This window comes from Sinohyriopsis cumingii, unplaced genomic scaffold (assembly GCF_028554795.1).
Source record: "Sinohyriopsis cumingii isolate HCF-2022 unplaced genomic scaffold, ASM2855479v2 utg002752l, whole genome shotgun sequence".
In the NCBI taxonomy this organism is placed as follows: Eukaryota; Metazoa; Mollusca; class Bivalvia; order Unionida; family Unionidae; genus Sinohyriopsis; species Sinohyriopsis cumingii.
Window position 1 is genome coordinate 24,747 of NW_028316291.1, and position 72,089 is coordinate 96,835.

At 38.4% G+C, this 72,089-nt stretch overlaps 1 protein-coding gene across 1 annotated transcript; it reads left to right on the forward strand.

Annotated features, from left to right (window-relative positions):
• The first annotated feature begins 16,296 nt into the window (after positions 1–16,296).
• On the forward strand, positions 16,297–52,653 carry LOC149770062 (digestive cysteine proteinase 1-like). Its single transcript, XM_089949458.1, has 7 exons — positions 16,297–16,623; positions 20,928–21,105; positions 21,603–21,728; positions 30,495–30,571; positions 30,951–31,058; positions 33,970–34,093; positions 52,418–52,653. Exons 1-7 carry the CDS (start codon positions 16,300–16,302, stop codon positions 52,507–52,509), a joined length of 1,029 nt encoding a protein of 342 aa, XP_089805584.1. The 5' UTR covers positions 16,297–16,299; the 3' UTR covers positions 52,510–52,653.
• Positions 52,654–72,089: the final 19,436 nt, after the last annotated feature.

The window sequence follows — 72,089 nt, forward strand, 5'->3', positions numbered from 1 at the left end:
GCATATTTTAACTTCATTTATTGACACCTTATTGATCAATAAGGTTAACTGAAACATATTATTTTAGCCTGGTATCAGGAGAAATGTGGAAGAGTTGAATTAGTATGGAAGCTCTCCACTTGTCAGGTGGCGATACCAGGACATATCCAATGTATCTGCCACAAGTAACCAGGATTAGTTCAGATATATATATATATATATATATATATATATATATATATATATATAACCTCAGAGACATGGCTCATGTCTTCGTAAGAGAGATCAGCACCATTATTCACTATGGTAGAGCCTCGCTGGATCTGTATTTTCCTATTATATTGTCGCCTTTTGTGGAAATTGACTTTGAAATGGAATGCACTTTTGCTATAAAACATGGTACTGGTCCAATCAATTTTTTAATTTGAGTGCCCTATTATTAATACTTACAACTGCCGGAGTACCTGACACAATAAATGTGGAACATAGCGCTTGACATTGTTTCTTTAGTGTGTACACCTATATGCTAATGAACAGGCATATTACTTTTTGCTGCAAAATTCACTGTGAGCTATCTTGCTTCACTATCCCTGGGAAAAAAGTTTCAGTTGTACAGATCCAAGCTACCATTTGTTTTAAATATCACTCATTAGTCAACTATGGTGTCTAAAAATTTTCAGTTTGAATTTTAAAACTTGTATGAAAATTAAATGTTTCATTAAAATTTAGTTTTCTAAATTTAAATGTTTATTTAAATTTCTGTTAAACTTTTTTATGGTAATGTTTTTACATATCAAACGTATTTTCAATTAGAACTTATCTTGTATGACAATACACTTTTTACTGCATTGAACAATTCCTATAATTAAGGAAGATAGAACAAATTTAGTTTTGGTTTCTCAAGAGCACTTGGCCCAAAAACTTCCACCCTGTGCAACGCCAGCACTACACACATTCTGACAGCTGTCACACACACACATTGTTTGCTATGATATTACAAAAAAACTTCATGTGTGAAGTTGAAATGGGTGTGGGAAGCAATTATAACAGTATGACTAAAATATAACAGTATGACTAAAATACAACAGTATGACTAAAATATAAAGTATGACTAAAATATTACAGCATGACTAAAATTGGCCTGATAAAACTTAAGTAGCAATCACTACTTTCTATTCAGTACCCAAGAATATAGTCCCAGTCTAATCTGAGAGAAATGTTTCTTCTAGAAACAGTAAGTAATGAAGTATTGATGCTGATCCAGAAGTGAAATCTGTAACCCATTCCACAGTGCTTCGTTTGCATTACAGACTCTCGAAAAATGCGGAATAACCCATGAAAAGAACTTAATTTGTAAAGGTATTTTAGATTAACATATGATTTTGTAGGATTTTGTAGGATTTGGAAACAGTAGAATGTTTAGTACCAATAAACAAATGTTGAAACAATATAGGACCAATAATTGTGATCTGCGCCCAAATCTCTGTGGAAGAATTATGTCAGTGCCGCAGTCTACCCCACAAGTCCACGGGCCAGTGTTTTCTTCAGTAGTGGAAGGACCCAAACGACTTCGAGAAAATCACTGACGTCAACTGAAATTTCATAATGTAGAGGGATACAAATGTATCAGAAACAGTAAAAGTAGACAGGCTGAAGCCTCAATAAACATGTACACAAATTATATCGTTTAATAACGTTTACAGACAAAATGTTATCAACACACTTAAAAACAAAGATAGATGCAGGATTTTCATTTTCTTCTTTTTTGAATGACAAAATCCTTGTTTGTATCAATGAACAGCGGCGAATTCAAGCCGCTCTTCCAGGATACCAATGTCAGCGAGAAGAAATTTAATTCATAGTGGTAAGCAGCAGAGGGGGCGAACCCACCTCATTTTATAAGCGTTATTTTGGTAAACTAACCCTTATTACAGAAACGAAAAAACGTGAAACCGAGGCCTCTAACTTTCAAAGAGTGAGTCTCTCTGCTGGTTTAGTGTTTGTTTCGGGTATACACGTGAGTTTTACTACCTTGACGCCTTATCGAGGTCGCGCCCCCTCTGCTGCTATCAATTAAAAATTGTTATATCAAATAATGGTTCATCCGGAATCTTATACTGCCCCGTTAGCTCGGGAGCGACTGGAAGCAATTAAGAAATTTCTCCCCGTGAGAGATTCTTTCAGAAAAATCCTATAAGAACGGCAAGAAGCACAAGTTGAATACGCAGCAGGTACAGAACATTTATTTAAACCTGTTACTAAAGTTACTGAAAAAGTCGTAACGGCTATTAAGGAGGATCTTCTTCCAGTATTAAAACAAGCCGCTGCGCAGACTGAAAAAAATAGCAGCAAGAATCCAAGAAAACAAGATAGATTTTACGAGAACTTCCAACTGAAATAGCTGCAGCTCAACCTCCATCTGTCGATGAAGAAATACTTGAAGGTATTGGCAAAATTCGTACTGAAGTCGCCGACGTGAAATAAGAACTTGCACCTAAACCTACACCAATAAAAGAAAACATTGAATTGATTAAAAAATTTAAGGAAGATTTTGTCAAAGATATTAGGAATACTAAAAGTGAAGAATTACCTGAAAAAATATTATTAGTATGTTTAATAAATCTAGTATTTTAAAACCCGATTATAAAGGTGTAAGAGATGATAATCTTAGTAAATGTATATATCGCATATATAAAAAACAAAAAACAAGCCAGAGATGATGATTTAGATTACAGAAGTCTTGATGAAAAAGTACGAAAACTTTATAAAGAGAAACTGAAACAACTTCAACAACAGCAGGGACTACAACTCCCCTCCCAGCAGGAACCTTCATATAAACTTCCTCCACCTCTGCAACAGATAGAACAACAACAATGTTCCTCACCGCAGCAAAGGTTTATGTCGGAATTTGAAAGACCTAAAGAGCTACTTAAAAAAGCAAAAGAAACAAAATCACCCTTAAGACTCTTTGAGAAAAAGGCGAAAACAATAATTGAAGAAGAAGGAGCAACCAGAAAAGGTTTTACTGGAAATGGTCTTGTTGCTTGTCCTAAAAATATCCTCGATGACGTGGGACGACTAGAAGTTCTCATAGGAGGAAAACGTACTGGCAATAATTCTCCGGAAATAATTAATAAAGCTGCTAATATTTGTCAGCGATTATTTACAGGTGGTATCATGGATATTAGCGTTTACCGAGAACTTATTGATGAACTCGTTGATGACTATCACAGTGATTAGATAAATGGCAAGTAAAATAAGATGATCATACACAATAGTCAGCGTGGACCTGTAATGGTCAGAGCAATAAACTCACGATTACCAACCTATAGAGCGATTTACGGAGATGGACTTGGTGATGTTGTTCAGGGATTATTCAGAAGATTAGCTCCAAAAGTAGCACCTGTTGCAAAACAATTATCTATGAAGGCTATTGATGTTGTTCGTGAAAAAGCTCCTGGTGCAATTGTCAACGTTGCTGGTAAGGCGTTCTCGGCAATCAAAGAAAGACTAGCACGATTAATACGACGAAAATCACAGCCAGTAAAATTACCAAGCACTGAAACCATGCCTGCAAATGTCAGTAAAATAATAAATCTAGCTTCAAATCAGAAACTGGCAGCGCTAGCAGATCAAGGACTCGGTGAAGCAGGGCATACTATTTCAAGTTTGATATCAGGAAGCGGAGTTTTCTGAAGGCGGTAATCCTCGTGTTATACGAAAATAATTATAATAAAAATGTTTAAGCGCATATCCGACACAGCATTTGACATGGAAGCACCTGTCTTTCAAGATGAGTCTGTGCGTGATTATCAATTTTATTTTTTTCTTATGACGCACGACTACCAAATCAGCGTGGAAGAATTGAACTGCAAGTTCATGATACAAGTAGATACTTTTTACGCCTGAGGCTTTCGTTGAGGTGGAAGGTGAAATTGTAAAAACAGATGATACTGTATATGCAGATGGAGTACGAGTTGGTTTTGTCAGCAACTGCATCATGGCATTGTTTGATAACGCCACCTATATGATCGATGGAAAACATATCGAGACAGTTCAGAAAGATGTTGACGTTGCTACAACAATAATAGGATTGACAAGATACTCTGACGATTATACAAAATCAGCAGGCCCCACAATGATGTTTTACAAAGACAATTCTAATCACCCAGACAACAGACCGTATAATATAAGACGACCAAGAAATTTTGCCAATAACGCCGGTGATTCATGATAGTAATCCAGAATTTAACTTAGGATTTACAACACGCCGATCAATGGTGGATGGAGGTCATAGACATTTTTCATGCGTGATTCCACTGTCGCATATCTTTGGATTTTGAAGAAATGTTAGAAAAGTTATCTTTGGAGTTAAACACACAGTTGATCTTGTGAGAAAGGCTACCGACGATGACGCTGTCTGGAGATCTGCTGCTGATGCTGGTAAAGTAATACTAACAAAACTGTTGTTATGGATGCCGGTAATGACTCCAACGATCGTAGAAGAACAGCGACTATTATCTTTTATGGAGACAGATGGTAAGTCCTGGTTGAAAACAACCACGGATAGTATGCCAACTGATATTAACGGGCAATTTACATAGCATCACAGCAAATTGTTTCTGCACCACGATATATATTTGTTGCTTTTCAGAATTATGATCGAGTAAACTCACAAGAACGGAGTCATATAATATTTGACCGACTTGGTGTTACCGAGGTTTCTTTGCGAATAAACGGACAACAAGAACCAACAGAAAACATACTACTGAATTATGAACAAAATCATATAGCGCGTGTATATCATCGGCTAATGACGTTTATGGGACGTGATCAAAACGTAGATACTGGTTTACAAATATCACAGTTAGATTTTAGAAATCTGTATCCGATTTATTACTTTTCGCTGGAGCATCTTGATTAATCCAAACAATCTGTCGTTGAGATACACTTCAGAGCCAGCGTGAATACAGGTGGTGGTGTTAATTACAGAGCAATCGCGGTTATACTCAATGACAAAGCAATGTTACTTGAAGGTGGTAGTGGTCGAATGAGAGTCGTTGATGCACCAGTGGAAAATCTTCAATCGCTGTGATTTAGAAACACGAGTATTTCCTAAAATGTCTTACCATCATGTTAGTGTCAGTCTGACTCCTGGTCAGATCAAGAAGCTACAATCCGAGTCAGCGAAAAAATGCGGAACAACAATAACGCTAAAGCACAATCAAATCACAGGCGGTGAAAATAAACTGTCGTTGACAGCGCGCCAACTTAAACATCTCAATGACGCTAAACAATCCAAGACTGGAATACGATTTAAACTTTCTGCTTGTGGTATCAACAACATGGTTAAAACCGGAGGAATATTCCCACTTCTCGCAGCAATTCCAGCGCTGATAGCTGCTGCTGCTCCAGCTGTTGCAAAGGCGGTCGCGTTAGGTGCTGTTGAAACCGCCGCTGGAATGGCATTATATAAAGCAACGGGAAAAGGCATAAGATTACCAGGGATCCTTTCACATACGGGAACGGCCTAAGATTACCAGGGAGTCGTTTCACATATGGGAGCGGCCTAAGACTTCCAGGGAGTCTTTTCTCGAAACTTCCAGGGATAGTTTAATAACACCAATGTCAAATTTTGATTCACTTGATGCTGCTAAGCAAATCAAAATAAAAAAACTTCAGAGGTTTTTTATGCGAGATCAATTACCTCAACAACCAAACAACGCTGAAACAGGTATTATTAATCTCAATTCACGTGTTGGACCCGGTACTCATTGGGTAACACACACGATTGACCCTCGTGGAATTGTTTATTTTGACTCGTACGGGTTAGCTCCACCGGAGGAATTTATCAGATATGTCGCGCAGTCAACGATTCCGGTTTGGTACTCAACGTTACCAACACAAAAATTAACCGATCCGCCAATATGCGGCCGTGAAGCAATTGCTGTACTCGAGTCTATATCAAAATCATCATTACCACCTCGCAAAGGTGTATACGATTATACAAGTCAACAGTTTGAGAAATTATTGATTTAGATCCCCATTTGGAAAAACGAAGAAAAGAATAATGGTTGATATCTACGGAAGATCCCGCGATGTGAGTAAAAAAAAACTGACATAGATTTATCAAAATACGTGACAAAAGATGATCTTAATGATCTCATGAACCTGGCTGGAGTTGACCGAGATGAGGTTGTTGTTTTTTTCAGGACAGATATGGCAGGCTAAAAACCAGCAACATCAAATGGAATTATATAGTTCGAGGAGTACTCGGCGCGGTCACGGATAACATCCCTGTGTTTACTGACAGCGGTAGAATCAGAGACTCAAATAAATCGTTTACAACCATCAGAGATGAAATTGCAAGAAGCGCCGCTAATCGTTTGAAGAATACCAGCGAGACAATGACAGGTGAAACTCAGCATGAACGGAAATAATATAGTAGTGCTCGGAGAGAGCCAACATCCGACGAAAATGCGGCAACAAAAAATATGTGGACGTTAACTACAGCACCGTAGATAATAAATTATCCACATTACGGGCCGAGTATGACGTTCATGCATGTTCACGAATCTTCGTAGAAATTTTAGAAAAATTGATGAAATCGCAGATATTTTCTTTGGTACTCCATTGATCGCTGACATGAAACTCTCTGATATCAAGACGAACATTGAAACGATTAAAAAATCACTCGAAGACCTCGTAAGTGGAATTTCTGTTATCGCTAACAAAATTAATCTGATTAACATTCCCCCGGGAGTAACTCCGGAACAGATTACCAATAAAATATATACACAGTGTCATCCGGATTCGCAACATGGTCACAGCAGAATAAAACTCTCAAAAATACAGTAACAGTTACTGGTGTGTAAAAACTTTCTCTGTTCAATGCTGCAAAATTTGAGATATTTACAACGTATCCCTAGCGGCATTCAACCGATAAGTTTTCCGGTTTTGTGTCTCTTCTGTTAAATAGCGGAACCGAAGAAATATTTATACTGGAAGCAGCTGAAAAGAAATTAACCGCAACATCTTAATCGTGGTGTCTGGAATTTGTTGCTGAAACGCCTCAATTGGTTACTGCGTAAAATAATAATGGCGTTGACAGAATCAAGCGTTCATAATATAGATATGATCAAGTACGTGAATGGCATGATCAAGTACGTGAATGGTAATCAGCGCTAAAAACCATCATTGACAAACATACCGTGAAAGTAAAAAAATACCAAAGACGTGCAGTTGCCATTGATGTTGTAGTTTGTTCAGTGTCCACGTTAGTTGCGTCGACCGGTATAGTGTTATCAGCGCTGAACCCTATAACAGCAGAAGTAGCAACAATATGAGTTTCATCAGAAGCAGCAATTGCAGGTGTTTTTAATATTATCGCGAAAAAGATATCCACATGCACGAGTGCAAAATTAAAAGATAAAAATAATAGTTCATGAACCAACATTATCATCTGCAATCGAGATAAATTCTCCGGATTACGCCGTTGATATATATCAGTCATCAATCAGATCAGTGTTAGGCTGGCCTGATGTTGCACGGCCGATACCTCCCTCCACCGTTACCAGAACCAGCGCGGTCTGATTTTACCACGGACAAAGAATCATACCACGAAATTACCCCATCATAAAAGATCGTTTACTTGATATGAAAAATGCAATGTTGCCTGGTTATCTTACCTTCATTAATAAGGACGATGTATTTATGCCGTCGCTTTTTAATTTTTTAATAGCAGAAATAACATCATTGATATTTTCGTAATTAATTATATATATATATATATATATATATATATATATATATATATATATATATATATATATATATATATATATATATATATATATATATATATATTTAAAAGAAAAATATTTTAACCTCCCGTGTGAACACCTATGGTTCCCATATAACATCCTAGCAAGTCCAGAGGGGTGTTTATTTTACACCGAAGACGACAGAACCCCATATGAGCCTCTAGGGTGACCATATAACATCCTACCAGGCTCAGGGGCACACGAAACACAACCCCCTATGTGAGCCTCTAACCTGTCAAACAACAGTCTAGCAGACAAAAGAGGGCGTGTTTCCAAGGACAGAACAACACATAAATCTTAATTAACTTAAGTCTAAGGAGGAAGAAACATTCCCATGTGAACTCCTAGGGTGCCACCGCATCTTAGTGAGTCCAGAAGAATAAAGTAAACCTTAATTAAGGACGGCACAGCACATAAATCTTAATTAACTTAATTCTAAGGAGGACAACACGAACACATATAGGACGGTACAGACAGACACGGGGTCATTTTCTACGCTCAACGTTCAACAGATTTTGCACACCCTCCTCCCAAAATCAACTCTTGAGGGCACAAAAGGCGCCCGCCACGTGTTGACATGGCGGGAAGATGTGTTTATTTGTTGAGTTTCGAAAACCCCAATAAAGAAAACGGGTCCTATAGTATATAAGCTGAACTGATACTTGGAAATTCAAAGATAGGCGTGACTTATATTCTTAATGTTTCTTAATTATAATCGTAGAAAAAATGAAGATGAACCAGAAAACCCGACGGATTCAGTAAAACATATATTGTCTGTGAAAAAAAATTATTTATCCCAGTATTCAATTACACCTGCCTGTACTGACAATCCTTGATAAAATCCTTGATAAATCAAGGAGAAGTAATCGGAGATAGACCGGAATTATTTTACTTCCGTGTTAACCGTTACCACAAACAAATATTTCCTTCAAGTATTCTGAAAGGACAGAGAAAAGATTAAACGAGGAAAGAATGATAATTTACCTTTGAGTCTATTGTACATTGGGAACCTGTAAGCGGCTCATTGATTTGGTGCATGTGTATGTAACTATAACGATAATGAAACTAGGATGCGGTTTAATCAGTCACAAGAAACTAGGATAACTCTGTCAACCGCGTTACATATCCTCGGTAGAGTTGTCTCCGTTCATTACCCGAACATAACGAAATGAGATCCAATTTTCGTACTTGTTTGAAAAAGCTGATTTGGTCACTTTATTTGTAATACGTCGTACGGGTGGCATGCAGATGTTAAAATACTTGGCAGCTGTGTTCATTGACTTAAATATTAGCTCTTCGCCGGTCTCTATATTGAAAGATTTAACTGCCTTAGGCTTTCTCCCCCTCCCTCCACGGTAATATTCTCGCTCTGTGTGATAGCCTGTAAATTTTCAAGAGAATTATCGGGGTTGTCGCTGTAGATATGATCGATCACAAGACCATCTTTGATCTCCCCGTGAAAAACCTCGAATAAAACTTGTGACAGCAATAATTTTTCTTCCCAGCGGTGAATCTAAGATAACCAAAATTATCACCTACACCGACTGGTTTTTTTCAGTCGACAGTACATTACTACACCAACACGAGATGCTTCATAATTTTTAAAGGTGGGATGTCTGACAAATTCTTTTTGCTCCATTTATAATAATATTATTTGTCTCAATTATAACTTATCTTCAAATCTGGCTATATAGTCTTCAGGGGATCTTATAACCTTATCAATGACAGGTTTGTTATTTTTCTTATCGTAATATCATTTTAACTCTCTATATCTTTAAACCACCACAACACGCACACAGCTGTGTTTTTCCTCTAACTCCAACACCACACCGCAAACACGGTTGTGGACCAAGACTCCACCTCCTCACACTTTGCAAATGTTGACCACAGAATTCATTTACGCAGGATTTGTTACAAGGAGTTGAAGACCCTAGCATCAACTACCTGCACTGATTTCTCATTTGAGTCAACGTATATATATAAAAATTTTTATTTAAATACTTGTCTGAAACATAATATGGAAGAGTTTGAGAAATTATCTACAATCGAGCCTTGGAACACTTCTAGATTCGATCTTGACAGAAGAACCCCTGACTTGCGGAGGCGAACTCTGACTGATCCAACTATTAATCTGATTAACATTATCAGGGATGCTAAAAAAGAATTTCGTGATGATAGGGCATCTCACACGTGGTCGACATTCAAAATTGTACGCAATGACAAAGTCATCGACGAAGTCATTGATGCTACAATGAACGATAAGCGGGCGAAAACGACTATCGATTATATCAACGATCAGAAATATTTTTCAGAATAAAGCTTATTGTGCTAGCAGAAACAGATTCCGCTGAGTGGATTATCCGTGACAAACGTGACCCTGTCCTTGCTAATGGAAATTCGCTCTGTTAAGTAAAAATTCCAAGCCAGGATTACTGACTGGTATTGACAGACCATATTGCTAACGAGCGTATCCTATAACAGCGATTGTTTATGGAATTTATCAGCTAAATGATAAACCCAACATCGATGATCTTGCACCAATGAGATTTTCATCCTTGACAGAGTCAATGCTGAATTGTGTAGCCGAGCGAGTAATCGAACATTTTACAAATGCGATGCGTGGAAATGGTTCACGAATCTACGACTTTCGCGGCCAAACAAGTGGGCTGAATCGGTTAAGGATACCGGAGCTACAATAAATGATGTCGCTAAGTTAGAGAAAACACTAAAATTCCCAATAATTGTAGCAACGATAACAGGAGAGATTTTACACGATTTGAAACATTATAAAGAAGGGGGGGGGGCTCCAATAAATATCGTTGATCATAATGCTTACGCGTGGGCCAGCGCAGTCACAATATTTCCACGAGATCGTACTTTAAGATTTTGCCCCCCGGAGAACTCTGGAAGAATTATGTTCGATTTTATTCATGAAATAAGTAAAACGATCCTGTATCAGTATGGCTTTTTAAGAGTTCAAATGATGAAAAATATGATCAATTTGTAAGACCTAACGGCGAAATGTACCGCCTAGAATCTCTTCATGAAACGATGAGAAATCTCGCAAAGAAATTTTCATCTGACAATATTGACAAATTACTGAGCAATTGTTTTACAGTTCCGTCAGTTGCAGCTCATTTTGCAAGAGCGAAAAATTCGCGGAAACCAACACGATTTGAATTTCTCGAAGATGTGCAATTAAGTTGTGTCGAATACGGACACCGTGGATTGTGGAATACCAATTATGACCACAACGACGTTATTTCCGTGGATATGGTCCATGTTATCCGGGAAGATTTTAGGGATGGGAGAGTGTTTTGGATATTTTAAGCGATTTGGACACCCCACAAACGAGATTACAAGAGTATCGATAAATGGACCACTACCTGATTTTAATCTAACCGGGTTTGCTCATGTTGTATCATTCGAAATAGCTAAGTGTCTCCATCCAATCTGTTATGTTTGGTTCGGTAGACACTTCTCTGAAAAACGCTGGGTTCCAATAGTGTTGTTACGATATATGCTTGATTGCAAAATATTGATATCGTTGATGGTCAGTGAGGCAATTATATCATATCGAATGCAGACTGAAGTTTGGTTATCTACACCGGAGTCTCGATGATGTTATTGATGAACTTAGAAAAACTGCCCTGATGCATCTGAGGATTGTATCATTAAGTATGCTTCAAACATTTTTGAGATCAAACTTAGCAACAGTGAAAAAAACAGCAAAAGATCTTGATAGAAAAATAATCGGCAAATTTACTCAGGGTGGAGCATGTGATCACCGACGGCATTATGCGCGATTAATTCTAGATGATGTTGAATATAAATGTATAATCGCTGATGCAGCAACGACAACTATATTAGTAAATCGAGAAGACGCTTATTTATCTGACGGAACACGGTTGGGTACAATTGTTGATTATATCAGTGAAGAATCGCCTCAGTATACTCATCTAAGATCTTCAACACTCGCTTATGTGTCTATAAATTTATTATCAATGATAAATAGATTCCCTGACACTGCAGGGTTGCCACGGACTCATTTTATATTGAAAAAATACTTACCGTTGGTATCTAAGTTTATCAGCGAGGATGAATCGTGGGGTACGTGGAGAATAAAACAAGAAATGTTACGCAATTATTCTAAATTAGCGGATGTTACGATTTAAGATATTTATCGCAGCGATCAAATATCAGAATTATCTTCTGCGCCATCTATATCCGACCCAGTATCCAGACACAAGACGGTCTATTTGAACGCACCTGGCGGTTGTGGTAAGACAACTCGGGTGATCGAATTATTTCGACAGAATTGCGATGACATGATCGTTCTAACACCTACACACAACAGCCTTGCGATAGAAATGAAACAACGAGGAGTGCAATCACGTACTTATCACAGCTTTTTTCGATACAAGGGTGATATATGGACTCCTGACAGAATGGGAGCGAAATATATTCCAAAAATTAGTATTTGGGATGAAGTGTGCACAGCAAAGATATATAAAATATGTTTCTCGATTGGCTATTATTGAAAAATATAGCTGTGATAGTGTGCGGTGATCACGGTCAACCACCACCGTTTGTTGGACCATCTCCACACGAATAGCTAAAGAACTTTGTAGATTATTACGAGGAGATAACTGATGATCACAGATCTTTTGATGCAGAATTAAGAGAATTAAAAAATTTATCAGACTACAACCAAATACAATTCAGTGTGAAATAAAGCGTAAAATAATTTCAGAAACTTCAATGAACGACTTTCTGAAAACGTGAAATCCAACCGATTTGATAGTGGCAAGTAGAAAGATAGCTCGTGATACACTTCAACGGAGGTTGCTTGAAGCGCATAAAGAAAAGTTTTCAGCGTTACGTGTGCCATTGTGTTATAGACCAGCTGATACACGACGACAGAATATCGACGTTGATATATCAGGACAGTCAAGGAAACAAAATCTCGTATTAAATGATGTTGTCGCAGTTGATGTCAATGTCGTCGAGGATGCACTGCGCGCGGATAAATCCCCGTGGACGTTAGGATACGCAATGATAATTCACTCATCTCAGGGGTTAACCATCTCTGATACTCGAGTTTGGATTGTAGATGATCGTGTCGAGTGGTCAAATTTAGTTTATCTCGAAGTGTCTCGAGTCAGAAGAATATGTCAGCTGCGGAGAATTGTCATGGACGCTACAGAAACCATCAATAATGTTACTGACAGCGATATAGTAAGAAAAAAATTAGCCGGTTATAAACAAAGCGACAAAAAAAATAATCGAGAATTTGATAATGATGTTGAATTTATCAACGCGCTGAAGCAGCAGCAGAATAATTATTGTGCGAGCTGTAATTGTGTAATGTTGTGGCAGTACTCGAATAATAATCAAAGACAATTTACCGTAGATAGAAAAGATAGTAGTCGCGGTCATACACGTGAAAATACGATCTTGACCTGTCTCGAGTGTAATCGACGTAACTGCGCTAGTTAAGTGATCGCGGTGGTAATTACGTGTCTTCCGGAATTACTTGTAATTGTTCACGTGTAAATCCACGTTGAGGAGCAGTTGGATCTAATCTGTAGATTGCAGGTCTTGCCGTGGATCTTTCCACGCTGGAAATTTTGTGTGTTGTAATACTCCAGACATGATCAGTTGCTCTTTTTTTACCACCTTCAAGCTCACCAGGTTCATATAGATATCTTACAATCACATTACCTAATACTGGCTGCACTGAAAAATCACGTCGTTGTACTGGTATGTGTTTCTTGTGATCGCGTTAATAAGTTTCATGTTGGTTGTTCGAGTAATTTCATTATTTAACGCAGCTATCACACTTGGTAATATTGCAACCCACTCGCGAGATCTTTTGTCTTGAATGATTTCCTTCGCGTATTGATATCCAAATAACCGCTCAGCAAGCGTTCGATTAAATCGTTCAACAATTGCCTGATCGCGGTGAATTGCAGTATTTTGACATTATGATGCTTCATCAGCGATGATACTGCGCCCTGAGATTCTTTGCCAGGATCAACCTGTAACAGTTGTGGCCATCGTAGGAGTTCTCGTTGATAAATTCGTTTAAAGGCAGAAGCTACTTCAGCAGCTGTCTTTGTTGATAACGGCTCTGCTTCTTTATATCTCCTTGCAACATCAACGACAGTTAACGCGTATTTGTACGTTACTCAACGTCTAGTATCATGTGGTAAAAATAAAATATCAGCCTAACATCAAAATGCGCGTATTTTATTGTTTTAGGCGGCGGTACTTAAATTTGCCATATTGCCTGCCGAGCTAACCATTTTTCAGCAGTAGAACGTTCGACACCTGCCGCCGAAATTAGTTTACTAATCGCTGCTATACCTTTCCAGTATCCTCTTGGGGAATAATAAATCGACTCCATTATTTCAATAATCGGTTGATTAATTACCGTTTCCCAATACAAGCTTACCCTTCATTGCAGATCTCACCAACCAATTAGCTAATAATTCTTTGAAAGATTTGTTTGTTATGGAATTTAGCGAGTGAATTAATTTTACATCTGCGATGTGCCTATGCTGCAGATCATTACTTTTATAAGCTACATCATGAGCATGGCACGCTTTATCAATAGCATTTATTGGATATTCAACTGGTTTGCTTGGTCTTGGTTATCAAGTCGGATATCAAGTCGGGTTCCAGGTCCACTGTAATTATATCCTGGGAGGTGTTTTTCTCCTGGGTACTTAGCCCATGGTGTTCCTGGTAGTTTGACTATCTGGGCGGCAATATCACCTCCTCTTTTTTTATATATTGTTTGGGTCAGAAATAAACTTAAATTTCTTTGTACCGCATTGTTCACACTTACCTGAAACTACTGATCTGTTATTTTTTGTTGTAATAGTTGTTAGTTCATCTGTGGGGGTACGCGTCCTGCATTTCACACAATATAAATCCATATTATAATTATAAGGATGTAATTGATTTTTCAGAGACAAAAGCGCGGGAACCAGTCAAGCATCATGCTGCGTTACCAAATTATGTTCGAATGATTATAATTGGACTGTCCGGATCTGGTAAGACGCAACTATTACTTAATTTGATAATGAGGTGGCTCAAATGGGATAAGTTGTACTTGGTTGCACCGTCTGTGGATGATCAGCGATGCTACGATGTACTTAAAGACTTTAATAAAAATGCAAAGTTGCTGGATGAGCGTGGTGATGATGTTATGGAATTTATCACTGACATCAGTGAAGCACCGTCTGTAGATGATATTGATGGGTTTATTAACAATTTAGTTGTGTACGATGATGTGATGCTGGATAAAGAGGCAAACCCTGCTCGGATATTTTCTCGAGAAGACACAAAAACACAAATGTGATTTATGTTACTCAACGGTACACACAAATACCTAAAGTAATCAGAGATAACTAATATTTTTGCTATGTTTAACGGAGTTGATACTCACATGTTGAAAAATATTCATAGGACCTGGTGTAACGGAGATATGGATTATAATCTGTTTAAAAATTTATTTAGTCATGCTCGGGCAACCCCGCATGGATTTATAACAATAAAGTTGCATGATCCGTGGTCACGATATCGAATCGGTCTTGATAAAAATTGTAATTGATAGCAGCAGAGGGGGCGCGACCTCGATAAGGCGTCATCGTAGTAAAACTCACGTGTATACCCGAAAGATAAAAACACTAACCCAGCAGAGAGACTCACTCTCGGAAAGTTAGAGGCCTCGGTTTCGTGGGGGGGGGGGTCGTTTTTGTAATAAGGGTTAGTTTACCAAAAAAAAAACGCTTACAAAATGAGGTGGGTTCGCTGCTTGGTAATATAATGTGCGAGCTGATTACTCGAGTGAATTTTAGAAAAACGAACAGATGGATGAACGGGAAAAATATATCAATGGTACAGCCACATGTCGATAGGCTTAGGGTTCCCTACATTAAATGAAGTAAATCTGTGTTACCAGTATGCATAATATGAGATTTTTAAATTTCTTTACTTGCAGTTAATTACAGATGATAAAAGAATATTTGTGTAAAAAATGAGAAACATGTACATACAAACTCTAATGTTGAAGGAAAGTGACAAATTCGTTTCACTGTGATTTTAAATTTTCATAGCATTTAGATGACATTACTAATACAAATACTTTGTTTTATATTAAACAGTCCGACATATCCTGACTGTCCTAGTAAGTGAAGTAACATTTTACTATAAAATACACCCAAGTACTTCAACATAGCTTTCTAACAAGGACTGTCTGTGTCGCAGCTAGTGTATACATTTAAAACCCGCTGTTCTCATAGTGGTTGGCTTACTTCTAATGCAATATATTATTATTATTATTATTATTATTATTATTATTATTTATCATTATCATTAGTGTTATTATTATTATTATTATTATTATCATCTCTCTGCTGGTACGTAAGACAGATAAATTTGACACGTGACGTCTGTCATGTGCGGATATGAAAATCATGTGATACCTATGATAAAAGCAAGGCTAAGTAGTATATATCAAGACAGTTGGGATATGCATGTTGTTTATCCACAGTTATTCTCATATCCGACGACAATGATCAGTTGGGCATACATATTGTGCATTGTAACTACAGTTCTAGCGGCTCTAGCATGTGAAGCTACCATAGAAAGTGAATGGCGGGATTGGAAATTGAGATACAACAAGCATTATAGTCCAGAGGAAGAGGAAACCCGAATGAAGATATGGTTAAATAACAGGGAATACGTCCACCGCCACAATAATCGAGCTGATGTCAGCTTCTCTCTTGAACTCAATCAATATGCTGATGAGGTAAATAGCTTTCAAACGTCCGTCTTTTATACCTGCCTTTAAATTCTTTTTTGTTTTACTACTAATTCGTATCCAGAAAACATGTCAGCGAGACAACCACTCCGTGTTGGACTGACTGACTATTTTCATTAAAGACGCTTGCGCAAATAAGGGCATGTGCATCTGGTTAATGTCCATAAACGGACTATTTAATTAATCCTGGGGGAAGGAATTGGGGCCTCATCCTCCAGGCATTACTGTGATCTTATATCACTCAGATCGTGGGACTAATATCGGAAGCCTAAAGTCCCTAACGACATGAATGTAGGGCTTGCATGAGTGGGAATGGACCCAGCACACACTCATGTTTAAAGCTAATTAATTCAGTCTGCCATCACTGAGCTGGATGTCAACCAAAGCTGCATGTGACGCCAGTAGCGATTGGTCGCCACTATGACGTCACATCGGGACACCCTGGTTTAGACGGGTGGTAATAGTACGATATCTCCGTCGTGGTACAGAAGTCCGGGAGAGGCAAGGTACTCGGAAACAGGCGCAAACGACACAGGGCACTGAAACGCCAGCACGAACTTGACCAAATCTAGCCCAGTTATTTAATGGACATAAATAATACCAATAGTGTGTAAGCCACTGTGCAATTAATCAAATAAATCGAATCAAAACAATTTCAAAAATGATTCATTGATAATAAAGTTTGAATTTTGTGTACAAAGCGTACATATAATAAACTAATACATACCAATCAGCGAAGTCAAAATGACTTATACGTTGTTTGTATCACGCATAAGAAAAAATTAAAGAATAAAAAATTTGATGGCGGTAACAAAACAGATCAAACTAGGATAATGTCAAAATTGGTTCTCAGCCAAAATGAGAACCATACTTATTCGACCAGGCAACTTTGAAAGTAACTCGTCTTGTACACCTCGAGATTCAGGAACGTTTAAGCTTGTCCGGATATGATCTCCACTGGTATTCGGTCTGGCATGTTCTTCACTTGTATGCAACACCCACCCCAGGTGGCCTCTTCAAATAAAGTCTGCCATCTTTTCCCAGTCATGATATTTTTATAACGCCGTCCACTACATAAGTCCAAGCTCTTTTGTCTTTAGACCCGACGAGGTAGGTAGACAGGTTTACGCGAGCGGCTTACACATATGTATTGCCACGCTCCCTTTCCTGTTATTTTGATGGTTCGTCATGGCCCATGTGTAGCACGCTTTACAGCTCATATATGTGCCCTTTTCGAATGATGGTCGGCGCTCCGGATAATATCTTTAGACATCTGTGGTGATATGGGTCGGTTCAGTTGAATAAGCAGTATGCAGTGCAACCAGTGCACTCTAATGTCCCTGTATGGCCGGTGCCATTCTTCTCCATTCCAAATGGTAATTCCTGGCTGCTTGTAGTTGCATGATTTTCCCGCCCTTTAGCCGCCTTCCTCACTCACGAAGTGATCTGGTCTACGTCCTCTTGATGAATGAATGACCGTATTGGAGCAGAAGCGCGAGTATATACAGGACCAGCCTTATGTCGATTGGACCGATTTGGCCCAATCGGGGCCCGCGCTGACAGGGGCCCCGCGCGATAGTAATTGAAAAAATGCATCTATAGAGAGAGTGTAATTTTAAAGCGATGGAAGAAAAATTTTAAGTTCAAAATCGTATAAAACCTGTTTAAAAGTTTATTTCCAAAATGACAATATCGGGCCGAACGTTTGCTAAGGGCGTTCCTGGGTACATACATACATACATACATACATACGTACGTACGTACGTACGTACGTATGTATGTATGTATGTATGTATGTATGTATGTATGTATGTATGTATGTATGTATCACCTTGTGCATTACAAATGCGCTTAAAGTGAACAATAACTTGTACGCTAAGATTGGATTACCCTGTGCTGTTTTGTGCACAAAGTAGAGCACTGCTGTGAACAAAGTAGTACACTATAGTGTACCGTGACGAGCAAGTAATGCACTTCAGTTAACAACTTATACGAATTTAATCAGTAAAGAAGAGAACACTTATTTGCAGTCAAGGTCATCATTATATCTTAATGGCACGAATTATTACAATGCTGTGTTTAAGGTTATTACGGTGGACCAATAATTAGGGAAAGTATTATGCTGATGAAGGTAATAATGACGATAATTCGGTTGATTAACTCCTTTTTCTTTTTTTACTCACACAATAATTGTAGAAGGATGGAAGTTAAAACGTCTCTGTGGAATTGTCGTAGTTGTAGTTTATTGCATTTTGTTAACATTACTGTTGTTATTGATTGTGTATTAATATTAATATTATTATTATTATAATGGTCAGTAGCTACTTGTGTCCGTTTGTCGTATATCACATCATTACTGAAAAGATGGATTGATAGTATAATCGAATAAGGAACGTATGTTATCTGTTTGCAGAAGAACTCAGTATTTTCAAAACCCTTGTAAACACGCACACACACACACACAGAGGTCGTACCCCGCCTCATATCTTTGAAAGTATTTACCTGGCACAATACAATTCCAGTTCAAGAAATTTTCTAATTTTCTAATTTGGAAGGTCTCACTGGATAGTTTCATCACTTGAGCTGCAAATAAACAGCCAGCTTGGTTTACGTATTTATGTATGTTTGATACAGCGGTAAGTATCTCAAACTCGAAATGGTTACTCGGTCATTTGAAACATGTTCAGTTGTTGTAATACGAGCGAACTTCATACATGCGCAAGGCCCATAATAATTTTTCGAGCTGCCTTGTCACAGGAACATATTCAAATAGTCTTTTACTGTCAAAAGCTATCACTGGTACAAGGAATTAACCTGAATACCTTAATTAAAATCTGACAAGCACGCTTTCCACAAAACTCTATATTAGTTGTTATTTGTCTCTTTCTTGTAGAAAATATTATCATTTTCTGCAAACCTCTTCGGTGGCCTGAGTAGTTAGAGCGCCCGCCTCAGATGCGTGAGGTCGTGGGTTCGAGTCATACCAAAGACCTATAAAAATGGTTCTAACAGCTGCCTCGCTGGGCGCTTGGCATTATGAGGTTGGTGTTTGGACTGGTCTGCCTAGTCTCAGGATAATGTGACCGGGTGGGACATGATGCCACTTGTCTGCAGCATGATTTCCCAGTGCATGATATCACTATCAGCTGCCACAATGCAGGCATCGTAGCGATAATGACTGAACTTTTTTTTAAAGCTACGTTACAAATCCAAATCACACACACACGGGGGCCCCGAGTGGCCGAGTGGTCTAAAGCGCTCATCGTTCCGGATCACTGCCATCTCACCGCTGTCTATGTGGGTTCGAGTCTCAGGCTCGGCTAACGCTGGTACGTGAGAAAGCTTGCCAGTAGCTTCTCGTGGGTCGGTGGTTCTTCCCGGGGTTTTCCAGGGTTCTTCCTCCACCAGTTATACTGGCCGCCATGTATAGCTTATCTTGTGCTGAAAAATGGCGTTAAACCCTACAACAACAACAACAACAACACACACACACACACAGAGACACAATTCTTCTGCAGTCCATTTTAGTGAGACTAGAAAATAAGAGTTGTCAACGGCGAGTGCAGTATTAAATCAACGCTACTTTTAGTAGTCAGAGAAGCCTAACAATGTTCATAGTAAGGTACATGGTTTTTAATGCGGATGGTCGAGAAGTTTAAAATAAAAGTCGGGACATCTGTACAAATAATTTAAACGTACAAGATAAAATCCACGATAACTTTGAAAATTAAAATAAAGGGAACTTAACTACAGTGACAAAATTCTCTGAGTCATTAAAATTTCGTGTCAGTAGACTATAGACTTTATCATTTTTTAAAAACTGATATACCATGCAGTCCAATATAATGCAGTCTAAAGCAAAATAACTTTATGATATTTACGTAAAATTACAAAGTAAGTAGAATTTTTTAAAAATGGTGGTGCTCTGACTACATTTAAAAGATCTAATTATTTAGATATTATTATTATTATTATTATTATTATTGACAGGAAGAACCATATACATACGCATACAAGGTGAAAGTAATACTGATCATATTCAGATGACAATATTTTTAATAACGAAACCAATGATGAATTCAAGTAAAAATGAAAATAATAATGTACAAAAATGGCTCAGATTTTAATCATGATTTTGAAATTATAACATTTTATGAGATAAAGAAATATTCACAATGCTAATATATATGTTTATCCGATTTTTAAGAGCTCACAGATAAAATTGTGCTCAGATGAAACAAGATTGCCAATGTCCATGAAAAGTAATATCCTAAAAAGTTAACTTTTTTTAGGCCATCAGACGACCATCCTTTAAACAAGAAGTTCCTGTTGAAATGTCCATGAAGAGCAATGGCATAGTGACTGATGGCCCAACCCCGCCTGCCACCTGGGACTGGAGACAAAAAGGAGTTGTATCCCCTGTCAGAAACCAAGGGATGATGGGAAATGTGGGACCCATAGTTACTACAGGTTTAAATAATAATCTGTTAGAGCATGCTGATATCAAAATCTTTGCATGCACTTTCACAAATTCTATTATTGGCGTTTTTGTTCTTCTTTGAATGTTGTTGGGAATACTTACCGCCTGCCCGTCCGTCCGTCTGGTTGAGTTTTTCACATAGGATATTTTACGTGTGATTTAGTGGAGTATTTGTGTTGAATGTAAGCGTTTCTAACTTAAATAAAGTAGGTTAGAAGAACTAAGTAAAAAATGCGAAATGAAAGTAGTCTTTATTACATTGAAGTGTTAATATTGATTTCACAATCATGTCTTCAAACTGTGCCGATGTCACGGAAACACTTTAACAATAATTCAAATGGTAACACAAATTTTCAAATATCAACAGCCAGTTTCCTCAGACGAAGAATCAAATATTTTTGCATGTATGCACTATCGTTAATCAAATTATATTTGTGTGTAAACGATTTTAAATTCCCGTATATGGTCTAAATCAACTGTATTTCAGAGTGTGTGGAAAGTTATCACGCCATTCATACTGGCCAGCTGGTGTCCTTGAGTGTTGCGGAGACTTACGATTGCTGTATCCAGTCAATGCTAATAGCGAATGTATTCGGCTGTGTTCACAATATCGGTAAGATTAATAAATACAGTCACATCCCATGGACTAGGCGGTCACGTTGTTTACTGTTACCAAATTGCAGTAGCAAAAAACATACACTAAACGACATCTGTTCTTAGAGGTAATATTAACTTCCCTAAGACTGTGGGGTTGGCTTAAGATTTTCTTGTGTTACGACTCTATGGTCACAAACAGGTTTTGGAAAACTTACCAAATAGTTTAATTATCAAAGTTAGAAATGAAAATGTGAGAGAAACGTACAGTATTACGAAGTGAATCCAAAATAAACCTGATAAAATTCATTAAAGTTTTATGAAAGTCCAAATGAATGAAGAGTTCCGTATAAATTTCAAAACCGGAAATATACTAGTCCGCCAAGAATCGTGAAGTTGTCAAAATGGGATCGTCCAGAACTCCTTTGAATATTTCACAATAGTTCCAGAATAAATAGTATAGTCCAAATAATGAACAATTTCTATTTCCACTGAACAGTCCAAACAAATGTTTTTCCTCTCGAATAGTATCTAAGTACAGCATAAAAAACGTATGCAGACTTACAGTAGAAACACAAGAAAAAAAATGAATCCAAATTAGGAATGAATCTGATTACACAGTTCTCTCCTTATATACACATTCTATTACGATACTATTTTACAACATACCCAAACTGACAGATCTTCCTTAACACCCAATTTATTTCGAAATTGCTATTCATGTGACCTAGCCCAATCAATGGGAAATTACTTAAATTTTTTAGGAGCGCAAAACCTACCAGCCAATGAATAATTAACCCAAAGTCATCATCAAGACTTATTTTTTAGATTATTATTAGTAATTGTCAACACATACACAAGCATCTATTTATAGATCCTATGCAATTTTACGCCCCTAATATTCCTAATATAGCCCTAAATATAATCTGGCAAGTTTACATCTATGAATAAAAATTGCAAGCATTAGATACAATCATGTACCAGGAGTATTAAAAATATAGATATACATACAAATTTGCAGTTAGCCATAGTGCTGTAATTAATATTATACATATGTATATACGTATGTATGTATGTATGTATGTATGTGTGTGTGTGTGTGTGTGTGTGTGTGTGTGTGTGTGTGATTCATTTAAAATATTATCTCCAGCCGACTTTCATTTAAAAGTCGCTGCAAGACTAGTTATATACACAAATAACACAAATACATCAACATGAAAGTAGGATATCTTAAAAGTTTCATAAGGTCATGTTTCCTCTCTTAACCATAGAAATGTATGTTATAGCAAAGAATTGTTGAAAACGTTGATCAGACTTTAACGTACAATTTTTGTATCTGTCTCATCTGTTACTTTTAAAAGTCGCGGTCAATACTACACTCAGAATTAAACAGATAGATGTTAAATTACGATACGTGTACAATTTGCTGGAACGTCCATTTCTCCTTCTCCATCATCGCAGGTGAAACAAACACAGTTTCCGTCTTTGAAGGTGTGTGTGTGTGTGTGTGGTTTGAAATAAAATTTAAAACACTGTGCAACTCATATTTCAATTTTATACATATCATACTGGGATTAGAGAGCATTAAAATTAAAATTAAAAGTTAAAAATAAAAATCCTAGGTAAACAAAACTTTGATATATTATTTTATAAATAAAAAAGTAACCATTGGCCCAGTTAGACTGTGAAGGGACATTACTGAACACTAAATTAAATATCTTTACATCAGACAAATAATGGCAAAACACTCAATTGTATTGTGTTCAACAGTTTTAAATATGTGAGATATTGATGACCATTTGATTACATGTTTGGACCGGTTCAGAGTGTGATACTACTATTTGTGTAGAAGATTAACATTCAATAGAATAATGGTGTTAATTTTTTATTTTAGTTATTTTAATGTAAAATAAATGTACCTACAATTCGTTGGAAATATAACTGATGTACAAATAGCTTCAAGACAAGTGAGCAAGATGGTTAGAACAGTGCATTTGATGTGCGTGAAGAACACGCATTCGTTGGATTAAATGTACAGTACAATAATAAACTTCACTGGGTCAGTCTGTACAAATCAGATTTAAAACAACACAAGGTGAATCATTTTTGAAATAAATGTTTAAGAATAAACCATTGGAATGGAAAAACTTGGAATAACTCTGACATCAAGTTGAAAAATATTGAAATGTTTGCATATTGCGAGAAATAAAGCTTACTGGCGTACACGATCGTCCTTTTGGCTTGTCTGTGTCATTTAAATATATTTTCTGAAGGACTGAGTATTCTTTGAATGTTTCATTGAGCTAAACGCAATGGCACTTCAGGCTACAATCCAAAAACTCCAGTAACTTATACAAATTCAATCAATTGTGGTAATTAAGCAAGGCGAAAGGGAAGTGTAATACACTGAAGGGCAAAAAATGGTTAACGGAACAATATTCGGAACTTATTCATTGAACAATCAAGCGAGAAAGCTCTAAAAATACAGGTTCATGACATAAAACAGGTCTGCAACAGAAACACTGAAGATTGTAAAAAAAGAAAATATTTAATAGTTTTCAAGTTACTCACCCTAAAATTACATTTGTAATATAAGTATTTAATAGAACTTTGGAGTCCAGTACACTGAAACATTTCACTCAAAATTAAACCCTAGAATTGGTTGATGTTTTAACCAATATGATTGACTGACAGATCATCACATGCCACTAGCGATCACTCTGTCGTGAACGGCGTGTGAATTTGGTTTAATTTACAAAATGATAGGCATAAAAGAATTTACTTCCAGAAACATAAACAGTAACATAAAATATATTGCACATAAGGAAACTAAAATGTTGACATTATCTATGCAAAATAATAAATGACATTAATGAAGCAATGAAAATAGATAACATTCACAAAAAGTAATTCTGACCGCATGTTAAACAGCTAAAAAGCAAATGAATTGTGAAAAATTTAAAACTATCTCAAGAGATTTGGAAGAAAAAAGTAAAATGTATTGAAAATCACATAAATGTTAATGCATTCATGAGGATAATTAAACTCATTTTGAATTTTATACAATCTATATATACAAATAATGCCAATTGCACCTTCAACTTTGCATTTATTCTTTATAAACACTTGGTTCTGTACAATTTTAGCATTTATTTCTTAATCTTTGTACTACAAGTAACTTCCACAAATAGCCATGGATCCTATAAGAGTTTCTACACTACATGGATGAAGTATAAGCCAATAACCTTTCAAAATATGTAGATATACAGATTTCAAAGATAAAATTGTCTCAGAACTCTCATTTTGCATTTAATAGTAACTGAAATTAAACTAACTTGTGATGTACAGTCAAAGACAAAATGTTGCAGATGCAAGAGAAAATCTAATAAAGAAAATAAATATAAAGAAACGAAAAACGATATGTACGATATGTAAAGAGAGTGTAAAACTAAAGAAAATAAATATGTGAAATAGTGAAAAAATAAAAAAATCAACAAAGAATTACACGTGGATGTAGAAAAAGATGAAATATCTGTACAAGTAAAGGCAATTTCATGCTTCCGGCATGGTCAATGGACTTAACTTGGTTTTTTTAGAGGAGAAGTGGCAATGCTATTTTTGTAGACCTCATACATACATCGACTACATTGGATGAATCCAGTACAAAAGTTATATGCTCTGGTTCTAAACTAATATATTCCAATTTTAAAGTGGTAGTGCATATGACATGAGTTGGCACGCAGAGATGATGAGCTTAGGATTAAAACCTACACTAACTCAACCCTTTCGTCTTCTCCTGCTATTGAGTTTAATGCGCATTATTCTCTATATCTCTATTCCGGCTCGTTGCAGTTTTCTACATCTTTGATCAGCAATGTAGAGAACAAACATTCTGATGCAATAAGAAGTAAAATAATATTTTAGTTAAGAAAGGAATTATTTGACTAGAAATCTTAAGCAGCCAATTGTTCAACTAAACAAATGCTGCTGATACTTGTTTGGCAACTAAAACAAAATTATCAAGATTTATTGTTCCTGATTTGTTGTCAATGTTCGAATCATCATTGATGGAGCAATACTTCCTAGTCGACTTAGTTTACAGAATGAGCGAGAAGATGAATGCACAGCGTTAAATAGTATTGGATGCTCACAGAATAATTGTCATTTATGCTACGTTTGCAATTAGTGCTAGTTTGATAACTTAGAAACATATAATTTTCATAAGGCTACTGGCAGAGCTGTACAAAGCAGAACGGTAAATATTGACTCTGAAAATACTGAAAAATGAATAATAAATGTGTATTTTTGCCTGGCCTTTAACCACAAATATTACAATAGTCATAATTATTGGAGTAGATGCTTATCATGCAATTAAGTCTTACAGGGAAAATATATCAATGGGGCTGTTTGAATTCGCACCAATTGCAACGTGTACCAACACACTCTCCACAATGATAGCGTCTGCAATGGCAATTAATTCACCATCTTTCATGTGTTTTGCTAATTATGTTTTAGAATGCATTTTATTACTTTTTTCACTGTTCATGTAACATTGAAATGTAATTTGCAGCTAACCTTTGTGACAATTCAATCTTAGCCAACTGTTCCAGTTTCCTTGTAAATTAAAGGGAAGGTGAGGAAGACCTGTAACGGTTACTTCACGAAAAGCAAATGATTCACACAGAGTTGAACTCGACATACAACTTCTAAAGCATTCATAGTTAATGTGAAAAGCCTCTGCTGAACGTTTCAAGAATGGACAGGAAGAATCTTGTTTCATATTATGTGCACCACACTCTAAGTGAAAGAAAAAGATAAAAGTTCCAGAAGCACAATCTAATATTGTATTGGTGTATTTGTTTGGTTTTAGGTGTCATGTTCATTTTTACTCAACTATCGAAGCAGTTTCGATATTATAAAGCTGATGAGATGGCAAAACATGTAAAACGTGAGTTGGAGACAAGGAAGAAAAGAACATACACGACCATACTTATCTACTTATAACGGTGTTTTGAGTATGGCATAAACTTTGTCACCTCGCAACAAGGAATAAAACTCGATTTTGTCCAAATCCAAGAGATGCCTTATTTGTTAAGGCAATGCATTTCATGGCATTGAACAACTGATACATGCTTTGTGAAACAGAAGATACTTTTAACTTTGTTTTATCATGGAACACTTACATCTGTTCTCTCAGCTGCAAGTGTCATGCGATGCGTTTGATGTATTTAAGCATTTTAATCATTCCAGTTTTCTTAGCCGTTTCATAAATGGCTACGTAGCAGCGTATCGTTTGCTATCAGACGCTATTATGGGTCCGTAAATTTGTACTTTGGAATACATAGAAAATATACCTAAGAATAGTATTAATTTAAGAGAGCAAGTAACTTGAGTATCGACAAGATAAGCAAAGCTATAAGTGGCAGTGAAATTAATGTGTAGTTTTAAATCTGCAGAGAGTGAAAAAGTCCTTTAGGAACGAAACGTTTCAGTAAAATTGAAAGGAAAGAGATGTGATCGATTCATAAAATCCTCATATTGCAAATTTGAACTGCAAATGGTACAAACTGAAGGCGAAATGTTCGTTCCTGTCTGTACAAATTTGTTCTGCAGTAATAATTCTTAGAGAGATGTTTTGCTGAGAAAATAACAAAAATCTATTCTACCTTTTCCGGCAAGATAGATGGAACGTTTTGTTAGAATCGAGGGAATCCTGAGAGGGAAATCCATTTTATCAGTCTTTCTGATACCATAAATCAACAGATGACAAATTTTGATAAAGCTAACCACAATGTGTCATATGAACTTTCCAATATCAGTGACAAGATTTTTAAAAAAAAATAGCTTTTTTAAATTGTGATGGTTTTCACAACCTGGAAATGATCATTAATAAACTCATTAATATAAAATGACTACAAAGACTGACTCAGTATACAGTATTGATCTTTAATATCTAAGAACTGTTCAGAAGATATTATCACAATGAGTATCAATTACACACTGATAATTTCCAGTAAGAATGCTTAGTTATTTATTTTTGTCCTAGTCAACTATGCTTGATATAAAAATGATGGTTAACACGATTATTACTCGCACTTAAAGGGAGATCAAATCAGCATTTGGAAAAGTGCAAGACTTTCAGCAGATGCCTGTACAAGTGTTTCACGTTATGTCAACAACGTAAGACGGCAAACAAATGTTCGAGAGATCCAACTGACGTAGGCTTTTCTTTCAGCATTGAGACAAAAAGCAGGGGAGAAATGTGTATCACTAAGGCAAACGATTAAGACCTCTCAAAACTTCAACAATAAGCGTAGTACAAACTAACGTGCTCTGTTAAGTTATCTGATGCAGCAATTGGTCGGTAAACATGTTAATAAGCAAATTATTTAAAGGAAAATAATGTGGAAAATATCAAAGTTACAATAAAATTAACAGTTCTCTATACTAATGTCACGGTAATGGATTTATTATACTTTCTCTCAGTTTGGTCTGACACATATTTGCTGTCGTCCGTTTCCATTATTACACATATTCAAGGAAATATACAACTCATTTTCAATTGTCATTAATATCTTCTATATTTATTGGATTTGGTTTATAACAATAACTTATCTATCCAACTGTGTTTTGACGACTCTTGTTTATTGTCACTGAGTGTATATGCTATATACTGCTGAAGAGAAACGTGAAATACGTTAACACCAATTCTACTCTCACTGAACCAATTTGAGGAATGTTTCTACCTATGGTTTTTTCAATACACGGTTCAGTATCCGTGGAAAATTCATAAAAGATCTTGTTTGTTACTAACATAAAATGTGTACTCATTAAAATGTTTACGGAAGTCTTTTGGGGATAACTACTTTTAATTTTGCTCAATCTCAGTTTAATTGTTTTCGGTTTAGTACGTATTAAAGGTATTCGTACTTTTTCCCATGTTTTGATTTCACTTCAAATATAGAATTATTCATTATGATGTACTTTTCACCATTTTTTGATTTCACTTCAAATATCGAATTGTTCTTTCTGATTTACTTGATATATATATATATATATATATATATATATATATATATATATATATATATATATATATATATATATATATATATATATATTAGATACATAGTGATTATATTCGTATCGAAAGTTGACAGTAATAAAATATATTTTTAACATTGCAATGGTAAAAATATTAACACTGTGAAAAAAGTAATTTACATGTATGCCAGTCTGATTCATCAGGATTTTGTTCGTTACTGACACGTCTAACCTCTAGGCATGTGATCGTTTTGAGTAGGTTTCACTGCATGCATGACACAGAAAGCATAATTACTCCTGAAAATACAAATCGATTAATTTTAGTTTTTGTAACACATAATTTGCGGGTCGCCCTTACTCTAATTTGTCAAACGAAAACATTGCACAAAACCGTTCTAATCTAACCTGTATAGCCTTATCCTTTGTGAAAGGATCATACATTTGATTGTATCTTGACTTAATTTTCCAAAAGATTGTGATCTATAGAATTGGGGAGTTAACTATGTGGCGAGAATGGTGTACGCTGTTCACCTGTTTGGTCTTCTTGGATAAATTCTCTGTTGATGTTGTTGTTGTTGTCATAAGGTTTAACGCCATTTTCAGCACAAGATAGGCTATACATGGCGGCCAGTATAAATGGTGGAGGAAGAACCAGGGAAAACCCCGGAAAGAACCACCGACTCATGAGAAGCTACTGGCAAGCTTTCTGACGTACCCACACTGCCCGAGCCCGAGACTCGAACCCACGCAGACAGAGGTGAGATGGCAGTGATCCGTAACGGTGAGCACTTTAGACCACTCGGCCACTCGGTGCCCTTAAATTCTCTGCTGACGTATATTGAGTAATCCGGTATAATACGAATGGGAAAGATACGTGTCCATAAGTCTATATCACTTCATAACATAGCATTCTTGGATTGATAAGGATTAAAATATACAGAATACGACTGTATATATTACTGAGGTCATGAAGAAATTAATCATGCTGGTAAGAAAGCTAAGAAGGCAATATAGAGGGCTATACAAATTAAATGTCGCCTAAGGCTATTTGGTACAACACCATTCATAAATTACATACTTGATCAGGTATTTTCAACAAATACGATCCTAATTAGTTCACAGACAAATGATAACAAAGCAACATTTTGTTGTATGTATATATTTGAATATAAAAGTTCCTTTATATTTATGAAAGATCCTTTGTGACTTGACTGTTGTATTAGTTTCATGCAAATGGAGGTCAGTTCTTCGCCAGAGAGTATTTGATGCAATATGAACATGCCACTTAAAATGATTTACCTGTTACTTGTGCATTTAACCAACAACTAATAAATTGATTGAGAAAACTGTTCAACTTCAACTCGAAAGAGAACTTGCGCTAGAGTGGGCATTGTCCACTAACGACCAAAACCATTGTTTAAGACATGACAAAAATAATATTAGGTTTTGTTACTAGCTTCATAGTCCGTGTGGTACAGTGCTTGTGTTTAATTTGTGAAATAATATAATATGGTCTTTCTGAACCAGAAGCATTTTAATTTTATTCTTGCATGTTTTCGTATAATACATGATATGCAAAAAATGTGAATGATCGCGGTTTTAATTCTGTCTTTCAAAACATCTTCAAGTCTTGCTGGTCTAATAATATTTAACTTTTATTGGTAATGTTTTATATCACTATACGAGATGCTAAAATAGATCAACATGACACATGTTCTTTATGACCTTTTGGTTTGTGTAGGAGGTCTCTGTTCACAACATTGCTACCCGACTTCTATGGGAACGTGCCACAACAACACGTGCACAGCGGCTGCAAAGGTAAGTTACATTACAATAAGAGTACAAGGACAAATGTTGGAATGGTATAGGAATTGTTTGCAGATTTTAAAAGACATAACTTGGTCGAAGAAGAAGAAGAAGAAATCATTAAGTTTATCAAGTTAAATATCTTCTTTGTTACAAGTATTATTTTCTTACTCAAACCAGACACAAGTTGTAATTGACTCTAAGCTTCCATTTGAACCATTCAGTCACTTTTTAATAGATGTGAATATATTGCATATGTAGTTTAACTTATTTATGCATACAATCATATCTTTATCCATATGTCTGAATATTTACTTATACATGTGGTTTCTTCCAATTTTTTTTTATATAGAGATAGAGGAGAGAGTAAATATCCTTTTGCTGTCTTCAGGTTAATGGCGGGAAGAGTGTTCCTAGAGGCAATGAAGAACAGCTCAAGATGGCAGTGCTTCTGACTCCTGTATTTGCTGCTATAGATGCTAGCCACGCATCTTTCCAGGTTATTTTTTTTTGTTCTTAAAATATCAGCTGGCAAGTCGTTCCAAATATTTTATATACAGTTATCGTTGATGGGTAATTTTAGATCGATTAAGATCATGTATTAAAAAGAGTACACATCTCTGGTACACTTATAATCTTTATTTGCGCATAACCATTTAGAGAAACATTGCTATTCTGATGTGGGGTTCAGATCACTGTCTATATTTCCGCCGCGCCAAGAAGGTCTCCGCCACTAACCACCCAAGGAATTTCAAACAAAATCTTGTCACGAAAAAAGTAGCGGTTTAGTACAGCAACTCCCAGATACACCATCCCGATCCCCATCGGCACGGGTTCTCCTGGTTTGGAACTGTTCTGGTATCAGTTTTAATTAGGTAATTAAATTGTGATGTCTGTTGTTTTGTTCAGTTAGAGTTATCGTAGATGTTTAATACATCTATTTTGGGTATAGGTACAAATACTTGATCTTGACTCACACTTGAAAGAACGGAGATCTATGTGAAGAGCTGTATTAACATGTATTGTAGAGTACACGCAGAATTACTTAGAAGGCAGGTGGGACATAAGGGGTTCAATTGAGTTGCATGTTATATATGCCGTTAGGGGGCAGTACACTTCGAGTGCGTCTTTACGGACAGCGACAAGCCAAATAACAAGATCGACAAACCGCGGAACGACAGCAGTTGCTATATGAATTTATGCTCATGAGTTCAACAAAGATTTAAGTGTACATTAAAATGTTTACTAACAGCCATTTTTACGATTATGTATATTCGTAAAGATGTTATATACAGATGATCTCAGATGTCTACATGAGTTGTGCAGTGGAATTAAAATTGACAGTCATATTCTTAAAGCAGATCCTTGTCTAGTCCTTTAATCAGGCCAACAGCAACCGTGTTTACCTACAAAAGAGTTGGTGGATGAGCCAGTACCTTGATGAAATAAAAAAGGATATGGCCCACAATAACAACGTTGCAGCCGAGCTTCTGAGGACATGACACAATGCTCTAGAGCCTGAGATTTTGCTCAGTGCCAAAACGGGAAAAACCTGGACATAGTCCTTTCGAAAGAGTGGTATGATTGTCACAAGAAAAACGCGAAGAACGCTTTCATGTGGAACTGGGGTCGTTACTTTTGTCCGACGATAAGATTATCACCGAGCACTTTACGGCAATGTACAAGCACGACTGGCTAGAATCGCGACAGCCTCGAGTCCGGGGTGTATGTAGTTGTTCTTAAGAAGATGGTCAGCATATTCAGCAGCTAGGGAAAGTGCAAGTAGCAAAGACCAGCATACAGTATTCTCCTCTTGAATAGACAGCTGTTCCACTTTAAGACAGTTCTTCCTTTTCTCCTAATCGATATCTCCGGTAGGTCTTTTGCAAGAAGTACAAGGCCCCACTCAAAACGTCCTAATGGACGCCCACTTCAAACATCACCCACGATGGCTCTAAGGAATTGATCATTTTTCATAGCATCCGTGCTGAATAAAATAAAACGTTTTACCTCACAAAGAAGCAATTCGCAAGAAAAGTGCCCTTTGATATAAAGCTGTCCAAGCTGATTCAGGAAATCAGATTGCCCAAAATTAGAACGACCGAGGGTGCTAACCAAGTATCGATTTAGATTTCTTCCTAAGATTAAAAAATGAAGCAATTAAGAGTCTATCACTGAAGCTCGAAAGGCAGGCATGCAACAAGGGCTACTCACTGTAGAAGACGCGTGAATGCACGCGCGAAGATGTATGACTGATGGGAGTTCCAACTCCAACAATTCAGAGATTTCAGACACTGAGTTGAGGAAGAAAGATGTTATGGGTGATCTTATTTAAAGTACTGTCGGAGCGTTAATGCAGTTGGTGTCATTTACAACGCCTTTCTAACTGTCGGCACTGACACTGGACCCTGTTTTATAGACCTACGATCTATCAATATTGCTGTCGGCGTTGTTATGGGTTTAGATGCAGCTTCTCTAGCATGTGAACTGACTGGGATTGAAGGCAAGTTTATTAACCGGCTTCTTCAGGGAAATGGAAGAAAGCAAGACGAGATATAACCTTATTGTATGACCACACCTCGTCTTACGCCAGTATAGCGTCAACAAATTTCGTTTTTCTCCTTGGATTCGTAGCGGGTTCTATAGATACCAAAACTGTCAATTTTTTAAAAAGAAAACTTTGGATCTGACAGTAATTTGTTAGATCAATCAAGTGATTCTTTGAAAGACATTGTGCTGGCGTTCGGACAGGAGCGCGGTTGCTGGTGTAGCTTTTATCTGGATAGCATGTTCCTGTATGAATTCGTACAAACCTGCTCTTCGATTTACTGAGCATGATCAGCCAAGGGGATGAGCGGTCACTCGTGGCTTTAGTTTTATTTATGTATTCAAGGTGTTTGTTTTCCTGAAAACTTCTGAGGGATGCCCTTCTTGGCACTGCTGAAGAATATGACGTGGATTCACCAGACATCCTCAAAACGCCATTCACACACGCTTCAGAAAATGAACATGAGGACTAAAGACAACACCTTTATAAGAAATAAATTAAATGAATAAACAAACTATTGATAAGAAAATTAAATTGATACAAAAGCTTTCATCGCAACCAGTTATCAACCTTCTAATAGTTGGTTACTCGGTGATTAGTTGGTTCTTAAAACTAAGTACTATATCAGTATTTAAGGTTCATACGGAAATTTTCTTGATATGGGTTTTAAATAGTTCATTAAAAACAAGCCAGAGCCAATCTTTCTCAGTCTAGGCCAGTGGATTAGTTTTCGTCCACAAATGATTGACCTTAAAGGCCAATGACTTTAGAAAGAATAAACACATGTCATTAATTTACTTTTAACATTTTGTAGTTATGTCATTAAACAAAACATTGCATATATGCGTTCTTTGTTTCTTAGCTCTACAAGGCAGGCATTTACGATGAACCAAACTGTAGCGCATCGCTACTTGATCACGTGATTCAGGTAGTAGGTTATGGCAGCATGGATGGGAAAGACTTTTGGATCTGTCAGAACAGTTGGGGTAAGTTATTAGTAGTGAATGGGGTCACTTTAGCGACAATGGGAATTAGCATTAAAAACCACCCTGGGTCACTTTGGCGACAATGGAAATTTAACATTAACCACCCTGGGTCACTTTGGAGACAATGGAAATTTAACATGGGCAAAAAACCCTGGATAAGATTAGCGACAATGGGAATTTAACATGGGAAATAGAGTTTGGGTCTGTCTAGGGACAAGGGGAATTGAACATGGGGAATAGAGTTTGGGTCTGTCTAGGGACAAGGGGAATTGAACATGGGAATAGAGTTTGGGCTTGTCTAGGGACAATGGGAATTGAACATGGGAATAGAGTTTGGGTTTGTCTAGGGACAAGGGGAATTGAACATGTTAGAAAAAAACTACTTTAGGGACAAGGGGAATTGAACATGGGATTTTTTTAAAAAATTTTTTTTTTAAAAAAGGGTAGGCAATGGAAAGTCAGTCTCTTTTCAAGAAATGTGGGTGGCCCTGAAAAGGGCCTTTGGTTTTCTTCTTCTTCTTCTAACTCCTTAACTTCTTTATCAATCCCCTTATCTTTGCCAAAATTCCCTTCTTCTTTCTCTTTTCATTTTCCGGTATCCAGTCCGGGTGACCCATGGCTCGGAACTTGTTTTGGATTTTCATCCAATTATTGTTAAGCCGCTCAAACTCTTCTTTTTTCTTTTTGTTTTCTTTTTCTTTTCTTTCTACAGTCCAAATGTCTTTTATTATCTTGACTTGTTCTCTCATCACTTTCCTCATCATCTCCTCTGCTTTCATCATTTGGTTTAAATCCCATTTCACATAGGACCACTCAGTCCACTCCAAAATATCTGTTAAAAAGCACCTCACTTCAATAGCATAATCAAGAGCCTCTTTCAGTTTACCTACTTTCACATAGTCAAGTTGTATGAAGCCTCTTAACTTTTTAACCTCCTCTTCAATCATGTCCCCAATCAGATCCCTGGCAAGTTTTAGACTCGTCACATGATTTTTGACAAAGTCCTTAGTAACTTCATGCATCCACTCCTTCTCTAGCCTTTCCACCACATAGGCTGCATCTGTCATCCAGTACCAACTATCCTTTAGCTCATTATATATTTCAATACTCATTTTCTTGGGTTCTTCCGTAGAATGGTGCGAACGACGAACCTTGTGGGTTCTTATAGTTAAAGTACGGACGTGAAGGAAAACATCCCCCTAAGACATAAAATTGATATTACCTAAGTAATGACCAAACAATGCGCGGACGTGATGGAAAACATCCCCCTACTTTCTCATTTCAAATAATATACTATCCACATAAGTGAAGCAACATTTAACAAACCCATAATCTACTATCCACACAATCGTACGTGAGCGGTTACAACACCCAAACTATACTCTCCACATACGCTAAGAAACAATAAACAAATCCATAATCTACTATCCACACAATCGTACGTGAACGGTTACAAAACCCAAACTATATTTTCCACATACGCTAAGAAACAATAAACAAACACATAATCGACTATTCACACAAACTTACGTGACCGCTTACAAACACAAACACACAAACACAAACACAAACACATACACTCACACTATGAAAAAAGATTCAGTGTTTATATTCACACTACTCTACCTACACACATTGGCAAATCGATTGTTATTTCTTTTCTAGAGTATTGGGTAGCCCTGAACAGGGCTGTTGGTTTTTAACTCCAGATGCACCTATCTAATGCTGGCACCTTCCTGGCCTGGCGCCACACACACATCTTCTTCCCCAGTCTCTTTTCACTCTTTTTGGGGGGGGGAGAGCAGAGACGGGATATGTGGCTTCAGAATCCCAATTTTCTGTCTCTGGGATTCTGAAATTTCTTCTCTCCTTTTCCTCCTCTTCTTTTTTTCTTCTTTCCTCCTCCTCTCTCATCCTTCCCTCTTCGACAATGGCCTTCGCGGCCAGTTCATTCAACAGGCGCCTGGCATATTCCAGGTGCATCTGGAGTTCTAGAAGCTTTACAATTCTGGTATTCATTCTCTTCATCAATCAACAAGGGTAGCTAGACTGCCCAGAGAGTTTCAATTTATACTGAAAGCGCGGACGTGAAGGAAAACATCCCCCTAAAAGAAAATTGATCTTACCTAGATCATGACCAAAACAACGCGTGGACCTAAAAGAAACACTCACTCACTTTTTTATACTACCCATCACTATTCTAAAAAAATTTCATTAATCACTTCAATATACTATTCTTATACGCAAAACAATCCAATCAAACCCCAAATCTACTCTCCCCACCCGTCAAACAGCCAAAAACATGATCTTAATCTACTATCCACACCAACGTACATGAGCACTTACAAACACACAATCCTATACACAAACACATACCCTCACACTATAAAAAAGAGCTAGTGTTTATATTCACACTACTCTACATACACACATTGGCAAATGGATTGTTATTTCTTTTCTAGAGTATTGGGTAGCCCTGAAAAGGGCTGTTTTTTTGTTTGATATGGCAATCTTTTAGTTTCTAAGAATGCGACGTCCTCTGAGGATAGACTTTCTGACGATAGGTCTGCTTCTTCGGAAAGAGAAGAAGAACTCTTTGGTGTCGATACGACAATCGACAAAGCCTCTGTCAGGTTCAGGTTGCTACTGCTGCTGCTGTTGTTGTTGTTGCTGTTGCTGCTGTCTCTGAAGTCTGTACTTCTCTGTCCATTCTTCTTTCTCCCTGTTGACTTCTTCTCTGAAGAGCTCTTCTATCAGGTCTTCAGTGACTTTTAGCATTCTCACATTCTCTATCTCTTCTGGCTTCGGTATCAAACTGTGTCTGACCCTATGCAAATTCACGTAGGCTTCGTTTAGCTTAGCTAGTTTGGAGCACATTTTCGTAGGAGGATGAGTCGACAATGGATGGTTAGACTGGAAACTGCCCCGGTTCTTAAAGTCAAAGCGCGGACGTGAAGGAAAACATCTCTCCACGGTTTTTTTTCGAGCCGCAACGTTCAATGAGTGTCATGAGAGGGATAGTAAGAAGTCAAAGAGCATAAATCAACATTCTTATAGCCAAACAAACCACAAAGGCATTTTTTTCAAAACACAACATTTTTTATTCAAAATCACTTAACACTAACCAACAACTCTAACATTTTTTAACAATAATCCAACCATATAACATCAAACATTTTTTCAAATGACAAACATTTTTTTTTCAATTCATACTCTACTTTAAACAGGGCTGACAACGTTGTGAATGAAATTATGATTTCCACTGTTGGAAGTCATTAGGCCATTGATGGACACTACGTTTCCTAGCTTGAGACAAAAGATAAGCATAATGGTCACAAAACCATCGATCTACTTTCACATCGTTTCTAGAAGAAGAACGAGGATCAAAATGAGTCACTAAATGTTCTAAGGAATAGTCCAGGCTGCGATGATGCAGAAAATACACACAGTACTGTCCGCACACCAAGGAATCTGTGCCTTGTAATTTCACATTATTGAATCGGGTAGTCTGAGCATTTCTTCTCATAAAGTCGATGATATCGTCTTCCAAAGGGGGCAATCCGTACTAATCAAAATATTCCACACATCCTTCTTGAGGAAAGTAAACGGCTACCCAGTGGGTTCCTAGGAGATCACTATCGTCCGTGTTGATGACATAAGCTAGATGGTCTTGAGGTTTGCGATGAACTTAAGCCTATTGAACTTAGTCGCTTTGTCAGGTTTCCATGCCACGCAAGCATCCAGATGAGTATTCTTGGCTTCTTTTCCGTCCGTCAAGAGATTTTCCAGGTACGCTCGATAAGGGTAAGTATCCATGCTGCTGCTGACCAGTTTGTTATTCAAGTACAAGTCCACTTCGCTAAACAAAGAATGCATGAAATTGTTGACGGGAGCTACTGCATCATCATTGTCTAGGTTAGCGTTGGGTGGTTCGATCACTTTCACTTTCAAGTACAGGTAACTGCTATTCAGATCGATGTAATCTTCGGGTTGTCCTTTGATTTCAAACTCGATGGGAGCGGAATCGGTCACTGAGGAGACGGGATGAAATTCCACCCACTGGGATTCTTGCATCGTCATCATGGTGGGGGGCATGGCAAACAGATCCAGTTCCGACTTGGAACAAGCGCAAGATTCTCGGTGCATCATTTTGTTTTGTGTCTCAATAATCGAAAACGTCTAAGTCTCGAACTGTTCTTCTTTTCTTTGCCTTTCTAAAAGTGTGAAGTCTGGTGAAAGGTGTTTTCTTCGTCGTCTCTTTCTGCCTTGTCCTTGCTGAATGCCTGACTCGGTAGCGTGCAGGGCATTTATAGGTATTTCTCGGCGACCCAAAAGGTTTTTGCCTGTTTGCAGCAAGACATTTTTGCCTGCCCTCATGAAGGCTTCTTTAGGGTTTTGTTTGTCGATGATGACATTTTGGAGAAATTCTTTGCCTTGCGTCAGTGCCGCATCTTTCAAGGCGTGCAATCCGCGTGTCACCATCGGTTTCAACACCGGGGCCACCGAACGAAAGGCCGATTTTAACATATCTCCTAAACCGTGTCCTCGCTGTCGAGCAGCCCCTCGGTACACTGGATACATGACTTACGAGTCGTGAGAGAACCGTTTTCGAAAATGGAGTTTCACCGTGACTTTTCCTTTGGTGAATGGAATATTTTGTCCCAGATCTCCTTTTATAGCAATGTTGACCGTGTCCAAATACGACATGCTGACAGGCAAATAGTGAGGATGTACAAATTCGCGGTGGACGTGTTAAGTGTTTCCACCTTCCTCGTCAGCGTTTGTATCAGAATCCACTTTGAAAGGAATGACACGCAGTAACGGCACAGAGGTGTGTCCCACCACGTTGTACTCCACCACATCGGAATACACGAACATCAAATTCAGTCCTTGGTTCAGTTCTACCAGGGCACGAAATAACTTGCTAAAAGACTCGTTGTCGTAAACGATTGGTAATTCCTTTTTCTTGATCATGGCCATTCTCATGTCCATGTCTCCGGCCAACATGTCAAACAATTCAGGACAAAATAAAATGGACAGGATTTTACTCCCGTCAAATTTCGTCAAGAAGCGACGAGCTGCTTTGTGGTATTCCATGGTGACACTTTTTTGACACTTTCCAAAGCTTTCAGAAACACGACATTAAACCTGCAGGCTATGGTGCTGACCAAATGTTGACCACTAAAATAATAGCCTGGAGGAATGAACAAGTGATAGGTGGTGTACTTTTGATTTTTTGTGCTAGGGGTTTTCTTGTCATATTTGCCATAGGTATCCAAGTACTGTTGCAATGGTTCGTCATGAACTTCCACATCAAAAACGTTTTGATTGGGAAGGACATTGAGGACTTGGGTCGGGTGAATGATTTCTACTAAAGCCACTTCCCAATGGGCTTCGTGATCTAATGGGATGGCCAGAGGTAATTTGGCCGTGTAACAGCACAACGTGTTGGTGGGAAACACCTCCATGGAACTGTCACTGGGTAAGGTTAAGTAAAATTGGTTTTGGTGACTCATAATTCCAGAGTTCTGTGGCTGTCCGAGCGGTTACTGGACGTCAGAGGCGTGTCTCCGCCTAAAATGGGGTCGTTGTTGTTGTTATTGGAGTGGTGACTGGCACTGGCACTAGACACAAGGTTCCCGTGGTTCCCGTTCGAAGAGAATTTCAGGGAGGGATCGGGAAGCAGGTAACCGATGCAACTGCTCAATAAAATGGTCCACAATTGTTTGTCTCCTTGCTGAAAACTCAAATTGGCAATGGCTGCCCCGATGACACAATACACCACGAAGATTTGGCAGAAAAAGACGCTTTGCGTTTTAAGCACACGTTCTCCGCACCACACCCACAAGGGTTGTTTTTGTAAATCTTGCACAGAAGAACTGGGTGAAGGAGTGGTAGCCGTAGTAGCTGCGTCTGTGTGAAAGGGCATGATGGTCACTTCTTTTTATAGTCGATGACTTACGAAGCGTCGATCCAAGAATCAAAACTCGGTGGATATCCTTTCCAACGTACTTTGACTTCTTTGACACGTCGTTTGCCCACTTTACGGGTTCTGCGTTCGAGAATGCTTTCGATGTCGTACACGTCGTCTTCTTTTTTGGTGACACGTTGTAACTCGGGCAAATAAAACGTTCCTTTGAGCACTTCTCCGTTCATGTCTTCCAATTTATAGACGGCAGGATGACGGCCATGCACTCGTCCAGTGACACGAAACAATTCGGTGGTCCAGTTAGGTAAGTAACCTTTGTCGAAAGTGCGTTTGGTTTTGCCAATACGCACCCAATCTCCTACGGCCAACTCTCCACTTTTCTTGGGGACAGCCCTCGTCGGGGACGTACCAAACAGGCGCTCAAACACCAGCACTTCGTTGTCGGGAGTCACTTCTTGCGGGGCACGTCCGATGCTTCAATGGTAAGATTGATTGTACGCTTGCACCAGGTGTGGTAAGATGTCGATGTACTTCAGAGTGTGGTGATGCGTAAAATATTTCCACATGCGTTCTTTCAAAGTGCGTTGAAAACGTTCCACGATGCTGGCTTTGGTTTCGGGATTCTCGGTGGTAAAGAAATGAATGTCACGTTTCTTTAATTCTTTTTGGAAAGCTTGGTTCAGAAATTCGGTACCTTTGTCCGTTTGCCATCGAAGAGGGTGACGACCACTTTGTTTCAACACCCGTTGCAGGGCTCGCACTAACTCGCTGCTCGATTTGGAAGTCAAGGGTACGACCCAGGCAAATTTGGAAAAGACGTCGATGACACAAAACAAATATTTGTAGCCACGATTGTAGCTGGCCAAATGAGAGACATCGGCTAAATCGGCTTGCCATTGATGATCGATGCCTTCCACTCGGGTGCGACTTCTGGGAAACTTGCGTCGAATGGTTTTGTGTAAAGTGTCAGTAGCTTGTTCTTGTAACCATCGTTGCACTTGAGGTAAACGGAGACTTTTCAGTCGCATTTTGGCAGCACGATACAATTTTTGAACTCCTGCGTAACCTGCAGGATGGGAGGGATCGTAGTAAATGCTGGCTAATACCTTCTCCATTTTTCTGGTGTGTTAATAAGTCACCCACTCTTCGGTGATGCTACTTTGGGTGGGGCGAAAGGGTGGTTTTGAAACGGATTTACGTGTCCGATGGGCTACGGGAGTAGAAGTCGAAGGTAGTGGTGGTGGAGGTGGCAATGGAATGACTTTGGTCTTCTTTTCTTTTCTCACTTCTGGTTTCCCTTCTTTCTTTTTCACTTCTGTCGAAGGAGGAGTGGACATCATCTTTTTAACCCAAGCTTTCATTTCTTCTCGTTGGGGTGTGGGGGACGGGGTCAACAAGGATGCTGCAATCTTACTTGAAATGGGTGCTGCTAACGGTGTTTGAAACACTTCTCGCATCTCTTCTTCCTCAGGTCTTCGTGGGGAAGCATCTGTGGTGACCCCTGGGGATGGTAGGAGTGGTGGTGGTGGTGGTAGTGATGATGGTGCTGGACTTTTCATTAAGGTCTTAAAATCTTTCAGAGTGGGTAGAGCTGTTTCGTCTAAAGCTTTCTGGTGAAAGAGTTGCAGTCGTTGCAAGAGTTGACCGTACTTTTGCGATTTTTCTGTTTCGGACAAATCTTGGCGATCCATCAAGGACTGCAATTCGTGTTGTAACTGGGACATCTCGCTCAAATTGGGATTGGGACGTAAATGCGGGGTGCGTTGTTCTTGCCAACGATGGTATTCCATCCATCGTTTGTAAGGCACTAAAGCTTTGGTTTGTAAAGTTAGTTTTCGTCCTTCCATGGGGTTGTCAGGGGTCGATTCTGAGATCTTGGGACTTCCGAGGGCCTTTTTATCTTGCTCCCACCAGTCCTCCCAACATGGTTCCCAAGACTCCTTTCAGTAAGGGACCTAACAAGAGGGGTAAAATGCCTCCACGTTGGACCAACATCTTCTTTTTTTGACGAATGGGAATTTTCTTTTGAACCATTTGGCGAAGAACGTGACGATGTTTGCCTAAGCATTGTTTCTGGTGTTTGGACAAAGGGATCGTGCCTTTCAAGACGTTCAAACAACATTCGCACACGGTATCGATGACCTCTTTGGAGGCTGATTGAATGAGTTTTTTTCGTAGAGGTGGAGAAGCTTTGGACAGGACAGATAACATGTCCCTAACTAAACGTTGAGGCAGTCCTTTTCTTTTCTTTCCTTGGGGCTGTTTAGAAGAGGGAAGTTTTCTGGAGGGTGACATCTTTGAGTCTTCAGGAGCACCAAAAACACTGATACCCTACTTGGTCACACACCTTTATTGTACTGGAACACGTCGCCACTGATTGTCTTTACGTCTTATCAACTTGAGGACAGGCATGACACGTCGTGGAGGGGTACGCAACGGACTAAATCGAGCCAGTTCTTGCTTGGACAAATCCGGTAAACTTTGTAACATGCCCGATCTTTATTGGACTTTGATTTTGGGAGAGGGTACTTTGTGAGCAGCACCCACTGCCACTAAATTGGAGAGTCCTGCCACTGGGGAGTTCTTCTTGGGGTCATCAGCTGAGAAGTTCTTGGTGTGATCAACGTCTCCAAGTACTCTTCAGTTCTTGGTGTCATCAACGGAGAAGTGGATGAACTTGAGGCTACCGGAGACGCGGTCACCGCCGTGGCAGGTCGTGGTTTGCGAGTGTAAAGTTGCGTCCTGGCCGAAGTACCTCTCTTGCGACTAGTTTTCTTCTGTGGACTTTTCTTTTTCTGGGGACTTTTTCTCTGTTTCTTTTTCTGGGGGCTTCATTTCTTTTTCCGGGGTGGTTACTGGTAAGAGGAGGGTCCCGCCACTTGAGAAGTTCTTCTTGGGGACCTGGTCTTTTTCTTCTTCTTCTTGGAGCTTTGTTTGACTTTTTTCTTGGGGAGAAGTTTGGGGGCATTAGGATCCCATCTTAAGAGAGCGAATGATGACCCCTCCTAGAGTACCGCTCCCTCCAGGTTTCAAAATGATTTGTTTTTTGGTTTGAGTGTCGATGGGGGGATCGGCCAGTTGGGTCAAAGCGACTTTGTTTCGATCAAAAAAGCGTTTGGTTTGATGAGGAATCTGAATGATTCCTTGGAGTAATTGACGTGCCGTCACCGTGAACCATCGTAAGACTTCTTTGAGACTAGCTTCTAAGACACGAGCTCGTATTTGGGGATTTTTTTCTCGACTGATGCCATACAAGGCACGAATCAATTTGACGGGAAGATGCGACTGAAGGGACGTCATGTTGAAAATGTGTGTGAGACAGACGAAAAGGGTCTGAGGTTTTTATAGATTTTTTTTGTGGAGTGAAATGAAGTCGAGGACGGAGACGTGTACAGGACAGGCCCTTCGTCTTGGCACCAGTGGTGAAACAAGTGGGTACGAAATCGCAAATCCTCGGGGGTCGTAGGTTTCAAATCGACGAGTAAATAGGCGTGTGGCGTTTCAGTGGCATCGTCGTACGCCTGAGTCAGCCAAGGCGTTCCTAACTGTTTGGCTAAGACTTGCACTTGCGATTTATCTCGAGGGCTTTTAAACAAGACCACGTAATGCGCATTGAGACTGATGGTGCGATGGGCTTTACTTTGTTGAAACAAATTTTGGGTGATGTAAACGACACTGGCATTACGGTGATGCCCTTTGCGCGTGAACCACAGTTTAATTTCTTCTTCGTCTTCTCCTAACATGTCGTCGAAAATGACCAAATGGGTTTGACGGGAGTCAGAGACGATGCCGTCGTCTTCTTTAGGAATGCCTTCCACAAGCACGATGGAATCGCCTTGACTTTCTCGCAAGAGGTTGTACGCCGATTGCCACTCTTTGTAACACCACACGATCCGCTGAGGTGGCCGATCGATCAAATGATGTTTATGTTCGATCAAACGTTTGACGAATTCGGTTTTGCCTGAACCGCTAGGTCCTGCAATGAGCATGTTAAAGGGATGGCGAAGATAGAAAGCCTCCCAACTGGCACGATCTAAGTGTTCGTCGATGAATTTGACAGTAGAGGAAGAGGGAGCAGAGAGAGCAGAGGTAGCCATAGTGTCAGGAATGTCACTTTTGACACCAAAACAAACAAGACGAGAGTTTATATACTTTTTTTCAGAACACGTTTATTGAATGTTTTAAACATGAATACGAAAGACAAAAATACATAAAAGCCAAAGACTTAAGTACAACGATAAAAGGCACATGAAAACCATCAACGTGGAATAAACACAAGTGTCTGTACAACATGTTTTGGGTAAGGTTCTGACCAGTTCTATGGGGGGTAAGGTCACACAAGTGTCCTCCCGAAAGGGTCTTTCAGGCCTGTCCACGACAGTCCTGTCCTGGGTGACGGGTTCTTCTGGTACTGTCACTAACACAGGTTGAAAAAGTCGCAAGGCTCACAATCGCATTCCACTTCAGAAGCCGCACACTTGAATTGTGCCTGTCTAAACTTGTTTTGTGTTTCTCTGAAAGTATTCATCTTGTTCGCTTGGTAGTCACAATGAACTATCGATCTTGCCTAGGGTTCCTTTTTATATACAGACCAATACCGACGTGTCCATACGGTAAGGTGAAATGATTGGAAAGTCGCACTCGCTTCTGGTACACGACTGGATAGACTTTTTCCAAGGGTCGACTGACGATGTGGTGAGTGGGTAAACGTACAATCTTGTTCGGTTGATAGGTGGTCACTTTAAAGTGTTCATCCTCTCCCGATTGCAAGGCTTCTTTCAATACCCCAAAGTTGACCACACGACTGGTACGATAATTCAGAGTCAATCCTTTCACTTTGCACATCGTGTGCACTTCTCCTTGTTTGTCCCGGTATTCGTACCCATAATTTTTGGGACCGCCACTGACGAAACTTAGAATCTTGTCGTCGGGATGTTCGTCTGTCCAGGCTCCTAAACGGTCTCCTTCGATGTCAGGGTGCTGTTGACTCGGGTGATGGATGTAAATGTAACTGTCCGTGTCAAAGTACAGGACACGTTCCCCTAACAGTTCTAAAACTTCGTACAATTTTAGGCGAGCATGAGCTGTCACGTAAGCCGCAATGATGACATTTCCAAAGGGGTCGTCTTGTACAAAGTCCAGATCTTCTTCGTAATTGACCAAGATCAAATCCTCGCGAACGACGTCCACGTGTTTCATGTATTTGGTGTTATCGTGAATCATCTGGAAGTAGCGGGAAGGTTCTGTCAAATATTCCGTCTTGGGTAAACACGGTCGTTGTGCCATTTTACCCCACAAGCAATTTAACATCACTTTGGCAAACGATCGCCTGCCTTCGTTTTTCTCGATGTGGTCTAAAGAGATGCCTTCTTGTTCATAGTATTTCTCTTTGAATTGTATTTGGTCTTCGGGAGTGTGACACCAGGACGGATAGCCGCTGGCTTCTTGCTTCAGTTTCAAAAAGGCATCCACGTAGTCGTCGAGAATGCCTTTCTGACTGGGGTCACCCTTGTGGTATTGTTGTGTCTTGGGAAAGTGGCAAATTTCGTACACTTCTAACAGTTGGTATCCCATGTCCAGAGCTTTGAACAATTCTACGCTGACCCAGGTTCCCGTCAAGGCCCGTTCTTCCTGGGTGTGCTGACAAGGTTGGTCTTGGTTGCACGTTTCGGCACAAGTACGGCACAAAGGAAACATCAGTTTGCCTTGGCAATGGTGAGGTAAGACGGGATGGTATAGGTTCGTGGGAGGCAAAACTTTACACTTGATCAAGCCTTCGTATTGTCGAATGTTTTTCAGGTCGATGTGTTCCGTGAACAATTGTGGGTGCCCTGCAGGAAAGCGACAATATTTGTACACGTAGGGATACAGCGAACACACGTCCAAGTATTTGATTTCTTCTCCTTTCTCTTCGTCGGCTTGGTACAGCAAACAGGTGGCATTGGTTCTTCCTACGTACAAACTATCCCTCGGGTTCAGGGGATCCATCAGCTTGTAACTTTCCACGACACGTTTAAACTCGGGATCGGTTTTCATACGGTGATTGTACTCGTGTTCCCACATTTCACCACTTGGTATCCTTGCTGTTCTAACTTTAGGCGTCGCTGACAAGTGGCCCGGTACAAGTCTTCCATGGTTCGTTGTAAAAACTGATTTTTAGTTCCACGGTCAGGATAACAGACGGGACATCCGTGAAATAAGCAACCGTTAAACTCGTACACGATCTTGGGGTTTTCTAAGTCCCAACCATCGACCGAATACGTTCCGATGGTCTTTTCGCCCCCTCCGTTGCGGGCATGCTGAATCCATTTGTCTTCCTTGTCGCACAAGTAATGTAACCAACGTAGGGCTTTGACCGAGTATTGACGTTTGACATAGTTGGTCGTTTGAGGACTGATGACAGCCACGGTGTTTTCAGGCATGAATCGTTGCCGATACACTAAGGAACACGCTTTGGCAATGGTGCAAGCTTCTTTCAAAGGATCGACCCCTCCATGTTCCATGAACAGTTCTCGAAATTTTCCACAGCATCGCCGTAAAATGTCCACGTTGGAACGACAATACTTTAGCATTTCTTCCTGAAAGTCGAAAGGGTTGGAGGCGTGAGCCTGGTACCAAGCGTAGAAAGCTTCTCGTTGTTCGGAACGCATGCTGTCGGGGTCGTAATAGTGAGCCTCAGGCAAATGGGGTAGAACGGCGTGTTGATTGGCTTCCGTATTGAAAAAGAGTGGAAAGTACCCTTTAGCCATTTCTGTCATTCCAAACGTTTTAGGCATTCGACTCAAAGGCATGGCCAAGTAGCTCATCGAATCTTTAAACTGTACTTGTCCCACTTGCATGAAAATGATTTTGGCTCCGTTCAAAGTGACTTTAGGACGTTCGATGCCTTGTTCCGTATAATACCTCAAAAGAAACTGTCCATCGTATCCGGAGAAATTGTGAGCCATCACTGTGGCATGACGATGACAATCTCCGTAACGTTCGATGTCCTCTTTGCTCCACGTCTTGTCGATGGGGTCTAAGACCCATTGGGCAAAATTGGCTAACGTGTTCGGTCCTCGAAAGATTTTTTCACGCCCTCCGGGAATCTTACTGCAATGAGGACAATGACTGAAGATCGGTTCCTGAATGCACTTCTCGCACGCTCGATGAGCCACGCAGAAATTAGGAACGTGAATGCCAGCCTCTTGCATGCATTCGAAATCGAAAAAGATGAAATTGCCTTTCTTCTTGTGTCCATCCTCTTTCTCTGGTGGGGGTTGGTATTTTTGCACGTAGCACTGGTGTTCCAAGTCCACGATGTGGTGACAAATGTGACATTTTTTTTCCCTGAACATACGTGTGTCTTGGTACTGTTGGTACGTAGGCCTTGTCCACACGTAGGGCACAATCTCAGGAGTTGACAAGCACATTTCTGCTGTGAACCTCGCGTCTTCAGATGTTGTTGGTAACATGCAGGGCTGACAAACGTACGCAGACAAGCAGGACAATGTACTCTTTCTTGTCCTTCGCTCAGACAGGGTGGAGAGGGCAAACATCCTGAGCATTTCCATCCACAATGTCTGTGTTGTTCTCGATTTTTATAGCCATAGTCACATTTCTCACAATAATAAACAAATCCAAGGAATCCAGTGATAGTGGTAATGGTATCTAAATGGTCATCGTGATAATAGACATGAATGTATTTTCCATCCTTAAAGTCTTTCCCTCGAAACATCAGAGGCCCACGCACTTCATGAGGGTGCACTTTCAGGGTGTAGCGTGGAGCTAGGACATCTTGCAATTTTTTCATTTCAGGAATGCCACAGGGTGTGTCTTTGGACAGGCCAGCTTGTTGCAACAGGAGTTCTGCTTCGTTTCGTTGTTTGGCTCGGTCGGATCGTTGAATAGTTTTCCAGGCTCTTTTCCATTCTGTCGTGTCGTTCTTGTTGGCATAGGTTCGTCCCACCACGATGGCTCGGGCTAAACACATCTGGTCTTGAGGGTTGTTAATTTGGACGAGACTCTTTTTGGTGCTGCGAAGGTCGTTCACCAATAAGACCTTTTTGCGTCCTGTCCCTTGAGGAAGAGAGACGTGGGCCATTTTCAGTGTGGCTTTACCATCGGTGATGTCAAACTGGTCATTAGATTGTTGTACGTGTTGAATCTTGTCCATGACTTTGGAAGGGGTTAGTTCTGTGGGTCTGCTAAACTCGATCCAAACAGGGGATTTCAAGCTGTCGTGATCTATGGATAGTGTCAAGCGATCGTCTTCTTTGGGTTGACATTGTCGCTTGAGTGCGGTGAGCAAAGAATCCCACATCTCGGTGATAAACCCTTCTGCTTTCTCCAATGGTACTTCGGACTTGAAATCTTTAAACTTCACTGTGTAGGTGTAAGCGGTGGTTCTAAATTTTCTAGAGGAGCGCTTTTCCGTCTCTCGAATGGAATAGTACTTTTCAGGGTTGACTAAGGGTGGTGAACTTTGTTTAGAGGGTTCAGATTCTGGTTCACTCATGTCCTCTTCAAAATCACTGGCATGAATTTGTGCCAAGACTTCAGCTCTAGTACGAGGCGATAGATCACGTTTCTGCCTCTTACTTTCTTCTTCTTTCTTCTCGAATGAATAGGATCGTTTCATCTTGAGTGCAAAACGTCAAATGACTCAAGTTTAAACACCATAGAGTAATTTATAGTCATGGCAAACCAGCGTATATAAAAGGGTGTGTGTCTTGTCCTTTCACTATTCATTTCACTCTCAAAACGAGCACAACGATGGAAGAGACTAACCAAATCGAACGTTTCATCAGAGCTTTGCGAGGGGTCATTAGAAAATTCTCTTCAGACCAGCCGACGGACTACTCTCCTTCCTTTCGAGATAAAAGTCAGGATACTTGTTATATCTGTCAGAAGAAAGGGCATTGGTCTTCAGAGTGTCCAGACCGTCAAAAAAGAAAAAAAACAGGGACTAGAAAAGACAAAAGTCAAGATACCTGTTATTATTGTCAAGAAAAAGGACATTGGTCTCCAGATTGCCCAAAAAAGAAACAAGAGAAGTCAGAAGAAGAGAGGGATTCTTCAGAAGAAGAGAGAGATTCTTCAGAGGAAGAAAGCAGCCAGGTGAAGAAAAAGAAACAGGAGAAGAAAAGAAGAAAGGAAGAAAGTGAGGAGGAAGAGGAGAAAAAGACTGTGACGGTGAAGAAATTTAAAAAACAGAGAGAGTAAAAAAAGAAACAGAAGAAGTGTATGAACTTTATAAAGTGTTCTGTTGTAAATTGTGAATTGGATTGTAACTATGGAGAAAAGAATACATTAATTATATAAGGTAAGTGTCTTTGAGTTTTGATTTTAAATAAGAAGCTACACGCACGCACTCATACATAGACACGTACTATAAGGGTAAAATGTTTTGTTTTTTTTTTGTTGATTTTTGAGTTATTGGCAAATTGAAAGGCTATCTCTTTTCGAGAGAAGTGGGTGGCCCTGAAAAGGGCCTTTTTTTGGTGTAGGGTTGAGTTTAAGCAATCAACGTTAACTGCCTTAAGCCTTTGCCACGGCCGAGGCCTACTTCTGATGATGATGATTGGGTTGAAATCACTAAGGGTGGTACGGTAGGCTTAGTCACAGGGTTGGCGTGTTTAGCTCGGGAAGGTCGTATTCTCTTCGGTCGTGATAAAGAAGTCTGATACATTTGTTTCAGACATCTTAACTCCGCTAAAATGTCTAACAGTACCGTGACCGTTTGATTTTCACCCTCTTGTTTCTTTGCTGCTGCTTCTTGTTGTTGTTGTTGTTGTTGTTGTTTTCTTCTTACCTCTTCTTGCTGTTGTTGCTGTAAAAGAAAAGCTTGTTCCGCTTCCTTTTGTCGTTGCATAAATTTCTCCAATTCTTCTTTCTGTCTCTGTCTAAAATTCTCCACTTGCGGTAATGAAGAATGAGACGAAGGTTCCGGAACAAATTCTTGCGAGGTAAGAAAATCCACAAAATTCCAATGTACCTCTTCTGAAAGTAAGTCCGGGTTCCCTTGGGCGGTCTCCACTGCTGGTGCACCCCAGTGAATCGTTTTCTGAGTTTCCGTCATGTTGAATCACTGTCGCATAGATTGACTGCACACAGGCGCTAGCGAATCTATATAGACCACGTGACGTCACAGACTGCTCTCTTCGGATTGGATGCGGGCTGACTGAATTTTGTCACGCGTGTTTGGATTGGTCAATGAACTCAATCCGTTTCAATCCTTCCTCTCCCTATAAATAAGCGCAGTTCAGCGCAATCACCTGTTTTCGGAGCCTCAAGATGTGGACCGACGTTCAATCTTCCACCCTTGTGTCAACAATGATGTTCAGGACGGACATACCCATGTATGTCCTGTCCAAGTGGACTGTTGTCGATAGGACAGATACTAATCTATGGATGAGAAGAGTTTACATAGAAAGACAAGGATGCCTCAAGAGGGTACTTGTGTATGGACCGGCAGTTAGAAGGAGTTTAAGAAGAAGAAGATGTGACAGATGCCGTCTATGTTAATATTAACATAAAACCAAAGGCCCTTTTCAGGGCCACCCACATTTCTCGAAAAGAGACTGACTTTCCATTGCCTACCCTTTTTTAAAAATTTTTTTTTAAAAAAATCCCATGTTCAATTCCCCTTGTCCCTAAAGCTGTTTTTTTTTCTAACATGTTCAATTCCCCTTGTCCCTAGACAAACCCAAACTCTATTCCCATGTTCAATTCCCATTGTCCCTAGACAAGCCCAAACTCTATTCCCATGTTCAATTCTCCTTGTCCCTAGACAGACCCAAACTCTATTCCCCATGTTAAATTCCCATTGTCGCTAATCTTATCCAGGGTTTTTTGCCCATGTTAAATTTCCATTGTCGCCAAAGTGACCCAGGGTGGTTAATGTTAAATTTCCATTGTCGCCAAAGTGACCCAGGGTGGTTTTTAATGCTAATTCCCATTGTCGCTCAAGTGACCCCATTCACTACTATTATTAATAAGTTAAACTGCATTTATATAGTAGGCATATGTTAAAGAAATTAATGATGGATTTACGTTACGTAGTTCTGATCGTTCTTGAGAATTTTGTCTTTATTTTATTTGAAATTTACAGATAGACTTCTCTATATAAAGAGGCGCTTATCTCCCTGTCCCTCTTTCTGACTCTGTCTGTCTGTCTGTCTCTCTCTCTATATATGTGTGTGTGTGTGTGTGTGTGTACACGGCTGAGTCGCGAAAATATATCAAAGAAAAAATTAGATCCAGCATAGTCGTACGTAACATTAATCGCAAGCGATTTTATGCAGCTAGCAATTCATACCTGTTATCTTTGCAGATTATATATTAGAAAAGAATTGTCATCGTCTAATGAATGCATAGTTTCACCTACGATAAACATTCCTCAAAACATTTCACCAACTCATTTTACATTTGTTTTCATGTCCAAAGGAAACGCACAAAGGCATTTTATATCGTTCAGAATGTACAAATGTGGATGAAAGCCAGCATTAATATTGCATATGTAAACTTTATTGGTCTATATTTAGGCACATTTTAACGTCGTTATGATTCAAGGCCACATGTTGCTTGATACAAAATCGTACGTTATGTTCCTTTTGATCGTTAATTCCGAAACATCTGAAAACTGCACCTTCCAGTTTTGTGTTTTGGTTATGCTTCAATGTTTGCATATAAATATTTGATAAATGATATTTTCATTGGTCTTCGAAACATTGTGCTACAACATCTGCCGAATACTTGTAAAAATAAATGTTTAAATTTTGGGAAAAGCATTGAAGATTTGGTTTCTTATTTAGGTTTTGGGCGAAAGTTTTTTTAAATATTAGCAGCATGTTTAGTTCTTCAAGAAATGCTAATTCCCCTAGTTCTAACACATCGTCTCCAGTTGTCTAATTAGTTCAGCATACAGGCAGTAATAAATTTAACGTTACAGCTTTAGAAATATGAAATATCGACGTCATTTGCGCCAAGTTTTATATATATATATATATATATATATATATATATATATATATATATATATATATATATATATATATATATATATATATATATATATAATATACTCTGCAGCTTTTTAATAAAAAATCATATTAAAATAAAAAAACGATTCAGTTCATATGGGATGGGACCTCGTTAATTAATTTGCTTTCTCTATTTGTTCTAATTTAGAAACAGGTGTAATAAAGGTGTGTAACGTGAACTCACGTGCTCTTCAGATGAATAGAGCGTTGGTATCTTTTCTCAGCGATTTTCCCCATCATATAGTTTAGTAATCTATCCACTTGCACTTCCTGGTTGTTGCACTCCAGGTTTCTAAACTCTCAGAAACAAAGATTATTTCATTATATGGACTATAATGACTCACGTTGTACAAGAGTTTATAAAATTTGTAGGTACGTCTTGGGGCATGCAAGGTTACATCTTGATGAGTAGGAACAAGAACAATCAGTGTGGCATCGCATCTGCGGCGCAGTATCCATACTAGAGGACATGTAGTGATGCTGATTTGAATGTGCTAGCATCAGTGATAACGTTTATTGTATAATAAATCAATGAAATTTGTACATATATGCAATTTCTGTAGCTATCCAATGTGTAGAAATAAAAACAATTCGTCGTTCAAATTAAATTTTGTATTGTTCATTCAGAATTAGATTTAAAATTTTCCATGAACATTATTATAGATATAGCACACATATATGCCGCTTAAAGCGTTCGTATCTCACAACGTGATGATTTCTATCATATGCACATGAGCATGTCCACATGGTGCATACTCAATTACACTAAACGTCCAAAGTGTTCATCCTCAAGTTGAGATTTGTTTGATTATATGTATGATTACAGGGTTGTCTCAATAGTGTATGTGTGATTAGGATTTTTAACGTAGCTTTAACATATTTTTTTCTTCAATCATATTGCTACGATGTCTGCAGTGTGGCAGTTTATAGTGATGTCTAGCACTGGGACATCATGTAGCAGACATGTAGCATGATGTCCCACCCAGTCAAATTATCCTGACACCATGGCCGACCAGTCCTAACACTAACCTCTTAGTGCTGAGCGCCTAACGAGGCAGCTGTTAGTACCATTTTTGTAAGCTTTTGGTATGACTCGGCCGGGGTTCGAACCCACGATTTCCCGCATCTGAGGAGGACGCTATAACCGCTAGGCCACCGGAGCGGTCCCCCCAATAGTGTTGTCAAGCATCATAAATTTAAACAAAACAACACACACACGCACAACAATAACAACAACAAAAACAAGACAGTTATAATATCTTGGAAATAATTTAAGAATTTTGCTTAACTTCTGAGTTTCCGCATCTGAGGAAAATCTTTATCACGTTTAAGAAATTCGTGAACTCATTTTTGGAATAAAATATGGTGAACAACTTAAAAACGATAGATATTCTTTTATCCTTTTCAATATCTCTTCCTTTGAGAAATAACCTAATATTATCAGAAGTCCTATAAACAATATATTTTAAAGGAACTTTACTCCAATTGCCTCGGCATTATATAATCCACATGTATTGCCTTACGATAAAACATCTAAACGAATCCAGCTTCCTTTTACCCTCAATAAACATATTAATTTTATCATCGGATCCCAAACTATAGCACTGAACCTCTTTGTATTTTGTCTCGAAAACACTGGAGTGATCCCAGTGTTCCTCAGAGTGGTATGATAGTCTTTTCAGGCTTGGAAGCCAATATCATCATCCCGGAAAGAACAAGCAGGTGTATTTGCAAAGGTCTGATCCTTAAAACATATAATTATAGTTTGTCATGTGATTGACTCGATATCATACAATTCTATTACAAGACACACACACACACACACACACACACACACATGGAATGAGATGCAATCAATACAAATGCGTACGTACTTGTAAAAGTGATCTCTGCGGCAGAACATTCATTTATGAATATCATAAAATAACTTTTGCTCATGTTATGTGCTGGTCTCGGTGTTGGGCCATGCCTTAAATGTGTTATCCGAGTAAAGGTGCGTAATCCGCTTTGCTTACCATGTGGATTCGTTCGCGAGTTTTATCGCGCGCGCCGGCAAAGACTCGCCAACACTATCGTTGTAGAAAATTCCTATGTCAACGCCTTTGATAAAGATACAGAAGTCAATAAAATAATAGCCAGGATTGAAGCAAGCGCATTTTTTGATCATGGCAAAGTAAAAATATATGAAAATATTATTGAAGGAATAGACAATTAGACAATAATTTTCCCTTATATACCATCATGTCGACTGTGAAAGACCCCATCTAACTCGTGCAAGGGCGTAGGATCCGAATACCAAGCGGTATGCTAAAGGCAAGCTTGCACAAAATGTTAGGACTTAACCCCAGATGAGTTGCGTCCGACTGTGAAGCAACTTCGCGAATGGATTCGATATCAGCTCTCCTAGCCCGTATGTATTTTTGTAATCCGTGATAACACACGCGAGGTTTCTGCAGAGAGTTTCTGCTGGATATGTGATGGTTCCTTTGGGACTGGTACCAAAGCTGGCGATGATTGCCACATCGCTGGTATGTGAAGAGCAGCTGCATACAGCGCATGCAGTTTACATCTGAGTATTTGTCCCAGTAAGACAAAAATCCCCATGGTGCTTCATAACCTTCGTGGATATGTTAATTACTTAATAATGCAAGGTGTTGCAATGGCATCAAAGGTACCAATATGCCTCATTCCGAAGAAAGAGGAAAATACATGACGTTGAAACTGGGTCAGCTGCAGTTTCATTGATTCGGTGCAGTTCCATAATTCGGGCCTGAACAAACTAGTTAGCAACCTTGCGGCGAAGGGCAGCGATCGTTGTCAATCATTCGTCGATAAGGTGAAGTTTTCCTGCCAATCCTGAAAAGTTTAACTTGCTTACTCATAAAGGAATCTATCCTTAATAGTACATGAGCGACAGGGACAAGTTCACTGCAACTCTTCTATCACCTATCGAGGCATTCCATTTGTCGTGGTACCACAAAGGTATTTCTGCCAACGACTATGCGCACACGATCAAAGTCTGGTCCGATTTCAGTTATAAAGATCTCGATCACTACCACAATTTATACCTGCGTACGGATGTGCGTTTGGTCACAGATGTATATGAAGCCTGAGACGCACTACTGTCAAAAAAAGGTAAATTTGGAACTGCTCACATATATCTTTACGCGTCTGTTTGTTAAACACGGCATGTGCGTAGGGATTTCCATTTCCAGCCATCGCTATGATCGCTCTGATAATCTGCTTGTGGACATGTATAATCCTGCATCCCCGAAAAGCGTGATTTAATTTATCCACGTATCCATATGTAACTGAGCAATGATGAAGCCCATGCCTGTTGGTGAATTTCAATGGATTATTCAAATGGATAAATCCTAAGCGCATAAACATAAACGAATATGTAGAAAATTTAAAGTGACAGCAATTTGAGTACACTTTCGAGGTCAATCTCGAAACCATGACAATCTTCACAGCGGCTACTATGATTATCCTCTTGCAGCCGATGCGCTGTCGGTACCCCGCCATTGTCGCCGTGTTAGTGTACGTTTGTGGATGATTTCGGTCGAAAGTATATGAACTATACCAAACTGGCACCAAGCCTGTGAAGGAAGAAAAATAGGTGGCCCACACACGAAACCTCTGACTGTTTTCAACTCAAACGTTCTTTTGGTTTCATTGTTCAGCGCTGCTGTGACTGGCCGTAGAGACATCACCCCTTTAGAAATCTAGCACTCCGGGTAAGATCTATGAAAATATTCTTGCGCACGCTGATGCCCGAATAATTCTTCTACAAATGTACGGTTAAATTATATACCTATATATCCAAGACAAATTAGTACCTTATGTTTTGCTAACAATACAGCAAGAACTCTGAAAAATCATCTGCCTGGAACCACCTGCAACATCCGTGGATAAGTTTGCGGTGAACTCCCGTGTAAGCATGCAACTTTTTTTCTTGTTTTACAGGAACATTTTTGCCAGTTACATGGTTGGATGTACGTCTCGCAAGAATATATTCTTTGTCTTCTCGAGCATGCTTATTTTCTTACTTTCTTTGGTAACTTTAACTTTTATTGTTCCGCCATTTTTTTCGCCTGAACATATGCATACATATGCTTTTGTGTGTCATACACCATTAATCCAATTTCATTTGATGGATCACTTTTCATAGCGTTCTTCGCAGTTGTTTCTGTGCAGGATGAATAGCATTTTTAGTACAACGTACTTGACTCAGGCTCCTCGGGAGTTTCCTTGCAGCTTGTGTCTTAGCGTTTCCAGAAGGCTATTTTTTTCACGTCCCATTCGCTTCATTTTGCTCCCTGGGAACGATGGAATTGTCATTTGGTCCCAGTACTTTGGGATACGTTATTTAAGTTCATCTTTTGTCATCAACTTAACATTTTCTTCATAGATCTGAAATACAAAAATACAAGTCCTCGGTCACAATATTAGAGAAAGAGAAAGACAAGAGTTAGTGTGTAACAGATTATTATATTAAACCACACATACATCTTTCTTTGTATTTTTCTCATGTTAAATGTTTTTAAATGATATTAAAAATCTATAATTACATCATATCACATTCAGAAAATGGCGTCACTGCTTCTCCTGACATAGGAGAAGATCCATATCATTACTCACAGTAATGAAAACACGAAGATGAATAAAGAACTCTGTTACTTTTTTGTATTATTGATACTACAGCTATATTGTCAATTATTGGTAATTGCACATTTTAAAAGTACTCATACAGAATGTGAATTAAAATTTGATACAAGAGAGTTTTCGCTTTCCTGTAAGGTAGGTAATAACTGATTGTTTTAGAAGAATTAAGTAATTTCCAATTGGTTGGGCTAAGTCATATGAAGATGCAATTTCTAAATAAATTGAGTAGTACGACCCGTCACGTGGGATATGTTGTGAATCTAGTCGTAATAGAAGGTGTATATGCGGAGAAAACTGAGCATTCAGATTCATTCCTGTTTTGGAGTCATTCTTATTTTGTGTTTCTGTTGTCAGTCTGCAGACTTGTTTTATGTTGAACATTTATTTGGACTGTTCAGTGAAAATAGAACGTCCTCATTATTTGAGATTATAATATTATTTTGGAACTGTTGTGAACTATTTAAAGTACTTCCTAACAATAAAATTTTGACAACGTCACGGTTTTGAAATTTATATTTAACTTTTCATTCATTTGGACTTTCATAAAACTTTATCAGGATTATTTTGGATTCAATTCACAATGCTGTAAGTTTCTCTCATAACTTAATTTATAAACTTTGATAATTAAAGTAATTGGTTTTTAAAAATTGTTTGATTTTGTTCATTCTCTTAGTTAGTTTGTGGCCACACAGTCGTAGCAGTTTGCCCACAAACATGTCCATTTGTTGAATAGTATACATAAATAATAAGCTTTGAAGTGCAGCTGACATATATGCACCAATTTCGATACATGACTTCAGGATGTGGGGTATGAATTTACATGTGAGAGGCAAACTAATTATAAACTGAATTAATCACTGATTATACATATGTCAGGTAGCAGTAGTAGTAGTAAACTCATGTTAACAAATAAGAACAAAAATATTGCAACTCTGTTGCAAACTAATCTATGTTGTTTACACTTCTAGTCGTTTTTCTGAAATAATATCTTCTTTGTCTTACATACAAGAAAATGCGAAACAACAACGCACACCTTATCATATTTATTGTTTCACGCACGTGGTCTCACTGCCAAACAACTGCGTAAGAATGGATTTGACAGCTTATTTTGTCCATATTTCCAAGGACCTCAAGGCAATAGTCGTTGTCAACTAAAAGGTTCTTAAAGTGCAAACATGCCATATATTTTCTCTGTAATCGCATAATGATTACATTTCACGAAACTCTAATAATATCATACTTCCATGGTTTTTGTTGTTTGACATTTGTATGATTGCTCAGTAATCCGTTCCGAGCCCAGTATTAGCACTTCACGCCATGCAATTCAAAACACGACCCAAACGACTAATTAAGAATTATTCCTAGCTCATATTGATAGACATATATATCTAACATGTCCAGGTAATTCTCTATGTTAAAAACGAAAGGAGAGTCCATTTAACGAAATTTTTCCATGCTATCATAGTATCGCAAAGAATTAGCTAATTACTCGGATTAAGAAATATTTTCCTAAAACCCACTCTCCAATCAACACAAAATTACTCAAATCTAACAAAGCAATAAACCAAGGCATACTTCAAATAGCATATACCCTAGGTTTATTACAATAATATTCCTAAACAGATTGCAATGAAACGTGTGGATTTCGACATTTTGATGATTTTGGACGAGTTTAGCATTGAGTAAAAGCAGTTCTATGTTGAATGACAATTGCCTGTGGGCGGTAATGGTTGGGGCTAGGAGAGCTAGACCGAGATTTTGATAACTTTTTTGAAGTATCACTTGGACCAGTGGAATGATTGCAAAGGGCTTCTCTTTTGACATCACTAAGTTGTTTAGGTTCTTTATATATTTCCCCTATTTTCCTACATATAGGCAGGTAGGGAGGATGAAGTTTAATAACATGTGTTCACAATCATGGCTATAAAGAACGGATTACAGTCACAGTTCCAAAACTATGAAGCCAAAAGGACAACCGTTAGCAACACATGATGTACACGCCCCCATGTTGAATATTTCTTATTGTGGGTAACATAAATTTTGCACATCAAACAATTTTATTTTGGCAACCAGAGTGACATTGACATTTTAGCCCAAACTCAATAGGCTTCTTTTAGGTCCTAAGTAAAACCAGCCAAATGTTTGGCTGATGTGCCCAGGATTGTGTTAAATAACTATTGTTATATGTGAGACCTTTATCCTTTTGACTCCAAAATAAGACCTTCTATTTTACCCCAAGTGTAAGCCACCCACAAATTGTATGAACTGTAGATCGTGGGCAACAAACAAAAGTTATTGTACAAGATCCAAATTGGTAACAGAAAGAGAGGGACGGACAAACATAGTAACATAATATAATCCACTTTATGGTGGGTGTATACAATTTTTTAAAAAGAAAAACCTTAACAGGGTAAAGACTTCCAGATGAACGTAAAATGTAGTCTTATCTTATACAAGATAAATGGCAAAACGTTTAAAAATCTAAAATATGTTCAAAATTAAATCCAGTGCGTTAGTTATTAGTTCAACATATTAGTTATGTTAGGCACTATTTTGAACATAACATGTCAAAACATTAACATAAGTTATGTTGCACTGTCTGGAAGTATTTGCACTGCACTGAATGTCACCTTACAGGAACTGGCAAAACCACTCCTGTTTCTGTTTTTATATCAGCAAAAGCCAAATCTAACTCAATAAACATATCATTTTCAAAATATGGGTTTTGATGATGGTTTTTCTGTTCAATGTAAGGAGAATTTTTTACTGGTTATAAAAGCTCCAGGAAGTGTCTGAGAGAAAATATTAATGATATTCTTCAGTAACAGAACAAAACAAAATGAAAAAGAAACTGTCTCATCTCTTATCTTCTTTACAATCTCTTGCAGCGAAACTTCTCTACTCGGCAACAACTTCTCAATATTTACATAAAACCTGGATAAAAGAAAATAAGAAATATGAATTTGCCTTCTTCAAGTCTTTACGAAGGTAATTACCGTATACACATAATCTATGTTTCCTTTTATTCAGCTGTTAATATTTCATAATCATGCAATATGCTTGTTTAACAGATGTGACAACTGTAAATAAAATTTCCTATTTCTATACGACAAATTCCATATATGATGTAAATTATAAGTTTCCACAATATCAGCCAGCAAGCCAAAACATGTGTGCAAAAACTTTGTAATGTCCTCGTGCGTTATTTGAAATATTACAGAAGCATTTCTTTTCTTTTGGTTTTGTTGTTTGCTTGTGAAGCGGAGGAAATAATGAGTTTGATATTTGATATGAATCAGACGAGGCCGTCAGGTATCACATTTTCCGTGTGTCTGATCCAAAAAGTTCTTTTCCCCGAGACGGAACAAAAAATGAATTACGTGTGATGCACAACTTTCAGTGAAATTAAAAGGATGGGATTGATAACGTCGTCCAGTGAGATGAAACCTTGTACGCCATAGTAAGCATTAATACCGAAATTAATATAGCTTTGTTCTGTCCATAAAATTAACACTTTTTGGTGTTTTTAAGAGGATAGCTTGTAAGAATATTTGTTGCATAACAAGAATAGCTTTCAAACACGCTGACATAATTGTGAAGCTCTATATGACTCACTGTTATGCGTTGGGGTGGGGTGCTCCCAAATTTATTTGAATTACTGTGGAATTCCCACTCTGGCTCGTTTTGTAGGAAGTGAAATTATGACAGAGAGAGGTAAAGCTCCGAGCCCCCAGTCAGCAATACCGACAATTAAATTATTAAGAACACAAGGGTGAAATCCAAAAGAATAACAATTTAATACAAATTAAACGAAATTAAGTTCTCAACCAATCTACTTCCTCTCGACCATGTGACAACTTATTTCATCACGTGATTTTAGAGTGAGATGGCTTTCACCTGTACTTGGTTTCTACTCATCTGTGTTTACTACGCCAATTGCTTTCCTCCTTCCGGAGTTCTCCGATTCTTCCTGTCCTCTTCCCCTTTTGTCTTCTTTTCTCCTCCTCCTTTCATTCTCTCTTTCTCCTTCAACGAGGCTTGTTCCCCGCCTACTTCTATTCACTATTTCTCCTTCAACGAAGCTTGTTCTCCGCCTACTTCTATCCTGTCTATCTGAGACTCGGGACTTGACTACTCTGTCCCCAAAAGCTTTCTTTACGAAGCTTTCTGTCCTTAGAATGTACTAAGAGTTTTCCCGCGAAATCACGAGTGGCTCCCTCGGAGTGAGTATATTCTGCTACGACGGCTTACAAATCACTAATTCGTTATCAGTCCGACTGACTGTTAAGTTCTGGTTCGAACTGATGGCCCCACCCTTCCTCAGTTCTGATTGGATATCAATTCTACCCCCAGTCGGTTGAGCTTAACAGACGAGCCTCAGGCCATCTGTCAAAGCGGGGAGATTTACAATAGCGTTGAGGGTCCTTTGTTCTTAGAACAAAGCTTCTAACATCTATATGCGAGTGTTAACACCTAACGAGGCGGCTTTTGTACAAACAAAAATCGCCATAACAGTGCAGGGTCGACATACTCATTGCGCTAACCCATTCCTTTGTTCCTGACTTACGTAATCGCGGACAATAATTTATTTGCAAAACGTTTGATGCACTCCAGCTTCAAGCCTGGGTGTGCATTGCAGAGATGGAGAATTATCACAGCAAGGATAAGAACACCTAGTAATTAACAAGAATAAGTACACCAATCAATTAGCAATAATAAGGTCATCTAGTAGTTAGTAATGATAAATACATCTAGTAATTAGCAAGGATAAGTACACCTAGTAATTAGCAAGGATAAGTACATCTGGTAATCAGCAAGGGTAAAGTACACCTAATAATTAGCAAATCATTTTCTTCACTTTTAAAGCTCTTGTTTTCTATTTGTTCCATTCAATACACATGTAATAAGTTCAGTACAAACAGTAGGGACTATTGTGAAGATATACTTTGACACCTACATTTTTGGTGTGTCGGAATAATATAATGATGGTAGCAAATAAGATATAATTCATATCTAATTCATTCTAAAACATCTACATGCACTTTTTCAAGAAATCAAATGTATCATTGATTTAAAATAGAGACACAAGTATAGATCAAACTTTGATCGCTGGTGAAGTGTTGGCATAATTAAGTTATGAATCAAGTGACAATCGCACATACCAAATTATTCAACCAATCAAACTTATGTAGCCAATGAAAAGTGCTCATACCAAATGATCCAACCAATCCAAAATTGTAGCAAGTGAAAAGTGTACATACCAAATGATTCAACCAATCCAAACGTACGTATCCACTGAAAAGTTTACATAAAAAATAGTTCTACCAATCTAAATCACAAAACACTTTATAGGTTGGTTTGCATTTCCTTGCGCTATATTTGTACCTGCATATATATCCACAAGTAAAGGTTTTACGAAGAAAAGTATGGGAACAGTATCCTGTCACTAACGGACGATAAAATTGCAGTCAGATATTAGCAAAATGCATCAAGTATGCAATGAATGAAGATCATAGATTCCTCTTCTCGAATGTCCAAAGAAAACGTTATCCAGATGAATACATTTTCTTTTGTTTCTTTACCTGCATAACATTTATTAGAGATCACATCTATTTTCCTCCTCAGAAAGATTGCATTTCAGTCCTAAATCACTGAAGCAAGCTAATTTACGTCACCAAAGTTATGCATTCAATGACCTACACACATATTTACAGATGCTGAAAATTTGACTAACAACCTACTCAGGCATAATACAGTTCTAGCCCCTTTTTAAACATATTTACTTCAGCTGACGTCACTGCATCCGCCATGATAATTTGTAACGTCTGTATCGAATGACTTAGACCAAGATCATTTCAGCAATTCAAAGGTATGATCATGCAGAACCTCCAGGTGAAGGTCTGTACCATTTGCCAGACGTAACCAGTTCCAGCAAAGCAATATTAATTGTTCTAAATTGTATGCGTTATTAGTCCCATTTGCAGACAACCAGTGAACCTTGCATATTAAATGTTTAGATCCTCTTGCGAAAATATACAACATATAATCACGAGGAAGTAACTGGTTCAGACCTTCTATTCAGTGAGCAACTGTTTCGATGAAAACTACAACTATGTTTGTGTAATATTTTGCTTGATTATGGTGAAAACCCTAACCCTAACCCTACACTATCCAAACACCTAATACAAAGAATTATTCGTATCTAAAATTGCTAAACATGTATATATCAAAATATCCAGTGAATCCCATATTTTGAGAGATCAGGGAGATCCATTTCACAAACAAATAAATACTACCACAAAGTCTCGTAAATAATGCACATTATGTTTACTCTTAACATTTTGCTAATTACTAGGTTTGATCACTATGATTCAAAAACAAACTCCTCATAATCAGCAATAATAACTGAAATTTAGCAAAGCAATAAACAGAAACGCAAATACAAATAAACATAAACTTGTTTTATTAAACTATGTTATAAAAATAAAGTGACACAAAACAAGAAGGTGCAGTTATTTTGTATCCTAAGCTGGTCTTATTTGGATTAGAATATGTATGATATTCTTTCTCAGACTTGCCATTACATAATCCAAAACATTTTATGCAGTTAAGCGTTAGTTGAACTTCAGCATTCTTATCACACAAGGTATTTTAATTCCTATTTTGTCTATACTTCAAACGTATTTTACCTCTCGCCACGCTCCACGCTCTGTTTTTACGTTTCTTACCACCCTCTTCTTACACATAAAGTACACATAAAGTACCAGACCAATGGCCTGTAAAAATTGTATGAGTATTAGAAGTATTTCGGTTTTTTATTAAAGAGGAGAATCATTTCTATAAGTGACATGTAGTTGCTACCCAATTCCTGGATAATATGTTTTTTTATATTTCTTGAACGAAACAGCTATTACACACACACAACTATCTATCTATCTATCTATCATATATATATATATATATATATATATATATATATATATATATATATATATATATATATATATATATATATATATATATATATATATATATATATATATATATATATATATATGAGAGAGAGACACACACAGACAGACAGACAGACATGGAGAGAGACAGATATATATTGTTACGAGTCTTTGGTCGTAAAATAAGTAACATAAATGAGAGACAGTCAACATGTTTCTTAAAATTCAACAAATGATTTATCTCCCAATATTTCAAAGTGAACATTTAAAAAACTTTCAGTATTGTGAATTCAATTTCAAATAGTCCTAAAAGTTCTATCACGAATCAAGATGTATGAAGTTCCAATTGAATTTCAGTGGCGTTCCAAATAAATTCATATACTTGTGGCTGATCCCTGTAATGTGGCTACGTGTTAACTGTCTTTTGTTGTATCACAACAATATAATCCAAAACGTCCTTGTCTGAATTCAGTGAAAATCTAAAATAATGTTTTAGTCCAAGAATATAATTGAGCACTTTGTAATTTCAGTGAAAAATAATTTGAATAAATAAATTCAGATAAATTAAAACTAAAAACAAATTTCAGCCTGATTCTGCTTGGATGGTAAGGAAAAAATGAGCAATTATTTCACGTTAGCAAGTTTGTATACCCCTCCGCCTGACATGGAAATATTCTGCTATTTTAAAGAAAACATTCTTTACCGGAACTTTCTAAAGTTAGAAAAAGACTGTCTCTTTAATTCGTACTGAAGTTAAGATATTTATTATCATTAATCATCGGAATATTTAATCTATAATCATAGACAAATATTAACTCTGTATTATTTTGTTTACAAAATAAATGCTACATACATACATACATACATACATACATACATACATACATACATACATGGATATAAGGGCATGAAGATCCCCAAAATAAATGTATATGTGGAATTGAAAAAAGGTATATGTGGAATTGAAAAATATATGTGTGGAATGCTACATACATACATACATACATACATACATACATACATGGATATAAGGGCATGAAGATCCCCAAAATAAATGTATATGTGGAATTGAAAAAAAGTATATGTGGAATTGAAAAATGTATGAGTGGAATTGAAAAACGAGCTCAAATAGTGAGATAAATGATGGAAATTCAGACTCCTAAAATAACCAAGAAGTTTATGTCTGGTATCTTGGTCTCTAGTTTTTATTCTTCCTTTCAATTTCCACGCTTTGGACAGCGGTCCCTGAGCAACATAAAATCCAAATTGGGGTCTATGCACGTGGACTTGAGCTATAAGAGAGTATATACGGTATGCAATATCACGCACCTCCTACTACACTATTCCAGACAGGCATTTATAACTGTGATATGCCATAGCACGATTTGTAATGTGCACAAGGTTACAGAATGTATGTCCGTGCCTTTAGAAGCGAAACAGGGGTGTGAGTGACGTTTATGCGCATATGTATTGTTATGTATGTTTAATTTGTATTTTGTGTTGGCTTTTGTCCATAGATATATGTTAGGTATATTTAATTGGTATTTTGTGTTGCTTTTTTTTGTCCGTGGGTATATTTTATGCATATTTAATTCGTATTTTGATTTACCGTTGTCTGAAACTAAGGGTAGCAGTAAGGTCTCCCTGTGTAACGTCTCTTTTTATAAACAACATATGACATAGCTAATATGTCTCTATGATTTTAGATTATATTTAATATTTTAAATTTTCAGTGTTTATTCTACGAAAATAAATGTTTGTTGAATTTTACAAAACTTGTTTGTTTTCACTCTTTTCTGCTACTTAGCTTAAGACCATAGAATGGTAACATTATGATTGGTAGGGAAGGTATTGATGACTGGAAAATGGGGGAAGGGGAGGGAGGGAATACAGCAGACTTCTAGCCTCTATATATTTTCTTGGGGGAGGGGGAACGCCACGTTACAGCAGACTTCAAGCCTCTTTATATGTATCTGGGAGTGGGAATACTACGTTACTGAAGACTTGTAGCTTCTGTATGTGTATGTGGGAGGGTGGAATACTACGAGTAGTCAATGGGGCCACCCTAGGGACAATGGGACTTAGCATTAAAAACACCCCTGGGCCACTCTAGGGACAATGGAAATTTAACATGGAGAAAAACGCTGGGCCACTCTAGGGACAATGGGAATTTAACATAGAGTTTGGGCTTGTCTAGGGACAAGGGGAATTGAACATGGGAATAGAGTTTCGGTTTGTCTAGGGACAAGGGGAATTGAATATGGGATTTTTTTTAAAAAAAAGTTTTTTTAGATTTAAATTTAAATTTAAATTTAAAAAAGGGTAGGCAATGGAAAGGCTATCTCTTTTCGAGAAATATGGCTGGCCCTGAAAAGGGCCTTTGGGTTTTCTTCTTCTTCTGCTTCTAATTTCTTCTTTTTCTCCACCAACTTCTTATTTTATCTCCAACACTCTTTCTCTTCTTTTCTTTCTTTTTTTTCTCCTCCTCTTCTTTCTTCTTCTCTTCCTCCTCTTCTTTCTTCCTCTTTTCATTTTCTTCTTCTTTTTCAATTTTTTCATTCCATGCTCTCATCCTTATCCTTTCCTCTTCATCCTCCTTCTCCTCCTTTATCTCTTTCATTACACCACTTATCTTGTCCTTTACCTTTCTCAAGTTATTAATTTCCATCTTTACACGATGGGGACTATAGGAATAGTGGTCTTCAACGAGTCTTATTAACATCTGCTCCATCATTCCTAAATTGTCTAAAACGTCTTGCAATGTTTGTATCTTGTCCATTTGGTTCGAAGTCATCTTCTTTGTAGAATGGTTTGAACGACGAATACTGTGGGTTCTTATAGTGAAAGCGCGGACGTGATGGAAAACATCCCCCTTAAAACATAAAATTGATCTTACCTAGATCATGACCAAAGAAACAGCAACGCGCGGACGTGAAGGAAAACATCCCCCTACTTTTCTCATTTCATATAATAAAACCCAAACTATACTCTCCACATACGCTAAGAAACAATAAACAAAATCCATAATCTACTATCCACACAATCGTACGTGAGCGGTTACAAAACCCAAACTATACTCTCCACATACGCTAAGAAACAATAAACAAAATCCATAATCTACTATCCACACAATCGTACGTGAGCGGTTACAAAACCCAAACTATACTCTCTACATACGCTAAGAAACAATAAACAAAATCCATAATCTACTATCCACACAATCGTACGTGAGCGGTTACAAAACCCAAACTATACTCTCCACATACGCTAAGAAACAATAAACAAAATCCATAATCTACTATCCACACAATCGTACGTGAGCGGTTACAAAACCCTAACTATACTCTCCACATACGCTAAGAAACAATAAACAAAATCCATAATCTACTATCCACACAATCGTACGTGAGCGGTTACAAAACCCAAACTATACTCTCCACATACGCTAAGAAACAATAAACAAAATCCATAATCTACTATCCACACAATCGTACGTGAGCGGTTACAAAACCCAAACTATACTCTCTACATACGCTAAGAAACAATAAACAAAATCCATAATCTACTATCCACACAATCGTACGTGAGCGGTTACAAAACCCAAACTATACTCTCCACATACGCTAAGAAACAATAAACAAAATCCATAATCTACTATCCACACAATCGTACGTGAGCGGTTACAAAACCCTAACTATACTCTCCACATACGCTAAGAAACAATAAACAAAATCCATAATCTACTATCCACACAATCGTACGTGAGCGGTTACAAAACCCAAACTATACTCTCCACATACGCTAAGAAACAATAAACAAAATCCATAATCTACTATCCACACAATCGTACGTGAGCGGTTACAAAACCCAAACTATACTCTCCACATACGCTAAGAAACAATAAACAAAATCCATAATCTACTATCCACACAATCGTACGTGAGCAGTTGCAAACACAAACACACAAACACATACCCTCGCACTATGAAAAAAGAGTTAGTGTTTATAATCACACTACTCTACCTACACACACACACACACACACACACACACACACACACACACACATTGGCAAATCGATAGTTATTTCTTTTCTAGAGTATTGGGTAGCCCTTAAAAGGGCTGTTTTTTTTTTGAACTCCAGATGCACCTATCTAATGGTTGCACCTTCCTGGCCTGGCGCCACACACGCATCTTCTTCCCCAGTCTCCTTTCACCTTTCTTCTGGGGAGCGCAGAGGGAGGATGATTCGCTTCAACACCCCAATCCTCTGTCTCGGGAATATTGTACGACATCCTCTCTTCTAGTTTCTTTTCCTCCTCTTCCCTCTGTCTTCTCTCCTCCTCTTCGTTCTTCATTCTTTCCTCTTCTACTATAGCCTCCGCGGCCAGTTCATTTCACAGGCGCCTCACATATTCCAGATGTATCTGGAGTTCAAGAAGTTTGCTTATTCTGCTATTCATTCTTGTGTTGATCAATCAACAAGGGTAGCTAGACTACCCAGCGAGTTTCAATTTATAGTGAAAGCGCGGACGTGATGGAAAACATCCCCCTAAAACATAAAATTGATCTTACCTAGATCATAACCAAAAAACAACAACGCGTGGACCTAAAAGAAACACTCACTCACTTTTTTATGCTACCCATCACTATTTTAAATTTTTTTTATAAATCACTTCAATAGACTATCCACATACGCAAAGCAATCCAATCTAACCCCAAATTTACACCTCAAACACCAAAAAAAGACATCATTTTAATCTACTATCCATACCAACTTACTTAACCACTTACAAACACAAACACATACCCTCACATTTTTTTAAAAAAGAGTTAGTGTTTATTTTCACACTACTCTACCTACACACATTGGCAAATGGATTGTTATTTCTTTTCTAGAGTATTGGGTAGCCCTGAAAAGGGCTGTTTTTTTTTGTTTGCTATGGCATTCTTGTTTAGTTTCTAAGAATGCTATGTCCTCTGAGGATAGACTTTCTGGCGATAGGTCTGCTTCTTCTAAAAGAGAAGAAGAACTCTTTGGTGTCGATACGACAATCGACAAAGCCTCTGTCAGCTTCAGGTTGCTGCTGCTGTTGTTGTTGTTGCTGCTGTTGCTGCTGTCTCTGAAGTCTGTACTTCTCTGTCCATTCTTCTTTTTCCCTGTTCATTTCTTCTCTGAAGAGCTCTTCTATCAGGTCTTCAGTGATTTTTAACATTCTCACATTCTCTATTTCTTCTGGCTTCGGTATCAGACTGTGTCTGACCCTATGCAAATTCACGTAGGCTTCGTTGAGCTTAGCTAAATTGGAGCACATCTTCGTAGGAGGATGAGTCGACAATGGATGGTTAGACTGGAAACAACCCCGGTTCTTAAAGTCAAAGCGCGGACGTGAAGGAAAACATCCCCCACACGGTTTTTGAGTCGCAACGTTTAGTGAGTATCATGAGAGGGATAGTAAGAAATGAAAGAGCATCAATCCAACATTCTTATAGCTAAACAAACCACAAAGGCATTTTTTTCAAAACACAACATTTTTTATTCAAAAATCACTTAACACTAAACAACAACTCTAACATTTTTAACAATAATCCAACAATATAACATCAAACAATTTTTTCAAAACACAACATTTTTTATTCAAAAATTACTTAACACTAAACAACAACAACTCTAACATTTTTTAACAATAATCCAACACTAAAAGTTTCTCCACCAGGTAAAGAGGGATAACAGTCTTCCATGGTTTCTAGTAATCTAGGATGACTTCCCTTAAACTGTTGATTTCTATGGTATTATCGAATTCTGCATACAGGATGACGTTCACCGTTTCATCAGGGTCTCGGTCTTTAAACTGAATTTCCACACGAATCTGGCCGGATTTTATAGGGTGGAAATGTCCCTCGTCGCTGCCTTGGTCTGGAGTGAAATCAAAAGCCCACAAAGCGTAGCCTCCTGCATAATCCTCGTACGTAATACCGTGACTGGTATTGGTTCCTAACTGTCCGGTGGCTTCGTACAGGGACAAGTACGATCTCAAGTAATTCTTCTTGGTAAAGTCAGGTTCGAAAGGTCGGGTACACAAGGTCTTGCCATCGCGACTGACTTCGATTTTGGACACGCCAAAGTGTTGAAAGTAGAAAGGATTTTTTTCGGCAGCTCCGTTGAAGGCTGTATTCTCGACGATACCAACGATCAAACGTTTGGATAACTGTCCTTGGAACAGATGATCTTCGATCATGGATCGCTGTCCCTTGGGAATGGTGAAGGTTTTCACTTCCACGCGTCGTATGGGATACTTGGCGGTCGTTCTGCTCAACGTCTGACTGATGTCGTTTCCCACTTTAGGTAACACTTCCACACGGCGTACGTAGAGTCTGGCTTCTAGGATTTTGGTTTTGTAACCGTCACTATCAGCCATCAAATGGAAAGCGGCACTGCTACGATTCAGTCTCAGGCGGACATCCACCCCGTTCAGCAAATACTTTTCTTGCAACCACATGTCCAAATGCAAACGATCCATCAGTTCTAAACTTGTGTCGGCTCCCGTGATTCTCTTTCTTCGTTCTACAAATCCATCATTGTTGTCTTTCTTTTCATCAGTTTCCAATATTTCAAACTTGGTAGGTTCGTCAGCTTCCCATACCACACAGGCATTGAGATGAGTGTTCTTGGCATCTATTCCGTACGTCAAGAGATTTTCCAGGTAGGCACGATAAGGGTAAGTATCCATGCTGCTACTGACCAGTTTGTTATTCAAATACAAGTCCACTCCACTGAACAAGGAATGCATGAAATTGTTGACGGGAGCTACTGCTTCATCGTCTATAGCATCTCCAGTCTTATCTAGAATTTTGACTTTCAGGTACAAGTAACTGCTATTCAGATCGGGCTGTCCTTTGATTTCAAACTCGATGGGAGCGGAATCGGTCAGTGAGGAGACGGAGTGAAATTCCACCCACTGGGATTCTTGCATCGTCATCATCGTGGGGGGCATGGCAAACAGATCCAGTTCCGTCTTGGAACAAGCGCAAGATTCTCGGTGCATAATTTTGTTGTCTCTTTTCTCAATAATCGAAAACGTCTAAGTCTCGAACGGTTCTTCTTTTCTTGGCCTTTCTCGCTTGAAGTCTGGTGAAAGGGTGTTTTCTTCGTCGTCTCTTTCTGCCTTGTCCTTGCTGAATGCCTGACTCGGTAGCGTGCAGGGCATTTATAGGTGTTTCTTGTTGGCCTAAAATGTCTTTGCCCGTTTGCAGCAAGACATTTTTGCCTGCCCTCATGAAGGCTTCTTTAGGGTTTTGTTTGTCGATGATGACATTTTGGAGAAATTCTTTGCCTTGCGTCAGTGCCGCATCTTTCAAGGCGTGCAATCCGCGTGTCACCATCGGTTTCAATCCTGGAGCCACCGAACGAAAGGCCGATTTTAACATATCTCCTAAGCCGTGTCCTCGCTGTCGAGCAACCCCTCGGTACACTGGATACATGACTTAAGAGTCGTGAGAGAACCGTTTTCGAAAATGGAGTTTCACCGTGACTTTTCCTTTGGTGAATGGATTATTTTGTCCCAAATCTCCTTTTATAGCAATGTTGACCGTGTCCAAATACGACTTGCTGACAGGCAAATAGTGAGGATGGACAAATTCGCGGTGGACGTGGTAAGTGTTTCCACCTTCCTCGTCAGCGTTCGTGGCAGAATCTACTTTGAAAGGAATGACACGCAGTAACGGTACGGAGGTGTGTCCCACCACGTTGTACTCCACCACATCGGAAAACACGAACATCAAATTCAGTCCTTGGTTCAGTTCTACCGGGGCACGAAATAACTTGCTAAAAGACTCGTTGTCGTAAACGATGGGTAATTCGTTTTTCTTGATCATGGCCTTTCTCATGTCCATGTCTCCGCCCAATATGTCAAACAATTCAGGACAAAATAAAATGGACATGATTTTACTCCGTTCAAATTTCATCAAGAAGCGACGAGCTGCTTTGTGGTACTCCATGGTGACATTTTTGTTGACATGCTCCAAAGCTTTCAGAAGCACGACATTAAACCTGGAGGTTATGGTGCTGACCAAATGTTGACCACTAAAATAATAGCCTGGGGGAATGAACAAGTGATAGGTGGTGTACTTTTGTGTACGGGTTTTCTTGTCATATTTGACATTGCCATCCATCCACTGTTGCATTTGCTCGTCATGAACTTCCACATCAAAAAAATTTTGATTGGGAAGGACACTGAGGACGTGGGTCGGGTGAATCATTTCTACTAAAGCCACTTCCCAATGGGCTTCGTGATCTAACTGGATGGCCTGAGGTAATTTGGCCGTGTAACAGCACAACGTGTTCTTGGGAAACACCTCCATGGAACTGTCACTGGGTAAAGTTAAGTAAAATTGGTTTTGGTGACTCATAATTCCAGAGTTCTGTG

Coding starts and splice junctions, on each gene's coding strand:
- LOC149770062 (XM_089949458.1), top strand. CDS start 16,300: ATGATAAAAGCAAGGCTAAGTAGTATATATCAAGACAGTTGGGATATG. Junction 16,624..20,927: donor TCAATCAATATGCTGATGAG/GTAAATAGCTTT, acceptor AACTTTTTTTAG/GCCATCAGACGACCATCCTT. Junction 34,094..52,417: donor GATCTGTCAGAACAGTTGGG/GTAAGTTATTAG, acceptor TAAAATTTGTAG/GTACGTCTTGGGGCATGCAA.